Genomic DNA, 68,492 nt, shown 5'->3' with positions numbered 1-68,492 from the left:
TCCACAGAAAGAAAGAAGCAAAATCAAGCCAAGAGGGCCCTTTATTTGTCCTCTTGCTAAGTTAATAGACTGGTGGGATGGTGGTAGATGCAGAAAAAAAATGTAAGGGCAAAGGGTCCAAATGGGGAGGAGGAAAGCAATGATAGCCAGGCCTGTCCTGCTCATTCGCGTTTATTCACATGCAGACCACCCATGATCTGGTCTTCAAATTTCTTCTGAACTCCACCCCACTAAATATAGTAGCAGTTACTACTTTAAACTACTACTAAAGCACTTGTTCTCCAAATGACCTGAGAAATCCCCCCGCCTCAGCTCTGGGACAGTAGTTCCTACAGCCATAGGGAGGTCTGTTAATGTACCTGGCTGGACAGGAGGTACAAGAGTAAGTACTTTCTCCTCTCACTTGGTGGAACAAGCCAAGGAGATCCCCCAAGTACAGCATCAGCTTCACCCTGAGTACCTTCCTCCAGCAAAGGAAGGCCTGGCCACAAGAGGGCTCTGGAATGAGGGCCTGAAATTCAGAAGCTCTGCCTTGAGATAAGAACCCGGAAGGGGCAGGACCAGGCACTGGGAACCAGCCCCAGGTTGCTGGGAAGCAAGGCTTGGAGGCATTTTCCTGTTGTACAAAGGAGCCCAGGAACCCTCAAAGACTTTTTCCCCTACTTACTTCCCACAAAAAGAGCCTTGACAAACCAAGGTTTTATTTCCAGCAACATCCAGCTGATAGAAACACACAGAAATACAATCTCACCAAAGAGCTAAGAAGCCCTCCAACACACGCCCAATTTCAGCATACAGCTAAGACCGCACAACACACACACAGGCTCAACAAAGAGCTAAGACCACTACACACATCTCCATAGCACCACGAGCACATCTCAAAAGGGTCTGTCCAATAGTTCCAGCCAAGGGAAGGGTGATGGCCTGAGCCACCAGCTCCAGCTTTCTTTTCTATTCTCTTTCCCTTTTTTTTTTTTTTTGAGATAGAGTTTCGCTTTTGTTACCAGGCTCCCGAGCAGCTGGGATTACAGGCATGTACCACCATGCCTGGCTCATTTTGTATTTTTAGTAGGGTTTCTCCATGTTGGTCAGACTGATTTTGAACTCCTAACCCCAGATGATCCACCTGCCTCGGCCTCTGGGATTATAGGCGTGAGCCACCACGCCCAGCCTCCAGTTTTCTTTTCTTTAGAGCAGTGGTTTTAAATATTTTTCACTTCACGTTCTCTGAAAATTTACTATGCTCTCCACAACAAGAGCTCCCATTTTCCACAGACACAGTCAATGTCAGGCGGCCTGTATTCAAGAGGAGGACAGGGCAGAGGGACTTCCCATGGGAAGACAGAACAGAGTGGGCCCCAGAGATGGAAGGACCCCAGTGTCATCACCAAACAACCATTTCAGCTGCTCTAGCCTCTAATCCCTACTCTAGAACAGCTGGCCCCGGTCCTCGGTACACAAGGAAAGAGCCCAGAACCAAGCTCAAGATCCCTATTTAAAGATCCCTGCCAGCCAGGTGGGCAGTTGAGTGCAGATTCCTGGGAGCCCCACCATTTTTGCTGTCTGTTTAGAAGGGAAGTCAATGGCATACCCAGGATTCCTGCCTGATCCCTCATAGAAATGGGGAATAAACACTTTAAACAAGTTCCAGGCCACTCAGCAGTGGTAGGAAAGGAAGGGAGAGAATGAAGGAGGAAGGGGCACATAGTTGACATTATTAAAAACACATCCTAAGAAGTAGGGGGCCGTGTGGGGTGTAGAAGACAAATAAGGCATCCTGTGAAACTACAGACATCAGGGGCCAGAGTCCGGTAGCACCTGAGTGAGGCAAGTGCAGATGACAGGCGGTGAGCCCGACCAGGCTCACACCAGGAATGACGAGGTCTGTTTGAATTCCCCCTGCAGAAATAAAACATCCGGTCAACTCTCAATAGTCTTCTTTAGCTGATAATCCCCAAAACACATAAACATGGGCTAGAAATCTCCTCACTCCAGCCCCAGGTAGCCCACCCCTGCCCAGGGCAGGTATACTCACTTCACTTCGAGCACTAGGCTGGCTGTAAATCACCTTCTTACTCGAAGTTCTGTGAACAAGCCAGAAGACAGAGACACTCAGCCACCTAGGTGCTTATTACCTCTCCTTGCCAACTTTAAAGGCCAGAACCGAGAATGCTACAGAAGCACAGAGTGCGCAGCAGAAAGGCATGGGTGGGGGGAAACAGGACAGGCCCAGGGCCAAGGGCACAGAGAAAGGGCTGGATATCCAGATGCCTTCCCTCCAAACTGGTTGCTTCTGCCTTCAACCCATTCCCCCGGGCCCACTTCAGCTTCAAACGGCATGCATCCCTGCTCTCAAACTTGGAGAACCCCAGGACAGCACCTCACTCACCCTTTCTTTGTTCCTGAAAGAGAAGAAATGGGATCATGAGTGACAGCAGGACAGAAGACAGCATGGCTTGGGAAGATGGAGGGGCAGGCCTCATCTTCCCAAGGTGTGTGTTCGATGGGTGATCAGTGTTCCCCAGGGGACAACACCCACACACATGAGCACAGTATCAGGGTCAGTACTCAGATGACACCCATGCCAGGCCCTGGGATGGGGGCAGTACAAAGGAGAGCCTCTGGGGGCAGATACTTACTGTCAAAGTGGCCTCGGCTATAGGCAAACCAGATGCCAAAAATCAAGATTCCCAGGAGAATCAGGGTTACAAGGACAGCTGCCACGATGACCCCCACATTCCGCTCCACTGTGAGACACAAATGAGAAGTCAAGCACCAGGATACTCACTCACGGTACCAACAGGATCACCAATGGCAGGATGAAAAGCAGATGCCGATCCCCACCCCAGGTCTGCGCTCAAGCCCTAACTCTCACCAGCTTCCATGCGCACAGCATTTGATGTCATGGGTGTCCCATACCCATTCCGTGCCTCACAGCTATATTCTCCAGTATCAGAGGCTGACAGGGGATCAAAGACCTGAGGGAGGAAAACAAATTGGCTTCCTGCTTGAAGAAGCAAAATAGCCATTTTTTAATGTCTCCTGACGCCAAACCCAAGTTCACCCTGCTGCCTGTTCTTCCTCCCACTTTTTGGGGTTCTATAACTGCATGCCCCACACATCTTTCACCACCACCCCATCCATACCAGCTCTCCTGTTGTGGGATTCAGGACATAGGAAGAGTTGCTGAAGGCACGGGTACTCTTGGGATTCGTAGGCATCACAATCCCATCTTTGAACCAGGTGTATTCAGAAGGTGGGGAACCATCTTTTTCTGAGCATGTCAGCACTGCCCGGTTCCCAATGGTGGCAGAGGAGGGGATGCTAACTGTAGGCTTGGATGGAGGCACTGTGGAAGAGAAAGACAGAAGGTGCTGAGTACAGGGTGGGGGCTGCTTGAGTCTAAGTAACCAACTAGAATGGTACCCCCATCTACTCAGCTCAAGCCTCCCACCCTCACCATGCCCCTGGTTGCCACCTAACCAGGGCTTATCCCCTCTCTGGCAGCTCCAGGACTCTGAATAGCCCCACCTGTGGGCATTCTCACCATCAAAGAGCTCCAAAGCTCAGCAGAGCCTGCTATATGGGAAGTAACTAACTCCAGGCCCACCCAGAAGATATGTGGCACATACCAAGCACGATGAGCTTGACCTTGACCTCCCCATAGTTGTTGCCGCCTTCCTCAGAGACCATACAAGTATATGTCCCGGTGTCCTCCCGTGTCACAGACTTGAAGGTGATACCACTTGGCAAGAAGGTCACTCGGTCCTCATAGGAAGCTACCACAAGAGGAGGCAAGGGCGAGGACAGAGTGAACTGGAGAGCTAAGGGAAGCTGATGAAGGGGGCATCCAAGGTACGCAAGTGCTCTCCTCTTCCCCCAGAAAGGGGAGTGGGAAGGCCATGAGGACTTGAGCCCCAGGGTATGCCCTGGGATAAGGGCACAAAGCCTGGATCGTAGAATCCAGGCATGATAACCCCTCCACAACCTAGGCAATCAGGAAGGAGGAGAAGCAACTCACCTGTGATCTTGTTATTATAGCAGACGAGTTTGGTGGTGTCTCCTTGGTCAAACTTCCACTCCACACGGGGAGAAGAAAAGCCCGAGTAGGCACAGGACAACTTCACAGCTGCAGACAGGGTCAAAATGAGCCGGAGGAGGAATCAGCAGCAAATACACGAGATGGGGAACAGCCCTAAACTGCAGGCTGGGCTGGGTGCTCTCTAGGTCCCCAGACGGCCGGCAACTACTCACCCTCACACCCTCGAGAGCCACCCTCCACAGCCCCTCCCAACTCACGATTATTCTCAGGAATTCTGACTTCAGGTTCAGAAGAGTGCACTGTAACACTGCCCAATGCCAGGGAGCCTGAGGAGAAAGAAAGAGGTGGGCCCTGTCAGGAGTGAGCAGAGAAATGCCAGGAAGAGGGAGGCACAGACCCAGCAGACAGGGCTTCTCCACTCACAGACCCTAAGCGGAAGGGATTCCAGACTCATGCTCCTCCTGACTCTCACACTTTGTCACCATGATCCTAAATGTCTTCTTTAAGTGCTTTTTGCTACAATTGCAGGCTAATACTTCTTTTATCAATGGAAATCTCTCAAATGCAGCTTCTTTTGCTTCTAATTTTTCTCCCTGTGACTCCCAATAATCTAATTAGATTTCTACTAGTCCAAGGGCAGCTTCCAGAATGACATTTCACCATTCAGAGAAAGCTTCTCAACAAATGATTGCAGCCACTTGTCAAGACAATCCTGGAAGGAAGCCAGCAGGGCTGGAGGCAAGGGATGGAAGGGAAGGGCAGAGCCATAATGAGGATAATAATAATACTCGACATTTGTGGAGCATGTGGTGCTTTTTAAAGTGTTTTTGCATACATTATGACACGCTGCATCATTTGATCCTGGAAACAGGCATGACAGATTGGCAAGATGTGTATTATTATCCCGAGTTTACATGAGGAATTAAGAGTACAAGAAGTAAATGTGCCTAATGTCATACAGCTGGGGCCAGGCCCGGTGGCTCAGGCCTGTAAACCCAGCACTTTGGGAGGCCGAGGTGGGCAGGTTATGAGGTCAGGAGTTCGAGACCAGCCTGGCCAATATGGTGAAACCCCGTCTCTACCAATAATACAAAAATTAGCCGGGCGTGGTGGCACGCCTGTAGTCCGTTACTTGGGAGGCTGAGGCAGAAGAATCACTTGAACCAGGGAGGCAGAGGTTGCAGTGAGCCGAGATCGTGCCACTGCCCTCCAGCCTGGGCAACACAGCGAGACTCAATCTAAAAAAAAAAAAAAAAAAAATCACACAACTGGTTCTAAGGTGAAGCTGGCACTAGAAGTGGGTTCAGATCACCTCACTAGAATATTCTACTCGACAAACGGACAAAGAAAAGGTAGTGTGTGCTGGGTGGAGGGAGGGAGGAGCAAAGAGGCTAATTAAGTAATATGGGGGAGGTGCATCAGGGTTCACGGGAGGGACCCACAAAGGTCAAATTAAGCAGCAGTGACGGCCGGGCACGGTGGCTCAAGCCTGTAATCCCAGCACTTTGGGAGGCTGAGACAGGCGGATCACGAGGTCAGGAGATCGAGACCAGCCTGGCTAACACGGTGAAACCCCGTCTCTACTAAAAATACAAAAAACTAGCCGGGCGAGGTGGCGGGCGCCTGTAGTCCCAGCTATTTGGGAGGCTGAGGCAGGAGAATGGCGTAAACCTGGGAGGCAGAGCTTGTAGTGAGCTGAGATCCGGCCACTGCACTCCAGCCTGGGTGACAGAGCGAGACTCTGTCTCAAAAAAAAAAAAAAAAAAAAAAAGAAGGAGTGACTAGGGATTCTGGGACCACACGGTGCAGCTACAAACCTGCACTTACACAATTATTCTCATTCACGTTTTCAAAGTCAAATTCATGAAATATCCTTTTATTCATAGCTTCAAGTCAGGACCCTGTCTTAGATAAATGTAGAATTCAAACACATTTGTTGAATTCAAGTACATTTTTCCTTTACTTAATTATGCACATAACTGAATATGGTCTCTTGACCTCTGAGATTCCCCTTCCTCTCTGAAATATGAAACAGATGTGCTCTAAAGTCCTTTAGGTTCCTTTTTAATTTTGGCATTGATGTTTAGACAATGTCTGTATACATGTATTTCAATCTGACATAATACTATGGGCCGGGTGCAGTGGTTCACGCCTGTAATCCCAGCACTTTGGGAGCCCGAGGCAGGTGGATCACGAGGTCAGGAGATCGAGACCATCCTGGCTAACACGGTGAAACCCCATCTCTACCAAAAAAAATACAAAAAATTAGCCGAGCGTGGTGGTGGGCACCTGTGATTCCAGCTACTCAGGAGGCTGAGGCAAGAGAATGGTGTGAACCCAGGAGGCAGAGCTTGCAGTGAGTCGAGATCACACCACTGCACTCCAGCCTGGGCGACAGAGCCAGACTCTGTCTCAAATAAATAAATAAATAAATAAATAAAACAACTTTATTTTTAAAAAAAATAACACTATGAATTAGTCCAGATAAGTATTCTCTCTCCCACTTTATAGATAAGAGACTCAAGATATAGGTTACTCCTATATCCTTTTTTTTCTCTTATTATACTTTTTTTTTTTTTTCTAAGACGGAGTTTCACTCCTGTTGCCCAGGCTGGAGTGCAATGGCGCTATCTCAGCTCACTGCAGCCTCTGCCCCCCAGGTTCAAGTGATTCTCCTCAGCTTCTCAAACACTGGGATTATAGGCACTTGCCACCACACCGGCTAATTTTTGTACTTTTAGTAGAGATGGGGTTTCGCCATGTTGGCCAGGCTGGTCTCAAACTCCCCCTGCAGCCTCCCAAAGTGCTGGAATTACAGGCGTAAGCCATGGCGACCAGTCTAATTTTTTTTTTTTTTTTTTTTTTTTTTTGAGACAGAATCTCACTCTGTCGCCCTGGCTGGAATGCAGTGGTGCAATCTTGGTTCACTGCAACCTCTGCCTCCCAGGTTCAAGAGATTCTCCTGCCCCAGCCTCCTGAGTAGCTGGGATTACAGGTGCCCACCACTACACCGAGCAAGTTCTAACTAGTTTTTTGTATTATTATTATTTTTTAAGATGGAGTTTCGCTCCAGTTGCCCAGACCAGAGTACAATGGCGCGATCTGGACTCAACACAGCCTCCACCTCCCAGGTTCAGGAGATTCTCCTGCCTCTACCTCCCTAGCAGCTAGGATTACAGGCATGCGCCACCATGCCCGGCTAATTTTGTATTTTTAGTAGAGACGGGGTTTCTCCATGTTGGTCAGGCTGGTCTCGAACTCCTGACCTCTGGTGATCCACCCGCCTTGGCCTCGCAAAATGCTGGGATTACAAGCGTGAGCCACCAGGCCTGGCAATTTTTTGTAGTTTTAGTAGAGACAGGGTTTCACCATGTTGGCCAGGCTGGATTTTTTTTTTTTTAAGAGCTAGGGTTTTGCTACATTGCCCAGGTTGGTCTAGAAATCCTGGCCTCAAGCAGTTCTCCTGCCTTGGCCTCCCAAAGTGCTGGGATTACAGATGTGAACCATCACGCCTGGCCATATAGCATGGTTTTCAAAAAAGAAGGGTATAGGCTGGACACGGTAGGTCACATCTGTAACCCCAGCACTTTGGGAGGCCAAAGAGGGCAGATCACTTGAGGTCAAGAGTTTGAGACCAGCCTGGCCAACATGGTGGCCAGGTGGCACATGCCACCATGCCTGGCTAATTTTTTGTATTTTTAGTAGGAACAAGGTTTCACCATGTTGGCCAGGCTGGTCTCGAACTCCTGACCTCAAGTGATCCACCTGCCTCGGCCTCCCAAAGTACTGTGATTATAGGCCTGAGCCACCACACCCCACCTGCCCAGCTAACTTTTACAATTTTTTTGTAGAGACCAGGTCCCACTATGTTACCCAGGCTGGTCTCAAATTCCTGAAATCAAGCAATTCTCCTGCCTTGGCCTCCCAAAGTGCTAGGATTACAGGTGTGAGCCACCATGCCTATGGAAGTCTCTTACTCAACTCTCATTAAGAATGCTATTTGGCTGGGTGTGGCAGCTTAACAGCCTGTAATCCCAGCAGTTTCAGAGGCTGAGGCGAGCAGGTCATAAGGTCAGGAGTTTGAGACCAGTCTGGCCAATACGGCGAAACCCCATCTCTACTAAAAATACAAAAATTAGCAGGGCATGGTGGCAGGCACCTGTAATCCCAACTACTCAGGAGGCTGAGGCAGGAGAATCGCTTGAACCTGGGAGGCAGAGGTTGCCGTGAGCCAAGATCGCACCGCTGCACTCCAGCCTGGGTAACACAGCAAGACTTGGTCTCAGAAAAAAAAAAAAAAAAAGGGGGGGTGGGGGCACTTCTGTTCCAAAGCTGTCTGTGGGATAGGCTGAGGTCTCACCAGGACTACAACGCAAACTTGGCCTCTCCCTCTGTCCAATCTTGCTTCCTTCCCCTCCTTTCCATGGGCGTGGATCCCAAGTGCACCCCCTAATAAATGTCTTGTATGATTATTGACATCTCAGAGTCAGCTTCCCAAGAACCCAACCTATGGGTTGGGTTATTAGCAGCATCTAATTAGACTAAAAACTAGCCTTTGAAATCAACACACATATACACACAAATCACAACATATGAATTTTATGGTTGTTCCTCCACCACTTCTGGGTTTAGCTAAAGTTCTTTGTTGAGTCCTCTCAGATCATCACATTCACACCACATATATACACAAACACATTGGGCTACAGGCACATTAACCTTTTCTTCATTAATCCTCACTGCCATCACCTGGTCTGGGCTTCTGTTCTTTTGTTTCGAATACATGAACCTCCGCCTTAGTGTCCTCCCACCCACCTCTGTTGCAGGATTAACTATGTCTGCCTGTGGCCTAACTGTGCCAATTCTCCCAAGGTCTACTGTGATGGCCTATCACATCATGAGTCAAGGCCGGCCTTACCACCATGCCTTTCCCATTCACCAGAGGACACCTCAGCCATTCTGGTCCACATTCCCCTTCTCATTCTTGAACAGGCCCCTGGAACCAGACTGCCTGCGTTCAAATCCCAGCTCTGGGCTGGGCGCAGTGGCTCACGCCTGTAATCCCAGCACTTTGGGAGGCGAAGCAGGTGGATCACCTGAGGTCAGGAGTTCGAGACCAATCTGGCCAATATGGCAAAAATCCATCTCTACTAAAAATATATATATATATAAATTAGCCGGATGTGGTGGCACATGCCTGTAATCCCAGCTACTTGGGAGGCTGAGGCAGGAGAATCGCTTGAACCTGGGAAGCAGAGGTTGCATTAAGCTGAGATCGTGCCATTGCATTCCAGCCTGAACAAGAAGAAACTCTGTCTAAAGGCCAGGCGCAGTGGCTCATGCTTGTCATCCCAGCACTTTGGGAGGCCAAGGCGGGTGGATCACCTGAGGTGGGGAGTTCGAGACCAGCTTGACCAACATGGAGGAACCTCGCCTCTACTAAAAATACAAAATTAGCCACACGTGGTGGCACATGCCTGTAATCCCAGCTACTCAGGAGGCTGGGGCAGGAGAATTGCTTGAACCCAGGAGACAGAGGTTGCAGTGAGCCAAGATCGCGCCATTGCACTCCAGCCTGGGCAACAACAGAGAAACTCTGTCTCAGAAAAAAAAAAAAAAAAAAAAAAAAAAATTCCCAGCTCTGTTACTTACTAGGTTATGTGACCTGAACAAGCCACTTGGCCTCTTCAAATCTCAGTTTACCCATCTGTAAAATGGGGATAATAACAGTTTCTACATCAAAGGGCTGTTTTGAGGACTAACCAAGCTAATACTGTACAAATAAAGTGCTTAGAGCAGTGTCTGAACAGGAAACCCCAAATAAGTATATTTTATGATTATCATCTGCTCATAGGCCCTTCTGTACACATACTTCTTTCTGACTTCAATGTTTTCTTCAACAAGACATATAAATAAAGCCTGAAAAGTACCTACTCCAGCCCACCAAACCACATCTCCCCCGTCATTGCAGCTGCCTTGGAAAGGAGGCCCCTTCTCTAGAACCTTCACAGATGGACCAGCAGAGCTAGGAGTTTGCTCTCACTGAATCCAATCTGTATCAGGACACTCACAGTTTCCCTGCCCATCCTCCTCATCTATTTTATATTTTCCCTTGCCTTCTCACAGCCCCCCTTTTGCACTTAACCTTGGGCCCATACATACCATACTGTACACACACATACAAATGTCCTACTGATGTACATGGTAAACCAAAATAGAAGGAAATTCCATCCTTTCCATTGTCAAGTTTAATTTTCTCTAAGTTCACAACAAGAAAAGCCACAAAGTTAAAGGCATCAATAGATTTTTGGCCTGCTCAGGTTTTGGGCCCATGTATAGAAAGTCCATTCTCCGGCCAGGCGCGGTGGCTCACGCCTATAATCCCAGCACTTTGGGGGGCCGAGGCAGGCAGATCACAAGGTCAGGAGATTGAAACCATCCTGGCTAACACAGTAAAACCCCATCTCTACTAAAAATACAAAAAATTAGCCAGGCGTGGTGGCAGGCGCCTGTAGCCCCAGCTACTCAGGAGGCTGAGGCAGGAGAATGTCGTGAACCTGGGAGGTGGAGCTTGCAGTGAGCCAAGATGGCACCACTGTACTTCAGTCTGTGCAACAGAGCGACACCCTTCTCAAAAAAAAAAAAAGAAAAGGAAAGAAAAAAAGAAAGTCCATTCTCCATCCCACTACTGGATGAAGTGCTAGCATTTATTGAGCACATACTATATTTGAGGCACTGTTGTAAGCATATTATATGTGATATAATTTAATCCCTGCAACAGCCTTTAGAGTTAGGTGATTCTATTGTTATCACCCATATTTACATGGGGAAACTGAGGCCCAGAGTAGTTAAGTAGCTTGGCCAAGGCCACACAGTAAGTGGTAGTGCAGATTCACACCAATGCAGTCCAACTGCAGAGGCTATACAATGCTACACTACACTATACAGCCTTCCTAAAAATGCAAATCTGACATGTCCTTTAAGCTTTTGATGATTCTACATTGCTTATATGATAAAATCCAAATTTTTCTGCAAGCTAAGAAAGTTCCAATAATCCCTATATTCTGCCAAACACCCACCTCCCTCTCTCCCTACTGGAAGTGCTGGAAGAAAGTTCCAGCACTATCTGACCTTTTGATAAGGTTATCATCTTCATCACCCACTCTACTGTTGCAATTTACCCTCTAGCAATACAAAACTACTTAAAATTCCTAGCAAAGACTGGGCTGTTTCACAATCTCTGCCTTTGCTCATGCTATTTCTGCTATGTGGAACACCCTTTTCCCCTCTTTATCTGGGCAGCAGTATTCATCCACATTATTTTCTGGAAAACGACCTCCCACATGCCCAGTCCTCACCATAGCCTCACCTAAGCCTCTTTCCTAGGCTTTAACTATCCCATGCAAAACACTGTCAAAGCAATTCCTACATTATAATGACATCATCTGTGTACAAGTATGTCTCCCATGGTAAACCCCAAGCGAAACGGGACCATGTGTTAATATTCTGAGTATCCCACACTTAGCATAATAAAACTGGTACCAGTTGACGTTTAGTAAATGTTTTCTCAGCCTGGGCAACACAGTGAGACCCCCATCTCTACCAAAAAAAAAAAAAAAATTAACCAGCTGCAGTCACGCATGCCCACGAATACTGAGGACACTGTAGGATGTAATTCCTGGAAACTACTATGTACCTGAATAATAATAATGAAACAACCGTGGCAAATAGTATTTTCCAAAACAGCCACATGTATCTGTATATTTATCTCCTCCCCCATGCTCTACTTACATTGTGACTGAGGTGGAATCTAAGTTAAGTTTCCTCCCCATGGGCCCAGCGCGGTGGCTCACGCCTATAATCCCAGCACTTTGGGAGGCTGATGTGGGTGGATTGCTTGAGGTCAGGAGTTTAAAACCAGCCAGGCCAACATGATAAAAATTACAAAAATTAGCCAGGCATGGCGCATACCTGTAGTCCCAGCTACTTGGGAGGCTGGAGTACCACTTGAGCCCAGGAGGTGGAGGTTGCAGTGAGCGGAGATCGTGCCACTGTACTCTAGTCTGGATGAAAGAGCAAGACTCTGTCTCAAAAAAAAATGTTTCCTCCCCATGAATCTGGCAGGGTCTTATGACCGCCAATGGCATAATAGTAGAAGTGGCAAATTAATAAGGTTAGGCCTTACATGCATTTTCTCACTAAATTCTAAAATAAATAAATAAATAAATAAATAACCCTATGAGACAAGTACTATTGAAGTACTATCATTACCATTTCATTTTACAGATGAATAAACTGAGGCTTAGAACAGTTGACCCAGGCCAGGCACAGTGGCTCACGCATGTAATCCCAGAACTTTGAGAGTCCAAGGCGGGAAGATCACGAGGTCAGGAGTTTGAGACCAGCCTGGCCAACGTGGTGAAACCCCATCTCTACTAAAAATACAAAAATTAGCTGGGCATGATGGCAGGCGCCTGTAATCCCGGTTACTCGAAAGGCTAAGGCAGGAGAATCACTTGAAGCCGAGAGGTGGAGGTTGCAGTGAGCCAAGATTAAGCCGCTGCACTCCAGCCTAGGTGACAGAGTGAGACTCCGTCTCAAAAAAAAAAAAAAAAAAAATCCAAACCATATGGCTACAAATAGCAAGGTAGGAATCTTAACCCAACTCTGCCTGATTTTGAGGCTCTAAAACTATTATGCTATATGTAACTTTATTGGACAAGCAAGGAAATCCCATGTATCTTTCAAGATCCTGTTCAAATGTCCATTGATCTGTTATACCTTTCCTCAATCAAAATTAATCTCACCCCAATTTCTAGGCATATAACCTAAGAAAACAATCAAAGGTAGGCACAGTAGCTCATGCCTATAATCCCAGCACTCTGGGAGGCTGAGGCGGACGGATCACTTGAGGTCAGGACTTTGAGACCAACCTGACCAACATGGTGAAACCCCGTCTGTACCAAAAATACAAAAATTAGCTGGGCATGGTGGCAGGCACCTGAATCCCAGCTACTTGGTAGGCTGAGGCAGGAGAATCACTTGAACCTGGAGGTGGAGGTTGCAGTGAGTTGAGATTATGCCACTGCACTCCAGCCTGGGCGACAGAGTGGGACTCCGTCTTAAAAAAAAAAAAAAAAAAAAAAGGATCCATGTACAAGAATAATTTAACGTTATTTAAGTTTTATTGTTTGTTTTTTTGGAAACAGAGTCTTGCTCTGTTGCCCAGGCTGGAGTGCAGTGGTGCGATCATGGCTCACGGCAACCTCCGTCTCCCAGGTTCAAGAGATTCTCCTGCCTCAGCCTCCCAAGTAGCTGAGATTACAGGCACACACTGGGCATGGTATGCCCAGCTAATTTTTATACTTTTGATAGACACGGGGTTTTATCACATTGGCCAGTGATCCTCAAGTGATCGGCTTCAAGTAATCCGTCTGCCTCAGCCTCCCAAGGTGCTAGGATTACAGGCATGAACCACCATGCCCAGCCAATTTAATGTTATTTAGTATAGCAAAGAAAAAAGAGAAATCTAAATGCCCAACAAAAGATGAATAAGTAAATTATGATATAGCCATACTTTAGGAATATTATAGAAAGGACCTTATTTAAAGTATATTTTGGGTCAGGTGTGGTGGCTCACACCTGTAATCCTAACACTTTGGGAGGCCAAGGCAGGTGGTCAGGAGTTCAGGAACAGCCTGGCCAAGATGGTGAAACCCCATCTCTACTAAAAATACAAAAAAATTAGCCACGTGTGGTGGCGGGCGCCTATAATCCCAGCTACTTAGGAGGCTGAGGCAGAGAATTGCTGGGGCCCAGGAGGTGGAGGTTGCAGTGAGCCAAGATTGTGCCACTCACTGCACTCCAACCTGAGTAACAGAGCGAGATTCCATCTCAAAAAAAAAAAAAAGTATATTTTGTAGGAAATATAGACATATATCACACATTAATTCAAAAAGACTAGCATGAAACACCAGTAATAAGTGTTTATCTCTAGATAATAGAATTACATGTGATTTTATTTTCTCCATAGTCCTTTGCATTTTCCTATTTTTCTACATTGAGCATGTATCACTTTTTTTAACAAAAAGAAAAAACTTATCTTTTTAAAAAGTTACTCTCTTCTCCTCTCTGCTCCCAAAACATTCTGTACTTTGTTGACAGCCCGTGGCACACGCTGCTCTGTACTCTACCTAGTCAATATGTGTCTGCAGTTTCTTGAGTTCTGCTTGTATCCTTCCCCAGCTCCCAGCACTACACTTTGCACAGAGGAAGTGCTCCATGAACTGCACCAAAGCACTGCTGAGATGAGAAAATGGTCACAGAAGGCAGAGGCGTCCAGACTCTTAACAGAACCCACCAACAACCATCTCTTGTACATGAAGGGTCAGGTCAGACCCATAACAGAAAAGGTCCTACTTCCTTCCACTACTTTACTAAGAAACCTTTAGTTTTTTTCTAGATATCCTGTTAATTATTAGAATTTTCTGGCCAGGTGCAGTGCAGCAGCTTATGCTTACAATCCCAGCACTTTGGAAGGCCAAGGTGGGAGAATCACTTGAGCCCAGGAGTTCAAGACCAGCCTGAGCAACATAGAAAGATCCAATCTCTATGTCTCAGGGATATCAATAACAAAAAATAAAAGAAGAAATACAACATAAAAAAGAATAAAAGAAATTTTAAAAAGAGAGAGGCTCTGATCTCTATAAAAATAAAAGAAAAAAAGAATTTTCTTTGAGTTGCTTGAGTGTTGAGTTTGAATTTATTTATTTATCTATTTATTTATTTATTTATTTATTTTGAGACAGAGTTTTTGCTCTTGTCGCTCAGGGTGGAGTGCAATGGCGTGATCTTGGCTCACTGGAACCTCCACCTCCTGGGTTCAAGCAATTCTCCTGCCTCAGCCTCCTGAGTAACTAGAATTATAGGCACCTACCACCACGCCCAGCTAATTTTTGTATTTTTGGTAGAAATGGGGTTTCACCATGTTGGCCAGGCTGGTCTGGAACTCCTGACCTCAGGTGATCCACCCGCCTCAGCCTCCCAAAGTTCTGGGATTACAGGCGTGAGCCACCGCGCCCAGCCAATTTATTTATTTTGAACTTTAATTTTATGCTCAGGGGTACATGTGCAGGTGTGTTATACAGATGAACTACATGTCATGGAGGTTTGGTGTAAAGATTATTTCATTACCCTGCTAATAAGCATAGTACCCAAAAGGTAGTTTTTCTATCCTTACCCTCCTCCCATCCTCTACAACTCAAGTAGGCCCTGGTGTTTGTTGTTCATTTAAAAAAGAAGAAGAAAAAAGAAGAGGAGGGGGGAAAAGAGGGAAAACAGCCAGTCTCTCTGGTTTTCTCTAATAATTCATCCAATCCTCCCTCTGGACATATGAGACTCACAAGACCCTCCAGTTGCCAGGGAGCCAGAGCCCTGCAATATGAAGGATGAGTCAGGGCTTCCTCACCCCACCAGCTATAGCATACCCAGTTTAACTTCATGTTTTCCCCCTAATCTCTAGCACAGTGCTCAGAATATAGTAAACACCAATGTTTGCTGGATTAACAAGTGAATTTCACATTGCAATATAATTAGAACCTGGACCTCCACCCTGGTTTTCCCCTTCCTCCCCACCACTCAGCCTGTAGAGTCTGAAGTAACTCTCATAAGAGTTGGCCTCCCCGTAAAGATCAAGAAGCTCCACTGCGCCAGGGAAGTTTCACAGCTGACAGGGCCTTTCCAGGGGTTGCGGTAGAACAGTTAAGGAATGCGTGGGCAAGAGGAAGGCTCTGTGAGGCCAACAACAGGTGGGCTATGTCTAAACAGCCATCCTTGGCTGCACTTTCAGTGATGTCAATCAGCTGGCTCGGGCCCTCTGAGGATAGCAGAAAGTGGTAATGGCAGGGTAAGACAGGAGCGCTTTCACTCCCTGGCTCCCTCCCTCCTGCCCGCTCTGCAGAATTTCCGGTTCTACCTGTTCAGCTCCCCAGCCACCCCATCTTCCCAGTGCAAAGGAAGGTTGAGCCTGCCTACCCAGGACTTACTTCAGGGGCCCGGCATCCACTTCCTGCCAGCCAGCTGCTTCCTCCTGTTCCACCCCTACATTGTGAAACAAATGACGCAGCTGGACTTTAGACAGAAACCCTGCTTATCAGGGAGTCCAGGCAGATGAACTCTGGGTTTTCAATGCCAGGAAAACCCCAGCGTGCGTCTACTCTCACAGTATGTGTTCACTCATACTGCTTTCCACAACCCTCACACAATAGTGAAACCTCATCCTCAATTACGTTGGACGCAAGGTCATCCAGGTCTTTCCTGAATCTCTGAAACAGAAATTGGTTTGAGTTTAGAGATCCCCAGGGTCTCTAGTCAAACCTAACAGATGTGATAAACAAGTCTCATTATTCCTATCACATAAAATGTGCATAGCATTTAAATCTATTTTTGGGTGTGGTGGAAATGTGTGTTGCCCATTTATGTGTCCATAGAACAAGTGCACATTGAACTCAGCTGACTTGGAGGGGGTGGGATGTATCCTAACAGCCAAGGCCACAATCCCTAGAAACCAATATGGGCCAGGTGTGGTGACTCATACCTGTCATTCAGCATTTTGAAAGGCTGAGGCAAAAGGATCCCTTGAAGCCAAGAATTCAAGACCAGCCTGTACAACATAGTGAGACCCTGTCTATACTAAAAAAATTAAAAATTGGCCGGGCGCGGTGGCTCAAGCCTGTAATCCCAGCACTTTGGGAGGCCGAGATGGGCGGATCACGAGGCTGGGAGATCGAGACCACCCTGGCTAACACGGTGAAACCCCATCTCTACTAAAAATACAAAAAATTAGCCAGGCATGGTGGCGGGCACCTGTAGTCCCAGCTTCTTGGTAGGCTGAGGCAGGAGAATGGCATGAACTCGGGAGGCGGAGCTTGCAGTAAGCTGAGATGCACCACTGCTCTCCAGCCTGGGTGACAGAGCTAGACTCCGGCTCAAAAAAAAGAAACTATTGGGGTTTGGGGTGAACAGCAGCAATGTGGGAATGAGATACCCCACCGCTTTGATATCATTTTAATTATAACACCGTGTCAATTAACCTCTTCTAAATAAATATTTTTTTAAAAAATCACAGTAGCTCTATCTTGAATCAGAACTGGGCTGGAGACTCCACAAGCCATGATCACAAAGGAACTGAAGAGCAACATCGTGAGGTAAAAGTGGTTTGGAGTGGCCGGGTGCAGGGGTTCACGCCTGTAATCCCAGCACTTTGGAAGGCCTACGCAAGAGGATCACTTGAAGTCAGGAGTTCAAGATCAGCCTGGCCAACATGGTGAAACCCCATCTCTACTAAAAATACAAAAAATTCGCCAGGCATGGTGGTGCCTGCCTGTAGTCCCAGCTGCTGGGGAGGCTAACGCAGGAGAACCAATTGAATCCGGGAGGTGGAGGTTGCAGTGAGCCAAGATCATGCTACTGCACTCCAGCCTGGGTAACAGAATGAGCCTCTGTCTCAAAAAAAAAAAAAAAAAAAAAAGTGGTCGAGAGCCAGAAGGCAAAGACTAAAGGGCACTGGAATTCCACTGCCACTCTTTTCCTAATTTCAGGTAGAACTAGGAAGTGCCAGTCACCATTTTCTAGTTTGGAGGGAACAATTCACTCCTGGGAGTAGAAGTAGAGGAAAGGAGGAGTAACTCACCAGTCTACAGTTTTGAGGTATGCCTGCCCCTGAAAGGGCAAAGCTAGAAGGGCTTGAGTCAGAAACATCAGTAGGAAACACCAGGACTCAGAGAATGACCCAGATGCAGGGCAATTCTGCCCTGCCCACCCGGAACTCCTCAGTGGTGATACCACACTCATGACAAGGGTGGGACAAGTATTACTCCTATTTTACAGATGAAAAGACTGAGCTACTGCCTAAGATCACAAACAGGGCAGAGAGAAAGCCAAGCTAGAACGCAGGTGTGGCGGCCCGGCTCCCATTTCCATCCTCATTTGCACTAACCAAATGACTCCCCTCCCCCAACCCCACCCCAGATCTAGCCTGATTTAAAAGTTACAAGGTCAGTTCCTCCATTCCCTGGACATGTCACTTCCCAGGACCCACTGTCCTAACAGGCTAATGCGACATCATCTCAGGTTCCCTCTGCACTACTGTGGCTTGGTTCCCTGAAGACACCTCCAAGCTCAAAATGGTGCTATCACAACCCTTCCAGTGCCAGTATATGATTATTTTAGGATTATCATAAATAATATAGGAAATTAGAAGAAGAAAAAAGAAAGGAAGCAGTGGCAAAGGATAGGGAGGAAGCAGCGCCAGGAAACTTTTAAGCCTGACAAATACTGTCATAGACAAAAACTGTTACAAATACAGTCACTCACCCAGAAGAAACTTCTGGGCTTAGGGGAAAAATACTGGCACAGTACAAAGGTTGGAAAAACCTTTAGTGCCAGAACCACATAACCAAAAATTAACTATGGTTGTCACTAGCAGTTCTAAAATACAAGCCGAAGTAAAATAGGCAAGGGGTAGGGAAAAAAGGGAAAATAAAGAAAAGGGAAATCGAAGAGTAGAATAAAAGGGAGACATGGCCAGGTGCGGTGGCTCACACCTGTAATCCCAACACTTTGGGAGGCCGAGGCTGGTGGATCACCTGAGACCAGGAGTTCAAGACCATCCCGACCAACATGGTGAAACCCCGTCTCTAGTAAACACAAAAAAATTAGCCGGGCGTGATGGTGCATGCCTGTAATCCCAGCTACTCTGGAGTCTGAGGCAGGAGAATTGCTTAAACCTGGAAGGCGGAGGTTGCCGGTGAGCCAAGATGGCGCCATCGCACTCCAGCCTGGGCAAAAAAAAAAAAAAAGGAGGCGGGGGAGACATGAATGAAGAAGCTAGTAGGCAAGTAAGTTTAAAGGTAAGACAGACAGTAGATTCTGAAGCAGTATCCCAAACAGATCTTGTGCTACAGGGTGCCTGAGATGCTGGATCCAAAAATGGAAAAAGGAAAAGCAAGTCGAGAGGGTTTGGTTCCATTCCCAGGTTCCACCCCTAACTCTATTGTCAACCTGGAAGTCATTTCCCCTCTTGGACCTGTTTCCTTATCAGTAAAATACAAAGAGGACGAGATATGCCTCTGGTCCAATCTCCCCCAAGGGTTTATGTTGTGATAAGGTACAAATGAGCAGTCAATTCATCTAAGGGCAGGGAATCTACAGACACCAGTACTGATTGTAATCATTCATTTATTTAACACTTTCTAAAAAAAGAACCTTGGGGGTGAGGGGAGACTCATGTAGAACACATACTGGCACAACTACCCACACAAGGACACGCACACTCAAGAATCAGACAGATAAACACACAGGTGATGCCACAGGTTGACTAACGCACAAACCAACCGACGACACGCTCAGCCCCACACAAACACATCTAGAGACAGAGGCATGCCCTAGCAAGTGAGCCTCATTGTTCCTCAGGAAAGGGAGTTTACAAAGGAAACAAAAACTCTCATACACAGCCAGTGGGAGGGCAGAGCTCTGGCTCTGATGAGAATCAAGCCAACCAACAGATACACTCTCCCCCTGGGAAGAGTCAACAACACGTATTAAGGACTCCTGAGGTAGTTATTGCAGAAAGGAACTTCGCTGGAACCTCTGCTGCGCTTAGAGAAATTTCAGGTTTCTATTGCATTTCCTCTTTAGACTGTGCACCCAGACATTTTCCCAGAGCAATGGCCGCAATCCAAAGATTCAGAAGAGCCAGAGACTCCTTCAGCAAAAGCTAGGGAAAGAGACTTCCACCCTAGACCACTGCCATTCGATTTTCTCCGAGGACCCTTAAGGAGCCAAGGCTCCCGGTTGCGCAGCGGGGTTCGTGGGTGCGCGTTGGAGGGGCAGGCTAGCCCTTCCCAGGGGCGTGTGGAGCGCGCGCTGGGTAGATGAGTGTGGAAGGGTCTTTGGCCTGACGGCCCTCTGCAGTGAGGACGAGGAGTGTACCTCTGGTGTGTGCAGCGTGAGGGGTACGGTCACAACTCACCAGTGTGGGGGAGGGGAGCCAGCCACTCACCCAGCTGTGAGAGTGGTGAAAGAGGGACCAGCCAGGGGTGGAAAAGAGAATTAGGAGAGCGAGGTAGTAAGGTTTCTGAGCTCCTCCCCTCCCGCGGGCTAGGGGCGTGGGGAGAGGCTTCCTCCAACCTCCGACCCGACCGGCCGATTCCTCCCGAAACTCCGGGAACTTACACAACAGGATCGCCAATATGAAGAGGTGCAACAGTTTCCTGTCGGCTTGCGCCTTTGTCCCCATCGCGATCAGGCTCCCGGTACAACAGCCGCCGACGGGCTCCTGGGAACAGACACAGCTCCGCAGACTTCAGCGCTGGGACTGAGAGCCAGCCGCCAGGTGGAGCCCCGCCTGGCCCCGCCCTCCGCGGCTTATTGGCCAGCTCCCCACCCCGGCGCGTTCCGATTGGAGTAAGGAACCGCCGCTCTTCAGAGCGAGTCACCTCCGCCAGGTGTTACCCTGCCGCCACTCCCCGCCTCGGCGCACTGCGCCTTTCCCCACCTGAGCTGCCTCTGATTGGCCCAGGAGACTGTCGCGTCAGGAGACGAATGCCGCACCTTCAGCAGGTGACGGCCCCCTGATTGGTTGGTGTTCCTGAAGTAGGGACTTCCTGACTGACTGGGTTCTCAGTAGGAGCTGGAGGGCTGAGAAGTACCTCTAAGGAGGAAGTAGGGAAGGCATTCGTGGTGTGGGATTTATGGAGACGGGCTTGGTTTGTGATTTTGCGTTTGTTTGAATGTAAGTTGCTTGGTGCAACTGCACCTGCAGTTTGGTGCTGCAGAAACTTTGGGCCTGCCTCTTGGCAAGTGAAAACCACATATTAACATGGGAGGGCGGGGGAGAAGACCAGGAGAGAAATGGAATGTTACCTTGACACCATCTGCAAACTGTTCCTCTGTCCACCCCACCGGCAGCATTCACAGGCTTTAAGAGATGAGCTGCGCTGGGAGGAAGAAAGGGAAAAAACAAGGGAAAGGGAGCACTCAATTGGAAAATGGGAGCCTGGTCAGTATAGTCCCAGCTACTTGGGAGGCGGAGGTGGGAGGATGACTTGAGCCCGGAGGCGGTAGTTGCAGTGAGCCTAGATCGCGCCATTGAACTACAGCCTGGGCGATAGAGCCAGACCTTGTCTCAAAAAACAAACAACAACAAAAAATGTTTTAAACCCACAATAATACGATTTGAGAAAAGCGGAATGACGTTATCTCAAGAAGAAAGTTAAACAGATGTACACAAAACACACCCAGATGATACAAACTGAGCTGAACAGGCTCTATAAACATCTTTGGGTGACTGTGGATATGTCCTTTACACATATTTGATCTGTGAACAGGTCCCTACATTTCAGAATTATTTGTTTTCTCACTGTGACTAATAGTTGTGTGCTGACGAAGCCGCCTTTTTTCTATAGACGATGTTGATACTCAAACTTTCTGTTAATATTTATATTGTTACATCATTTTTAATTGACATTCATGCTCAACACCTTTGCTAGTTGTAGTTTCTATTTTACGATGATTTAATTTTAACTGTACTAAGTATATGCAGACTGTGGAAAAAAACTTCCTTAGCATTACCTCATTGCAAGTGAAAAGACCACATTTTTATCCAAAAGAATGATATTGTTTGACATTTTGCCTTTTTCACCTTTGCTCTCATTCCTTTGTCCCCATCTCTTTGGCCAAAGTTCTGCTTCTGGTTCCATTCAATGTAAACCACCTACTGGGTGCTTAATAGTCTTGGTCGGGTGCATGGAGCACGCCTGTAATCCCAGCACTTTGGGAGGCCCAGGCGAGTGGATCATCTGAGGTCGGTCTGACTAACATGGTGAAACCTGTCTCTACTAAATACAAAAAAATTAGCCGGGCGTGGTGCACATGCCTGTAATCCAAGCTCTTGGGAGGCTGAGACAGGAAAATCACTTGTACCTGGGAAGCGGAGTTTGCATGAGCTGAAATCGTGCTATTGCACTCCAGCCTGGGCATCAAGAGCAAAACTCCATCTCAAAAAGAAAGAAAGAAAGAAAGAAAGAAATTTAAAGTCTTGGAGAAAGGTATATACACTGACAGCTGGGCTCTGTGATATGTGCCTGTAATCCCAGTTACTCAGGAGGCTGAGGCAGAAGGAGAGGATCACTTAAGGCCAGGAGTTTGAAACCAACCAGGGCAACATAGGGAAAAGACTCTGCATCTAAGACATTTTATTTTATTTTATTTTATTATTTACTTATTTATTTATTTATTTATTTATTTATTTATTTATTTTTTTTTTTTTTTTTTTGAGACAGAGTCTCGCTCTGTCGCCCAGGCTGGAGTGCAGTGGCCGGGTCTCAGCTCACTGCAAGCTCCGCCTCCCGGGTTCACGCCATTCTCCTGCCTCAGCCTCCGGAGTAGCTGGGACTACAGGCGCCCGCCACCTCGCCCGGCTAGTTTTTTTTTTGTATTTTTAGTAGAGACGGGGTTTCACCATGTTAGCCAGGATGGTCTCGATCTCCTGACCTCGTGATCCGCCCGTCTCGGCCTCCCAAAGTGCTGGGATTACAGGCTTGAGCCACCGCGCCCGGCTACTTATTTATTTTTGAGACGGAGTTTCGCTCTTGTTGCTCAGGCTGAAGTGCAACGGCACGATCTTGGCTCACTGCAACCTCCACCTCCCAGGTTCAAGCAATTCTCCTGCCTCAGCCTCCCTAGTAGCTGGGATTACAGGCATGTGCCACTACGCCTGGCTAATTCTGTATTTTTAGTAGAGACAGGGTTTCTCCATATTGGTCAGGCTGGTCTCAAACTCCTGACCTCAGGTGATCCGCCCGCCTCAGCCTCCCAGACTGCTGGGATTACAGGCATGAGCCACCGTGCCCAGCCTTTATTTATTTATTTTATTTTTGAAACAGGCTCTTGCTCTGTTGCCCAGGCTAGAGTGCAGCGGTGCAATCATGGCTCGCAGAAACCTCCACCTCCTGGGCTCAAGCAATCCTCCCACCTCAGTCTCCTGAGTAGATGGGACCACAGGCATTGCCACATCCTGCTATTTTTTTTTCTTTCTTTTCCTTCTTTCCTGCCTTCCTTCCTTTCTTTCTTTTCTTTCATTTTTGTTTTTTGTTTTGTTTTGTATACACGATGTCTTGCTGTATAGCCCAGGCTAGTCTTGAACTCCTAAGCTCAAGTGATTCTCCCACCTCAGCCTCCCAAAGTGCTGGGATTACAGGCACAAGCCACCGTGCCCGGCCTTTATTTATTTATTTTATTTTTGAAACAGGGTCTTGCTCTGTTGCCCAGGCTAGAGTGCAGTGGTGCAATCATGGCTCGCAGAAGCCTCCACCTCCTGGGCTCAAGCAATTCTCCCACCACAGTCTCCTGAGTAGATGGGACCACAGGCGTTGCCACATCGTGCTATTTTTTTTTCTTTCTTTTCCTTCCTCCCTTTCTTTCTTTTCTTTTTTGTTTTTGTTTGTTTGTTGTTTTGTTTTGTATACACGATGTCTTGCTGTATAGCCCAGGCTAGTCTTGAACTCCTGAGCTCAAGTGATCCTCCCACCTCAGCCTTCCAAAGTGCCGGGATTATAGGCGTGAACCACCATGCCCAGCCAGAAAATTAAATTTAAAAATTTTTTAAAATAAAAAATTAGCTGGGTATGGTGGTATAACCTGTAATCCTCTACTCTGGAGGCTGAGACAAGAGAATCACTTGTGCCCAGGAGTTCGAACCTGCAGTAAGCTCTGATTGCACCACTGTACTCCTGCCTGGGCAAAGGAACAAGAAAGATGCTGCCTCTTAAAAATATAAAAATAAATATAAATAAATTTAAAAAGCATGCATTCACAAATATAATAATAGCCATGTTACACTATTTATATTCAATTTACAGTATACTAAAATGGGTAAACCTTTTATTTTCACCTGAAATACTATTAAATTGGGTCTCCCACATCCTATACTTACGCTTTTTTTTTTTTTTTTTTTTTTTTTTTTTAGATGGAGTTTTCCTCTTGTTGCCCAGGCTGGAATGAAATGGCGCAATCTTGGCTCACTGCAATCCCCACCTCCCGGGTTCAAGCGATTCTCCTGCCTCAGCCTCCCAAGTAGCTGGGATTATAGGCAACCATGCCCTGCTAATTTTGTATTTTTAGTAGAGGGGGTTTCTCCATGTTGGTCAAGCTGGTCTCGAACTCCCGACCTCAGGTGATCCACCCGACTCGGCCTCCCAAAGTGTTGGGATTACAGGTGTAAGCCACCGCGCCCAGCCACATTTCTTTCTTAACCAAAGTACCTTTTTTGTTTATCTCTGTTCAATTTTATATTTTCTGTTTTGAAAATATTAATAATGGACAAGTATACATGAAATAATGTTAATAACTAAAATGAAAAAAGTAAATACAAATCGTGTGCACCTCAGTTAATACTATATAAAACATCTGTGTATACATTTACAAAGCATGAAGGTATTTTAGAGCATGCAAGTAATTTGATGTTCATCAGATTCTTTTTCCCATAAAGTTGCTTAAATGTATAATAAATGTTACAATTTCGTTGTCATTGACATTTGTTTTCTATAGTCTTTCAAAAAAGCAGATTTGTAAACTACAGACTGATGAGTTTGTCTGCAAAGTAGAAAATTATGGAAGGAATTATTCAACAGCCCGACACACAAAAAAGTAGACTGTGACTATAGACAGTTCAATAGAAATTTTGCAGAGAAAGCCAGCAGAGAAAAGGAGCAACAGCTGTAAGACATGTTGAATAAATGCAGAGTAGGTATTTTGTTTAGATGGAAATGCTTGTATGTTAATAGCAATGATCCAGTAAAGAGCAAGAAATTAATCATGTGTGGAAAAGAGAGGCTAGGCGCAGTGGCTCATGCCTATAATCCCAGTGCTTTGGGAGGCCAAGACAGGTGTATCACTTGAGCCCAGGAGTTCCAGACCAGCCTGGGCAACAGAGAGAGACCCCTGTCTCTACAAAAAAAAATAAAAATTAAAAAATTAGCTGGGCATGGCAGTGCCTGTTTGTCCCAGCTACTCCAGAGGTTGAGGTGGGAGCCTGGGAGGTGGAGGTTGCAGTGAGCCTCCACTGCATTCCAGCCTGGGTGACAAAGCAAGACCTTCTCTCAAAAAGCGGGTGGGGGAAGAACAGTTGTGGTATCAAGTAATAGAGGAGAGAAGAGATGGCATCCTGAGCTCAAGCTGAGGGTTAAAGCAGAGAAAACCACCTATCATAACAAGAGAAGCATGTGGTACAGCTTGTAGATTTGTTGGTGACAAGATAATGGCAATTTCTTTGATTTCTTCAGAGGTAAACTCATTAGCTAAGAGTGCAGAGGGAAAAGGAAGTTTAGGAAATCTAGAGAGTAGGGAGAAGTGGAGACTGAAGGTACACACTAGTGGCTGGGCTCAGTGGTTCACGCCTATAATCGCAGCACTTTGGGAGGCCAGGCCAAGCGGATCACCTGAATTCAAGACCAGCCTGACCAACAAGGTGAAACCCCCTCTCTACTAAAAATATATAATCAGCTGGGCGTGGTAGCTCACGCCTGTAATCTCAGCTACTCGGGAGGCTGAGGCACAAGAATCACTTGAACCCGGGAGACGGAGGTTACAGTAAGCAGAGATAGCACCACTACACTCCAGCCTGGGTTACAGAGTGACAATTTGTCTCAAAAAAAAAAAAAAAGGATATACACTAGAGAATTGTGTTAGAGGCCAGGCCGCGGTGGCTCACGCCTGTAACCCCAGCACTTTGGGAGGCCGAGGTGGGCGAATCACAACATCAGGAGTTCGAGACCAGCCTGGCCAATATGGTGAAACCCCTGTCTCTACTAAAAATACAAAACTTAGCCAGGCATGGTGGCGGATGCCTATAGTCCCAGGTACTTTGGAGGCTGAGGCAGGAGAATCACTTGAACCTGGGAGGCGGAGGTTGCAGTGAGCCAAGATTGCGCCACTGCACTCCAGCCTGGGTGACAGAGGGAGACTCTGTCTCAGAAAAAAAAAAAAAAAAAAAAAAAAAAAAAAAAGTGCATATCTCCTATTACAAGTGACCTGAGCATCTCCCTAGGTTAAGAGCCAGTTGTGTCCGGGTGCAGTGGCTCACGCCTGTAATCCTAGCACTTTGGGAAGCCGAGGCAGGTAGATCACCTGAGGTCAGGAGTTTGAGACCAGCCTGGCCAACATATAGTAAAACCCTCTCTCTACTAAAAACTACAAAAATTAGCTGGGCATGGTGGTGCATGCCTGTAGTCCCAGCTACTTGAGAAGCTGAGGCAGGAGAATCGCTTGAACCCGGGAGGTGGAGGTTGCAGTGAGCCAAGATCGTGCCACTGCACTCCAGCCCAGGTGACAGAGCAAGACTGTCTCTCCAAAAAAAAAAAAAAAAGAGCCAGTTGTATTCTGTGAATTGTCCCTTCATATGCTTTGCTCATTTTTTAATTAGGATAGTTGTTTTTTCCTGATCCATTTGTACATGTTCTTTATATATCCAAGGAATTAGCTATTTGCATATGCTCTGAATTGATTTCCCCAGTTTGTTGTTTCTCTTTTGGCTTGACTTCTGTGGACGTGTGTTTCCCATGCAGAAGGCTTTGGCTTGTTTGTTTTGTTCTTTATCAGCCTTTTATGGCTTTTAAATTTTGAGTCATAGTTAGAAATATTTTCACCACTTTAAGGTAATGAAAGAGTTTGTACTAGTTTGTTCTCATGCTGCTAATAAAGACATACCTGAGATTGGGTAATTTATAAAGGAAAGAGGTTTAATTGACTCACAGTTCCACATGGCTGGGGAAGTCTCACACTCATGGCAGAAAGCGAATGAGGAACAAAGTCACATCTTACATGGCAACAGTCAAGAGAGCTTGTGTAGGCGAACTACACTTTATAAAAGCATCAGATCTTGTAAGACATATTCACTATCATGAGAATAGCATAGGAAAGACCTGTCCCCATGATTCAATTTTCTCCCACCAGGTGCCTCTTACAACATGTGGTAATTATGGGAGCTACAATTCAACACGAGATTTTGGTGGCAACACAGCCAAACCATCCATACCAGAGGTCTTCTTCTTAATAGTTTACATTTTTTGCTTTTTTTTTTTTTTTTTGAGATGGAGTCTCACTCTGTTGCCCAGGCTGGAGTGCAGTGGCACGGTCTCAGCTCACTGCAAGCTCTGCCTCCCAGGTTCATGCCATTCTCCTGCCTCAGCCTCCCTAGTAGCTGGGACTACAGGTGCCCACCACCACGCCTGGCTAATTTTTTTTTTTTTTTGAGACAGTCTCATTCTGTCACCCAGGCTGGAGTGCAGTGGTGGGATATCAGCTCACTGCAATCTCCACCTCCCGGGTTCAAGCAATTCTCCTGCCTCAGGCTCCCAAGTAGCTAGGATTACAGGCGTGCACCACCATGCTCGGATAAATTTTGTATTTTTAGTAGAGACCGAGTTTCACCATGTTTTCCAGGATAGTCTCGATCTCCTGACCTCGTGATCCACCTGCTTCAACCTCCCAAAGTGCTGGGATTACAGGCCTGAGCCACCGTGCCCAGCCAACACCTGGCTAATTTTCTGTATTTTTAGTAGAGATGGGGTTCCACCATGTTAGCCAGGATGGTCTCAATCTCCTGACCTCATGATCCACCCATCTCAGCCTCCCAAAGTGCATAAGCCACCGCACCTGGCTTTTTTTTTTTTTTTTTTTTTTTTTTGAGACGAAGTTTTGCTCTTGTTGCCCAGGCTGGAGTGCAATGGTGCGATCTCGGCCGACCCCTCCACCTCCCGGGTTCAAGCAATTCTCCTGCTTCAACTTCCTGAGTAGATGGGATTACAGGCATAAGCCACCATCCCCAGCTAATTTTGTATTTTTTTAGTAGAGACAAAGTTTCTCCATGTTGGTCAGGCTGGTCTCGAACTCCTGACTTCAGGTGATCCGCCCACCTCGGCCTCCCAAAGTGCTGAGATTACAGGCATGAGCCACCATGCCCAGCTGACATTTTTTACTTTCAATCTTCCATCCATTTGAAATTTATCTTAGTATACAATATGGGGTACAAAACCCATCTGTATATCCATTCACATTGTTTTAATTACTAAGAATTTATTTCATTTCATTCATTTATTTATTTAGAAGCATTCATTTATTTATTTATACATTTATTTATTTATCTCATTACATTGTCCAGGCAAGCCTCAAACTCCCGGTCCCAAGCAATCCTCCCACCTCAGCCTTCTGAGTAACTGGGACTAGAGTGGTTTACCACGAAGTCCAGCTAATGAATCATATATTCAGGGGAGTCAAATCTTTTGGCTTCCCTGGGCCACAATGGAAGAAGAATTGTCTTGGGCTACACATAAAATACACTAACACCAGCTGGGCGCAGTGGCTCATGCCTGTGATCCCAGCATTCTGGGAGGCCAAGGCAGGTGGATTATTTGAGGTCAGGAGTTTGAGACCAGTTTGGCCAAAATGGAGAAACCTTGTCCCTACTAAAATACAAAAATTAGCTGGGCATTGTGGCAAGTGCCTGGAGTCCCAGCTATTCGGGAGGCTGAAGCAGGAGAATCACTTGAACCCAAGGAGCAGAGGTTGCAATGAGCCAAGATTGTGCCACTGCACTCCAGCCTGGGTGACAGAGTGAGACTCTGTCTCAAAACACATACATACACACACACACACAAATCTTATAATGTTTTAAGAAAGTTTATGAATTTGTGTTGGGCTGTATTCAAAGCTGTCCCGGGCCACATGTGGCCCACAGGCCGTGGGTTGGACAAGCTTGATATATATGAATAGCTGGTGGGGCTTGCTGCCCCTCGTTGATATTCTTTTTCAAGCTTTTCTGGTTATTCTTGTTTTCAACTAAACATCATGATATATTTACAAAGTTGAGTCTTCCTATCCAAGAACCTTTTTTTTCTTTTTTTTGAGATAGAGTCTCGCTTTGTCACCCAGGCTGGAGTGTAGTGGCACGATCTCAGGTCACTGCAACCTCCGCCTTCTGGGTTCAAGCAATTCTTTTGCCTCAGCCTCCCTAGTAGCTGGGATTACAGACATGCACCACCACGACTGGCCAATTTTTGTATTTTCAGTAGAGACAGAGTTTCACCATGTTGGCCAGGCTGGTCTTGAACTCCTGACCTCAAGTGATCCACCCGCCTCAGCCTCCCAGAGTGCTGGGATTACAGGCATGAGCCACCGCACCCAGCCAAGTCTTTTCATTTTTACAAGTCTAATTTTAGGTCTTTTTATTGTATTTTTACCATTTTCTTCATACAGGTCTTGAACTTTCTTGATAAGTATATTCCTAGTTATGCAAAGGAACGATGACAATTACGAATCATGTATAGAGTCTAAACTGAATTAGGAGGAAAATATGGGCATGAGGAAAGTAATAAGTTGTAAAAATTTGGTAAGGTAAATTAATTGAAGGACTTGATAGGTTCAAGAATATGATTAGGAATAGAAATGCTAGTAGAATGAGCTGGGAGGATTTCTTAATTGGGAAATACCATCAGACCTAGTTTCTTAGGACTTTCTATTTTCTTGGCTTATCTTCACTTTAAAGTCTCTGGCCATGAGCTCAACATGTATTTTCTTTGAATTTTAAAAATCTGTTTTCCTGTAGTCTACTTCTTGTGTCTAACTGTGCTTAGTGTCTTTTTCTTTTTCCTTTGGTTAATATGAATTTCAAGGAGGCATGATCGATTATTTCTCATGTAAATACTAACCAAAATTGAAGTGGTATAGTTGTACTAATATCAGATAAAATGGATCTGCAGGTAGGAAGCATCCCCAGGGATAAAAGAGGGACACAGTGAGAAAGGGATCAATCCAGGAGGGAAGCATAACAATTCTAAATTTGTATATATCAAATAACATAGTCTCCAAAATATGTAAAGTAAAACCGGCAGAACTAAAAAGAAAAATGGACAAATCCAAATCATAGTGAGAGATTTAAAAACACCTCTGTAAGTAACTGATAGAACAAGCAGAAAAAAACAGTAGAGATATAGATTTGGGCCAGGTGCAGTGGCTCATGCCTGTAATCCCAACACTTTGGGAGGCTGGGGTGGTAGGATTGCTTGAGCCCAGGAATTCAAGACCAGCCTGGGCAACATAGCAGGACCTTGTCTCAAAAAAAAAAAAAAAAAGAGGCCGGGCGCGGTGGCTTACCTGGCTAACACGGTGAAACCCCGTCTCTACTAAAAAATACCCAAAAAAACTAGCCGGGCGAGTTGGTGGGCGCCTGTAGTCCCAGATACTTGGGAGGCTGAGGCAGGAGAATGGCGTGAACCCGGGAGGCGGAGCTTGCAGTGAGCTGAGATCTGGCCACTGCTCCCCAGCCTGGGTGACAGAGTGAGACTCCATCTCAAAAAAAAAAAAAAAAGAAACAAAGAAAAAGGGAAGAAAAGGGAAGGGGAGGGGAGGAGAGGGAAAAGAGAAGGAAGGCAAAAAAAAAAAAAGGAGAGAGAGATTTGAACAACATAATTAGTAAATTGGACCTAACTGACATATATAGAACACTGCACCCAAAAGCTGCGGAATACATCTTATTTTCAAGTGTTCAGTGACTATTTACAAAAACTGGCCATAAAGCAAATGTCAACACATTTTAAATGATTCAAATCATACAGTATATATTTTCCTACTACTCATATGAAGGTACTCACCTTTCATATGCCAAGTTATAGTTTCACTGTTGGCCATACAATAATAAACAATCCATCCTCTTAGAGAGCTCAGGCTATTTTGCTCCCCCTCACCCCCCTCCCCACCCACTTCAATAAGCTGGTCTAGAAAGTTTAGTCTACAGTGGGAAGAGCCATGCAATGTGGTAAGTGCTACAACAGAGGTACATACTTTATTTTTCCCATGTCTTATGTCCTTCACGGAATTCAGTTATATAATTTTATCTCGTTATTGTTCTCCCCTCTCCTTCAGTTTAAAAGCCATCTTGATGAGAACAAGTCTTATGCCAAAAACCTTCTTCTAATTCTTGTGAAATTCAGAATGGTACAAAGGAGACTGGAAACTTCCCAAACAGGGAAAATGGCACGTAAAGGCCAGCGTCAGGAAGGAGTAAGGCCTACTTAGGACACGAAGAAAACCAGCTTGTGGGGAGCAGCCACTGGAAGATAAGTTTGGAAAGGCAAAGTGGCACCAGATCTAGACTACAGATTGCTCAAAAGGCCAGGCTGAGACAAGTGCTTGAGCCACTAGACAACAAGGACCTATTATAAATTATCAATTCTGACTGATAAGATAAAAATGTTATTTTAAGATCAGGCAGGCAGTGATTCTTCAGAAACGCTGAAATTAGAAGATTCTGAAGGTCAGAAGGCTAGTGAGGCTCAGCAGACACCTACTGAGAAGTCATGTTTGAGGCACTGGAGGTAAGAAAGTGAAAGCCAGGCCCTGCCTTTGAGAAGCTCACAATCAATTGTAGAGACAAACAAACGAACAACAAAAATGTGGTGTAATAGAAATGATGACACAGGTTTGTGGTAAATATAAACCTGGGATAGACAACATAGGATGAAAGGGCAGAGTTTAATTTAGTATGAAAAGGAAGGTATAAGGCAAGAGAAGTGCATATAGCTGGTAAACTCCAGGATTTCAACCTCTCCTGCTGAAGTAGTTGTGAGGAAAGGGAAAGAGAATTTTAAAGGGCAAGGTAATCACTTGGAACAGCCTATCCGGGTTATGAACCAAACAGCTAATGAAGGAGAAAGAGGAATGTTCTCTTAACGTTGATCAAGCCAGAGGGCATAGTTATGTAATGAGCCAGGTCTGTTTACTTCCAGGATTCTCTCTAAACCTCATCAGTTATAAAACTGAAGAAAGCAGCCGGGCGTGGTGGCTCACGCCTGTAATCCCAGCACTTTGGGAGACCAAGGCAGGTGGATCACAAGGTCAGGAGTTCGAGACCAGTCTGGCCAATATGGTGAAACCCCATCTCTACTAAAAATACAAAAATCAGCTGGGCGTGGTGGTGGGCATCTGTAGTCCCAGCTACTCAGGAGACTGAGGCAGGAGAATAACTTGAACCTGGGAGGCAGAGCTTGCAGTGAGCCGAGATTATACCACAGCACTCCAGCCTGGGTGACAGAGCCAGACTTGGTCTCAAAAAAAAAAAAAAAAAAAAAAGAAACAAACAAAAAAAACTGAAGAAAGCAAATGGTCTAAGTTGACAGGCCAAGAAGGGGGCTTGAGAGCTACCTTTTTTTTTTTTTTTTTTGGAGACAGGATCTCACTCTGTCACACAAGCTGGAGTGTAGTGCATAATCATGGCTCACTGCAGTCTCAACCTCCCAGTCTCAAGCAAGCCTCCTGCCTCAGCCTCCTAAGTAGCTGGGACTACAGGTGTGCACCACCACACCCAGCTAATTTTTGTATTTTTTGTAGAGACAAGGTCACACTATGTTGTCCAGGCTGGTCTTGAACTATTTGCCTCAGGCAATCCTCTTGCATCAGCCTCCCAAAGTGCTGGTATTATAGGCGTGAGCCATCACACCTGGCTAAAAAACCACTTTATGGTGATAAAAGATAAAGTGGTTACCTAGAAAGAGGGTAGGGTGGGATTGACTAGAAAAGGCCACCTAGAGATATTCTGGGGATTTCGGTGTTTGAGATCGTGTTTAGGGTGATGGTTACAAGTGAGTATACTCAAAATTCAGTGAATTGTGCATTTTGGCTGGGCACAGTGGCTCACGCCTGTAATCCCAGCACTTTGGGAGGCCAATGCGGGCAGATCACCTGAGGTCCGGAGTTCAAGACCAGCCTGACCAGCATGGAGAAAACCCATCTCTATTAAAAATACAAAATTAGCCAGGTATGGTGGTGCATGCCCATAATCCCAGCTACTTGGGAGGCTGAGGCAGGAGAATCACTTGAACCCGGGAGGCAGAGGTTGTGGTGAGCCGAGATCGTGCGATTGCACTCCAGCCTGGGCAACAAGAGCGAAACTCCATCTCATAAATAAATAAATAAATAAATAAATAAATAAATAAATAAATAAAATAAAGACTATTCCAGTCGGGTGCGGTGGCTCACGACTATAATCCCAGCACTTTGAGAGGCTGAGGTGGGCAGATTACCTGAGGTTGGGAGTTCGAGACCAGCCTGACCAACACAGAGAAATCCCATCTCTACTAAAAATACAAAATTAGCAGGGCGTGGTGGCACATGCCTGTAATCCCAACTACTCGGGAAGCTGAGGCAGGAGAATCACTTGAACCCGGGAGGCAGAGGCTGCAGTGAGCTGAGATCGCCCCATTGCACTCCAGCCTGGGCAACAAGAGCGAAACTCTGTCTCAAAAAAAAAAAAAAAGACGATTCCAACTGGCCCACTATCCTACAAGTGTACCTTAATGGCGAGTTTGTGGGGGGCTGTGACATTCTTATGCATATGCACTAGAATGGGTACCTGATGGAAGAACTGAAATAGTTGGGGATCCATTCGGCCCTTTTAGATGAAAAGAAAGACCAAGACTCCAAGTGAGGGCGCCTGGGCCTCACTGAACAGAGAGAGGGCCTGTTCATGTCAGAGACTCCCTGCCAGAAAAGCTTTACCGATTTTGGTTTTCATTACTGAGACAACAACTGCTTGCACTGATCATTTCAGTTCATGAGCAGTCTGGTGATTTTAGTTTGTCTGGTGTTTGGGTTAAGAATATTTTACTGTGAATTTAATTACAACCACTGCATTGTAATTAATGCTATATTATGATATTATTGTAAACAAAATTCATTCTTTTTTTTTTTTTTTTTTGAGACGGAGTCTCGCTCTGTCGCCCAGGCTGGAGTGCAGTGGCCGGATCTCAGCTCACTGCAAGCTCCGCCTCCCAGGTTTACGCCATTCTCCTGCCTCAGCCTCCCGAATAGCTGGGACTACAGGCGCCCGCCACCTCGCCCGGCTAGTGTTTTGTATTTTTTTTAGTAGAGACGGGGTTTCACCGTGTTAGCCAGGATGGTCTCGATCTCCTGACCTCGTGATCCGCCCGCCTCGGCCTCCCAGAGTGCTGGGATTACAGGCTTGAGCCACCGCGCCCGGCCACAAAATTCATTCTTATATTGTCATTTATTCTTTGTCCGATTCAGGAGTTAAACTAGGAGCTTTGAAATCATTATTATTCATGACCCCTCTGCAAATGTGTCAGTCTGCAAAGACAGTATCTCCCCCCAAATTTTGTGTAGCTTCTTTTGTCATGGAAAATGGACTAAAAAGAAACTGTGATAACTGGGGCGTTGTTTTTCTAAAATAAACTGCCAACCACAGGTAAAAAAAAAAAAAAAAAGAATTGTGCATTTTATATTTATTTATTTTTTTTTTTTTTTTGAGACAGAGTCTCGCTCTGTCACCCAGGCTGGAGTACAGTGACGTGATCTCAGTTCACTGCAACTTCTGCCTCCTGGGTTCAAGCAATTCTCATGCCTATGCCTCAGCCACCAGAGTAGCTGGGACTACAGGCAAACACCACCATGCCCAGCAAATTTTTGTATTTTTAGTAGAGACAGGGTTTCCCCATGTTGGCCAGGCTGGTCTTGAACTCCTGGCCTCAAGAGACCCGCCCACCTCAGCTTCCCAAAGTGCTAGGATTACAGGCGTGAACCACCACGCTGGGCCAAGCAAGAATTGTGTATTTTATTATAAGTAAATTATGCCTCAATAATAATAATAAAATGCTATAACCAAATTATAATAAAGACCTGGGGAGGGGAAAACATAAGACTAAAAGAGTTAAGACAAAACAAAGAAGGAAATAAGGCCCCGAAGAAACTTCCCAACCTTTCTGAAAACCAAAACGTTTTCGGTATTTGGGGAAAGGGTAATTGACACTATTTGCCAGACTCTCGGTTAGACTCTTTCATAAATTTCAACTTTATCTCCAAACTCAACAATGTCTGGCTAAACTCATACGGTAATGTGGCAAGATGAGCCCAGGGAGAAAGTAGAATAGCTGTGTGACAGGGAAGCTGGAGAGCCCAGATGAATAGCAGATTTCATTGTGTATGGAGTGCCTACTATGAGATAAAAGATGTAGGAGGGGCCAGGTGCAGTGGCTCACTCCTGTAATCTCAGTACTTTGGGAGGCAGAGGCAGGCGGATCACCTAAGTTCTAGACCAGCCTGACCAACATGGTGAAACCTCGTCTCTACTAAAAATACAAAATTAGCTAGGTATGGTGGCGCATGCCTGTAATCCCAGGATGGATTACAAGAGCGAAACTCCATCTCAAAAATGAATGAATGAATGAATGAGGGCTGGGTATAGTGGAGAAGGCAGACGGGAAGAAAAGGACGTGAGAGAAAGGCAAGGAATACAGGAAATGCGTGAAAGAAGTTCTTCAGAGGCATGAAAACTCAGAAACCTGGATTCATTTCTGACTCAATCTTCTCTTCCACAGATTAAGGAATACATTTTCCAAAAATCAAACTTAAGAGGTAAAAACTCTGCCACAAAAATATTTAAAATGTATTGTGCATCAAACTATACACTATATTAGAGGGAAGTCATATACCTACTGTGTAGTGCTGAATTTTGTTTCAGTAAGCATGCATAATTTCATCTTTTTAACCAATTAAATTTTGGTTTTTTTGAGACCGAGTCTGTCTCTGTCACCCAGGCTGGAGTGCAGTGGCATGATCTCGGCTCACTGCAACCTCCACCTCCTGGGTTCAGGCAATTCTCCTGCCTCAGCCTCCCAAGTAGCTGAGACTACAGGTGTGCACTACCACACCCGGACACTTTTTTTATTTTTGGTAGAGATGGGGTTTCACCATGTTGGGCAGGCTGGTCTTGAACTCCTGACCTCAGGTGATCTGCCACCTCGACCTCCTAAAGTGCTGGGATTACAGGCCTTAGCTACCGCGCCTGGTCAACCAATTAAATTTGTTAAATCCAGTATAAGAGATCAGTGTTGATAAAAACCGAAACCTGGTTTTGGTGGCACAGGAAAGGCTCCTCACGCCTGTAATCTGTGCATGACACATCGGTAGGGATGAAGGGTGCTATCCATTCCCTCACCCAAAGGCCTGGGATTGCCCTTTCACCTCCTTAATCCATGGACAAAGCAGCCATAGACAATAACCAAAGTTCACAGCAGCCAGCCAGTTGGGGCCATACTTTGCTGACCTCTAAAGCAGTGGTACCTGCTTCTAGCTGCATATAAGAATCACCCCAGGGGCCCATAAAGCCACTAATGCTCCGGCTCCACCCTCCATATTCTGAATTAAAAAATAAAACAAACAAAAAAAACTTGCTGATTCTGATGTGCATTCTGGGTTGAAAACAGCTATTCTAGAAGTACTGTACATTGTAGCCTCTCAGGAAACTGCTAGAATTTTGCATGTGGGGAGTGCTAGGGGAAGCAGATGAATGCTGAGAAATGATGATCCAGGACTGAATTGAGGTCTAGATAAAGATTAGAACTGTTTTCAGTCCACCTGACACATTAAGTGCTTCCAATACTTTGATTAAATGTTCTTTATTTGATGCTTTTGTGTGCACAACACTATAAGGAGTTGCCCAACTCACCAAGTCAGCCCCTTCACACCCTTAGTTAAGATGGCCATTAAGGGGCCAGGGGGTGGCAATCAGTAAGCCGCCTCCTGCCTAACCCTCTTTCTCCAACCATTCTCTATAGGCCCCAGCATAGTTGCGAGCCCTGTGGAGATAAAGAAGGGTGAGAGACGGACAGGAATGACAGGTAGTCCCCATCACCTCCCAGCTAGCAGCCATACCTCCCCGTACCCAGTGTATCCAAGACTCCGGGCCAGTTGCATGGCCTGGAGGCCCCGCTTGCCCATCTGACAGAAGAAAACGAGATGCTCATCTTCCAGCTTTGGCTTCTCAGCAGAGTACAAAGCCTGGAAGGCAGCTGGCTCCATCTGCAGAGCACTCTCCAACTCGGACACTGGAGGAGTGGAGAGGGTAGAAGGGAATGCCGGCAGTTTGGCACTCAGGTTCGGAAGCTGGGCCTGGAAAGGCTGGGTCCTGGGGGCCCCCAAACAACATATGATAGCCATCCCCTACCCCCACCCCAATTTCAAGAACCAGAAACCAACGACTTTTGAATGCGAGCCACTCCCCAAGCTGTGAGGAGGCGGGGCGGGATGCTCCTTCAGGCGTCCAGACTTGGGGAGGTCAAGAGAAGCTGGTCTGCCCCTCTCCTCTCCACCTGCTGTCTTCTCAAACTGGATGGGCCAGTTCCGATGCCAGGATCCGCCTCCTATCAGTCCTTCCCAGGAAGCTGAAGGCTGGCTCCCGGGAATGCAGGACCCCCATAATCAGTGCCTTCCCCATTCCATCCTAAATGAGGTCCCACTGGCAAAGACCCTCCTGAACGGCTCTATTCCACCACCTGGGCGTCCCCTCTCCACCCTATACCCGGGATGTTGAGCGCCCCTGGGATGGTCCCAGCTGCCGCCTCCTCCCGAGAGCGCACGTCGAAGAGTCGGGCCCGGCCGGAGGCTAGGAGTGAACGGAGTTCAGGGAGCGAGACCGTGGGCGCTGAGGAAGGGGCGCGACAGCCTTCAGGAGAAGGGGCCTAGGAGTCATGGCCGCCACGGTATCCCCTCACCTGGCAGCGCCCCTCCCTGGTAGGGTATGCACCAAGACCCCTCAACCACGCCCCTTCGCTCCCCCACCCCACTCCCTGCCACACCTCAACTCAGGGGGCCAAGAGGACCGCGGTCCCAGGCATCCCCCGCAGGTACCTCCAGCCATGGTGCGCGCAGCAACTGCGAGTCTCCGGAGTGCGGCCCCGGCCCGCGCTCTCGTAGCCTGCAGCATCTCCCACTCGCTCCCGGAGCTGAGACCGGATCCGGAAGCGAGGGCACCGCCTCCCGCACCGCCCCCGCAGCACCTGCTCACGGCGCCTCTAGCACCAGTCTACTGCAGAAGCCCTTAACATTCTCTAGCGTGGGCCAAAAACGACAGACCGGTCTGGCCCAGGAACCAGGTCTCCGGGTAATAAGTGCAGGAGCAGCACCCCACCCTGAACTTAGCACAGCCCTTACTGGTCAAAGAGCAATGCCCCTCCCTTCCAGCCTGTGGCCCCACAAAAGGAAGAAAAACAGACAACTGTGGCTTTGAACAATTTTATCCTAAAAAAAAAAAAAAAAAAGGAAAAGGAAAGAAAAAAAAAAAAAAAAAGACCCCCATAAGGGGGAAGGCCCCAAGTGGACCCCTGCCTGTTGTTCTCTCTGGCTTCAGAGACGTCTGCATAGGCCTCAGCTTCTCGCTGGCCAATCTCCTCTTCATGGGCACCAGCCACTGCTAAACACCCTTCCCCCACTTCTTGTGTAAGCTTGCTCCCCTGAGCCACAGGGTGCACCTCTAAACCTCAGCTCCAGGGAAAGGAAGAACCAATGGAAGTGCCAGAGTCCTGGGGCAAGCCAGAGCATCACCTGTCAGCAGACCTCTGCTGGGCACTCTAAGCAAGTACAGGACAAGCCCCCCAGTTTAGTGTGTCCAGTATCCAGCATGGAGGCAGCACATGCATTGTGCAAGAGGAGCACAAGGGCCCAGGGGTTGCATGGTGGGGGTGGGCAAGGCTGTCAGTGCACCTCCACATTGTGTGTTTCACACCACTGCAGGCTGCCATATCACAGGGCCTCAGTTCAAGGACACACCTTCTGAACTTCCCCCTGTCCCATGCCAGAAGTGGGCAGTGAAGGAAAGGGGCACAGGATTAGGCTGTTGCTCCTGGGCTATCTGCAGTTCTTGGGCCCAAAGCCCCTGAATCCCCATAGTTAGTTGCTGTCATTCTTGATGACGACCTCTAATCCGTGGTGCCGCAACTGAGCTCGAAGCAGCAGATTCTTGTTTTTAAGGTCTTCCACCTGACAAGGGAAGGAGGCAGTAAAGGAATGGGTAGTAAAGTTGGCACTACCAAGCCCCTGAATGTATTCAGACATCCACTGGTAAGGGGAAAAGATGAAGCCCTCTCCATGGAGAACAAAGTAGAGGGTGTCAAACTGGGTCAGTGGATAGCAGAGCTGAGAAGGGCTGCACTGGGGGTAGGAGTCTGACCTGTTGTCGAAGCACGTCATTGTCCAGCTGCAGTTGGTCAAGCCCCTGCAGTTCTTCAGACAAGCGGTGGTTACTCTGCCGAAGCTCCTGGATATAATCACAAGCTTTGGAGAGAATCCCACCTTTACTCTGCAAGATAAGGTCAACAAAATCAGGACTAGGATTTCAGATACCCAGCTTGCTTTCCAAAAGTAGGTTCATAATTTGGACCTCATTTTCCTCTAAGGAAGGTGGTATAATATCTCCCAGAGATACAGGAACCTCAGGGAGAGATAAGACTACTGTCATGTGCGCCCCTCTTTCTACCATTTCTGGAAACAATACCAGGTGACAGAATTCAGGCATCCTGCCCACTACCAGGGTCTTTCCATGACCTGGCCAGACTTGGTGCTCTCCATGGAGCAGTCTGGGATTATCTTGGAGAGCTGCACGATCCAGTTGTTGATCTTGTCTCGGCGGCGGCGCTCCACTGTGGGGCAAAGTGGAGGACAAGGTGACTCAGTGAAAACTCGCCACAAGTCCCGGGGTAAAATTACCTAACCCTCCACCCCTCAGACATCACTGCTGAGATCACACCAGACAGCTCCTAGCTCCACCCGGATCATACCTACCTTCATTATGCTGAGCCCTGCGTTTCTCATCCCGAGTCGTCCGGGGAGCTTCTGACTTCCTGACAACAGAGCCCAGGGTGGCCAGAGTAAGAAGACAAAAGTACATGATTGGAGTTTGGGGTTAAGGAATTATACAAGATTTAGCAGGTACTAGGACCTCTTATGGGTAGCTGGGTGTGTTGTCTCACACCTGTAATCCCAGCATTTTGGGAGGCCGAGGCAGGCGGATTGAGGTCAGGAGTTCGAGACCAGCCTGGCCAACATGATGAAACCCTGTCTCTACTAAAGATACAAAAATTAGGCCGGGCGCGGTGGCTCAAGCCTGTAATCCCAGCACTTTGGGAGGCCGAGACGGGTGGATCACGAGGTCAGGAGATCGAGACCATTCTGGCTAACACGGTGAAACCCCGTCTCTACTAAAAAATACACACACACAAAAAAACCTAGCCGGGTGAGTTGGCGGGCACCTGTAATCCCAGCTACGCGGGAGGCTGAGGCAGGAGAATGGCGTAAACCCGGGAGGCGAAGCTTGCAGTGAGCTGAGATCCGGCCACTGCACTCCAGCCCGGGCGACAGAGCGAGACTCCGTCTCAAAAAAAAAAAAAACAAAAACAGATACAAAAATTAGCCAGGGGTGGTGGTACACATCTGTAGTTCCAGCTACTTGGGAAGCTGAGGCATGAGAAACGCTTGAACCCTGGGGGCAGATGTTGTGTGAGCTGAGATCACGCCACTGCACTCCAGCCTGGGTGACAGAGCAAGACTCTGTCTCAGAAAAAAACAAAAAAAACAAAAAAAAACACTTATGAAATTTGAGAAGAAACAAGTGTCACTCACGGGGAATAAGGGTGAGTCCTAGGGGCAATTGAGCGCTGGCTTCCTCCCTGCAGTACTTCTTGTGGTGACATCATCACAAAGAATTGACCTGTGAAGATGCAGGGTAGGTTCTGTCAGGACATGGGTAGGAACCTCACCAAGCCCTGAGGTGAAGACCCTGGGCCCCTCCTCTAAAAAGAACATGTTAATAGAAGAGCAGCCCCGGACTCACTGCCTGCCCAGATCTTAATGATCACTAAGAGTCATGAGTGAAGGCTCACTGCCTACCAGTCATGTCTCACAGCCTATTCTAGCCCTTTCAGCCAGCATCCTCATGCAGTATCTCACCAGTGCCAGGAGGGGTCGCCTGCCCCAGCAGTGCCTCTGAGCCCTGGGTAGTAACAACAGCAGCTGTACTCCCCGATGTGGTACCCCCTGCCCCATCTCCCACTGCCGTGCTGGGGAAGTAAGTATAGTGCGTCTCAGCAGCTGTCCCCTCCGTGTCAACTGCATCATCACTGGTGAAAGCACCCTGGATCACCGCCTGAGAGAGAGAGAGAGAGAGAGAGAAACATCCAGGAAAGGAGAGCCTAGTGCTTTGGGACAAGGCAGCCCTAGACGCCTCACTGTTCCTAGCTTCACCCCCATCCTACTAATACCCTTCTTCATCTTACTTCTCAGAACTCTAGTCACCTCCCCAGCCCATACCCTGTACCTGGGTCATGGATTGAGTGGCAGGGTAGCCACTGATGGCACCAGTTCCCTCAGTTTGGCCATCCAGCTGCCCCTCAGACACCTGGATCACCCTGTACATCACCTAGAAGTGTAGAGGAAGGCAGAGCAAGGGAAAGAGAGAATAAAAGATTAAGTGTTGGGAATCCTAGGGCCCCTCATAAAGCTTCCCTTGGATAGGGCCCCAAAACAAAGTCCTTCAGAGACACGGATTGAGCCATTCTCCCTTCTCTCCCCACACAGAGGTTTCAGCATACACATAACCTCACACCAGTCTCTACTCCAGTATCAGCACCCCCCTCCCCTGAAACAGTCCACTCTTTCAACTCATCCTCCAAGCCAGGTCTCCCCAAGACATGTTCAATTACCTCCCTCAATCCCAATCCCAAATAACACCTGCAGCCACCTGGCCCCCTCCCTTACCTGGCCCCCATTCTCAGTTCGGAAGACGTACTTGACGTTGGGGTCAGGGAAGGTGGCAGCTGACTGGATGCTGGCAATAGCCACACTGGTTGGGTCTTCCCCAGTAGCCACTGCACCTGAATTAAAAGAACAAAAGAAAAGTCTGTGAGTTAACTGCCTTTCTATCCCCGTTCCACGTGCATGTCACTGAAGGAGGAGGATGCACAGGAGATGGTCTGGTGGGGGAGGAAGGGAGGCCATGATGGGTTCTTAGTCTTGGTTCCGTCTCTAGCACTCACCTTCCTGAATCTGCACTGTCCCCTCTTCCGTTTCAGCTGTTTTCTGCTGCCTGTTTGTGGTGAAAGGACAAAAGGAAGAGTATGGGAAGAAGTCAATGAGAAGCTCACCGGCCCAGTAACATATGGCTGCAAACTCATTGGCATTCCCAACAGAAGCTGAGTTAGGTTAGAATAACAACTAGTGTTTGCTGTTTACTATGTACATAAGCACTAAGCTAAGTACATCACATGTACTCTTATTTAATATTAAAAACAACACCATGAGATAGATAGCACTACTTCCATTTTATAGATGAAGAAACCAAATCACACAGTAAGTGATAGAGTAGAACCTGAATCCAGGTCTGCCTGACTCCAGAGGCAGTGCTCTTGGCCATTTTGCATTCTTCCAGGCCACCCATCTTTCATCCCAGACCCTACCCCTTCTTCACTCACCCCTTCATCTCTCTGTGAGGGGGCACATCCGAGGAACTGGTCCTTTTTTGGAAGTCTTTGTATCTCCTATTCACAGGCCTGAGTGCTAAGTCCTGGTAGAAATCATGAAGTTTGCAGTGAGTCTAGGAAACAGAACAGTATCTCCGGTTCTAGAACTTAGGTTCCATGAACACACAGCCAGGAAAATAACCCAGTCATCTGCAGGGGACAATCAGCCTCCACCATACTGATGTTGAGGACTGGCCTACAGTGATTGAAAAAGCAACTCTACAAATAGTGTTCCTTGTCCCTCCATTATCACTCCAACTCCTGGTAGAGAGGGGATAATTATACTGGAAGACAGAAACAACGCTTTTTTTCGAGACAGAGTCTCGCTCTGTCACCCAGGCTGGAGTGTAGTGGCGCGATCTCAGCTCACTGCAACCTCTGTCTCCCGGGTTCAAGTGATTCTCCTGCCTCAGCCTCTCAAGTAGCTGGGATTACAGGTGCATACCACCACGCCTGGCTAATATTTGTATTTTTAGTAGAGACGGGGTTTCTACTAAACCATGTTGGCCCGGCTGGTCTCGAACTCCTGACCTCGTGATCTATCCACCTCGGCCTCCCAAAGTGCTGGGATTACAGGTGTGAGCCACCGCACCTGGCTGAAACAACACATTTCTCTTTTTTTTTTTTTTTTTTTTTGAGACAGTCTTGCTCTGTTGCCCAGGCTGGAGTGCAGTGGCACAACCTCAGCTTACAACCTCCGTCTCCTGGGTTCAAGCAATTCTCCTGCCTCAGCCTCCTGAATAACTGGGATTATACGCGCCCACCACCATGCCTGGCTAATTTTTGTATTTTTCAGTAGAGATGGGGTTTCACCATGTTGGCCAGGTTGGTCTGGAACTCCTGACCTCAGGTGATCCACCTGCCTCAGCCTCCCAAAGTGCTGGGATTACAGGCATGAGCCACCGCACCCAGCCAACAACACATTTCTAAATGGATCACTATTAAAGCTATTATGACCTGCCATGATGGCAGCCTCATGGGAATCAGGAAGGGCCATGTATTGGCCCCACCATCAAAAAATACCGTGTCATGGACACTGATACTTCTTCCAGTTTCTCAGCCACATATTGTCCACCAAGACATTTCTGTTCTCAAACCTAGGAAGAGGAAATCTCAAGCCCACTACCACTGGAAGAATGTCCCTGACCACAAAGACTAGACTTGGCCTTTGGGCCCCATTCTACTGACAGGATTCTTGTTTTGGGGTATTCCGATTTATATAATCTGTTAGAAACCCTAAAGCCCAAGTGGATCCTCTTCAAGCACCCTCTATTTTATTCATCAAGCCTTCCTGTAGAACAACACAGTTGCTAAAATGTTGCTATGACAACTCCAAATCAACTGAGCCTCAGCAAGAAGGGGGAAAAAAAAAAAAAAAAAAAAAAAAACCAAACAGGGTTCTGAAGAAGAGACAAAGGGGGAAGAATCCACCTACAAGCTCTGCCTTAGGACCCTGACACCCAGCCAGAGGGCAGGAAAAACAAAGAGCTGGGCAGACATGCCTCCAGAAAGAAACAGCTACACAGTACAAAGCAATAAGATAATCCCAACACAAAAGGGGCAAGATTTTTAGAAATTCTCTACCCATAAGGTCCTCCAAACCTTTCCTATCCAAGGAAAATTTTCAGTGGATAAGCCTTGGAAAGACCGCGTCCGAGGAAAATGTTGAAAAAGGAACTGAAAGTGAAACCGTCCAGAGGAAGTAACGCTGCAAGGAGATCCCAGTCGATAAGGGGAAGTAACACTAGTGTTTTGGGACCACCTACATTTCCATCTTCAAACCTGAAGAGGAAATGCCCTGCGAAGCTTGCCGCGCTGACTGCAGGGGAAAGCAATGAAATAGAGGGCCCGGCACAGGAGGCATCTCTATTGGCCACAGCTGTCAGCCGGGGCAGTCTCTGAGGACACCCAGCAACGGGGTCAGGGTACTTATTCAAATCTTAGTTGGACATCCGGAAGCATTTCCTAGGCATTAGGGATCTGTGACACGGAAACTGGAATGGGACGTTGTGGTGGGCACGCTCAGGCCAGAAGGGCCCAGTAAGAGCCCTTGCTAAGTCTGGACACAAAGGGAAAAAAATCTACTCCCGAAAGAAGTCAGGCGCCTAGACCTTGCCTGAGAATGAGGCGTCTCCCTGCAGGCTCTCCAACCAGAAGGCGCTTAAGGAGCTGAGCGCCCGCCAGGCGCGAGCCCGGGAGCCTGCGCCGTGACCCGCAGCCCCGCAGTCTAGCCCCGCGCCCCAGCTGCTCCGCGGAGGAGGCAGGAAAGGACATCGGGGACTAGGGGGCTCAGGCGCCCGGTGCCGGCGGCTCTGGCCCGCAGCTGGACAGCGCAGGAGAGCTGGGACGCTCGCGCTCGGGGGCAGGGAGTTTGGCCCACAAAGCAGGGTAGAAGATAAAGAACCAGCACAACACCCACCCCCCCCCCCCGCCCAAAACAAAGGCTTCCTCCCCAGCAGTGTTCTCTAACCAGAAAAAAGAAAACAAAATCAAACCTGCCCTGCCTTGCCAGTCCACCCAGTTTCCAGACTTCTGCCCGGTCCTACACTCACCGGCCAAGGCCGTCTCAGCCGCCGATTTTCTCCAACTGTGTTCTCCCTCTCCCGACCTAGGTAGCTCCATAGACAGCTGCTCATGCGCACTTGCAGCCCGCAGCCATGTTGGTGAGGGGCGGAAGTGTCGCTCTCGGCCCGCCCACAAACTCAAACTCAGAGCCGCCCCGCTTCCGCTCACTCCATCTTGATGAGAGCTGATGTTTGTGGGTTTTCTGTGAAGTCGGGAAGAAGCCGTGTCCTGGAGTATGTAGCTGAAGCCCTGGCCACTTTAGACAAGAACGGGAAAGAGACGACTAACTTGTACTGACATCTTAGTGCTGGCAGGGCATTTTTTCATTCCAGGAAAAAAGAGAGAGAATCCAGCTGAGATGAAGGGAGGGACGTCTGACGGAGGCGCCATCTTTAACAAGGGCTATTTGGGAGGCCATCTTGGCTCAGGGCGTCTTTTTGAAAGATTACCTACCTGCTAGAGATTACGACCTATCAGGGCATGCATAGAACTGGGTATGTTCCTTGTTATTCGCGTCGGCAGTCACTAACCCGAAGACCCCAAAGCTTCTAGTTTTCTAAAGGCTCACACTTTCTGTGACAGGAATCTTGATTCCTGTTCTTCTCAATCAAGACCTACCCTGAATGGATTTGGAGTAGTGTGGTATAATGGGAAGAATTCAAACTTGGGGACGAGGCAGATCCAGGTTTCAAACCCCTCTCTGCCACTTCTTACCTCTGAGACCTTTGGCAAACATTTTGACTTAATTGAGCCTTAGTTTCCTCATCTATAAACTGGAGATACTAGCACCAACCTTCCAGACTTATGCGGATTAAATAAAATCAAGGACACAGATTTTATGAGCACAGGATACTTAGTCCAGTTCCTGGCACATAATGAGCATTATGTAAATATAAGTTTCTCTTCCTTATTTCGTGACCACCATGAACCTAGCTCTAGTTTCTAGCCACTAGTCTCCATGACAACAACTGAGGAAGAGCACCCAAACAACAAGAAGAAAAAGAATGTTTTGCCAAATATATGAAGATATAATAGCTATCACCAAAGACTTTAATAAGAGTAATGAGACTCCACACTACGTGTAAAAATACAGCTTTTATTCTGAGACATTGACCTTCACTAGAGTGGGACCTATGGCCCCAACCTGGCTGGAGAAGCAGTCCCAGGGCCTGAGTGACACCATTTCCCTTTCCTGAAATAGGAAGAAGTTATTCTAAAGGAGAAACGAGAGCCCAGAGACATCTGTACAGGATCTCTCTTGCACATGGTGACTGGAGGCAGAGGGTGGGGAGCTGGAGAGGAGTCCAGTCCCTCCAACAAATACTGAGGGTTTCAAAGAGCTTCCTGAACGTTTCTCTTAATCTGGATCTAAAAAGGACAGGAGGTATCTAAGGGTCCAAGAGCAGAACAGGAATGGGCAACTCTAGAAGTGTTTGTGTATGGAAGGCCCTAACCTGGCCCTGTCCCCCGTGTCTACCTTTGGCTTTCATGAAGAGAGATTCATAGCTCAGAGGAAGGGAGGAACTTCTCCAGTCTTCACTTTAAGAAACTCTTTTAACTTTTCTGCCTACCTTATGTTCCCTTTGGCCAGTAACCCACTCCCTGGGAACAAGATCTTGTTGACTTTCTTGGGAATCTCCTAAGAGATAAGTGCTTTCTGTCTGAGACAAGGCAGTGCCTCCCACAGTCAGAGAAGCTGGAGGGCCAAAGCCTATAGAGTTGGGCACTACAGCTGCCTAGACTGCAGAAGAGACAGCTAGTCAGGAACCCTGGAGATTCAAGACAACTTACTGGTCCCCTTTGCCCAGGGCTGTGGTCCTAATCACAGTCCCTCACCTTTCTCAGGGTTAGCCTGTGTTTCAAATGCATACGATCGGCGCTGAGGGGACAACAGGGTGTCAGGAACCTGGGGTTCTCTGGGGGGCAGACTAAGACGACTCCGGGATCCAGACCCTTCCGTGCCTTCAGGTGGGATCTCCAGGCAGCTAAGGGGCCGAGGAGAATGGGCAGAGATCATGCTACAAGGGGAGTTTCTGGGGATGAGGCAGTAATCCCCACCCTCAGTACAGGTCTGGGTTCGCCGAACTCCCTGAGCCTCAGTCCTTTGGCGGTCCCGGGCTAGGGCCACAGCAGCATCAAAAGAAAGACTACCCCCATTCCTCCAAGAGGATCGAGAAGCTCGGGCCCCCCAAGCCCTTTCTCCAGGAGTCGCATCAAGCCGGCCAGGCCTCGGGCTTGGATTTGCAGGTGCCACATGAATCTTGCTACACATTGCACTGGGCATCTTGGCAAACTGTGGCTTGGGGGGCACCACAGGCACAGAGCGGACCTGTTGGACCTGAACCAGAGTAGAAGCTAGACGCATGCCCACACCACCCAAGCCAAGGGAACAGGGACATAGACAGCCATCTGAACTGGGCTGCCCCTCAGACTCCTTCTCCTCTGACTGGGGTGGCTGTGGGGCTGCCTCTTCCATCTCAGAAGAGTGAGGATTGCCCTCTTTGGCACAGTCAACCTCCAGGGACTCTACACCTGAGCCTTCAGAGAGGGTACCCTCTTCTAAATAGTCCCCTCCAGCCCTCTGGTCTCCCTCAGCCTCTCCATCCCCACTCTCCCGTTCCTTGCTGACCTCCCCTGCTCCTCCTTCAGTTGCTGCTTCTGGGCTTCTGCTGTCTTCACCATCTCCTTGGTCTTTTCTTGCTTCATACTCTCCCTTCCCCCTCTGTCCTTTGTCCTCATCCTCTCTGACTCCCTCGGCCTCTTGTTTGTGTACAACTTCCCATTTCTCCTCAGCAACTTGATCTTCCTGGGCCCCTTGCTCTAGGTCCCTTTCAGCTTCTACCTGGGCTTCCTTTCTTTGTTCAGCCTCTTTTCTCTCAATTTCTTTTTCCTTCTCCTCATCTGTATACTGCTCTTCTGGTTCCTCCACACTTTTAGCCTCCATACTGTCAGCCTTCTTCTGACCTTTGGACTTCTCTTCCTTGGCCTCTGTCTCTTCCCTACTTCCTTCTCTCAATCTGACCTTTGTCTCTTGGCTTCCCCCAGCCTCCCCTGTATCCTCACTGGCCTTTCCAGCCTCCACCTTGGTTTCTGGATTTCCCTCTGCCTTTTCCCTGATGTCTAGCCTGCCACCAGGCTCAGCCTCCTTGTCCTCCCCAACTTCCCAGCGTGCCTGCTCTTCCCCAGCCTCTCCCGGAGCCTGCCTTCCACATCCTGCTGCCTCTCCCTCCAGACTCCCTGCACCCTCCCAGATTGGAGATTTAGGTCCCAGAAGGGGACTTAGGTCATCATAGGCACTCAGGAAAACTTCCTCGCCATTTTCCTCCTCAACTTCAGGCCTGGGGCCAGCAGAGTCCAGGGAACAGCAGCTGGGGGCCAAGACAAACTGTGCCTCATCCAGAGACAGGTCATCCAGGGGCGGCTCCACAGAGAACTCCTCCACCTGTAGGCACAGCGTGGTGGCTCAGGACCAGAAGGCCCTGTCCACACTTGACTCCATGCCACCCCCAAACCCAGCACAGCTCTCCTTACCTGAGGCCCAACTCCCAGGAGCTCCTCCAGGTAGCCCATCCCAGGGTCGTCCTCCCCAGGGGAGAAGGCTGCTCCTGCTGATTCTGCCTGGGCCACCTCCCCATCCTCTGCCCCCACCCACTCAGGTTCTGAGCTGCTTGAGTCCTCTAGGAAGGAGAAGGAGTCCTGCACCTCCTGGGACAGGGAATCCTCCAGGGCAGGAGCCAAGTCGTCTGTGCCTGAGTCTGCCAGGGGACTTGAGGCTGGACTTGCTTCCAACTTTTCATCTGTTGGGGGAGAAGTAGTTCCAGGAATACAAAGGTCAAGCCCTGACCCAAATGTGAGTCCTCCTAGCATTGATATAGCAGGGGCCCAGCACTCCCAGCACTGCTACTCTGAATGACTGATCCTCTCAGACCAATGTCCTTAATTATTGGCTTGCTACCTTAATTGAGACCGTACCAGGTGCCAAGCACTGTGCTATACATTTTACAATGCATTGTCTTATTTTTTCCTCAAAACTATTATGTGGGGTATTGTCCTCATTTTACATATGAGGAAACTGAGGCTCAGAAAAATTAAACAATTTGTCTAAGGTCATGTAACCAATAAGCAGTACAGCCAAAATTTGAACCCAAGTCTGCCTAACTCTATAGCCCATGTTCTTACCCACTATCCTATCCTGCCTCAGGACTTCTCATGCGTGACACTTCGGGAACTGGAGGCAGAGCAAGGATTAGATCCTAGCTCTGCTACTTCTACCTAAATAAATAGCAAATTGATTAACCTAAGTCTCAGTTTCCACTGCTGTAACATAAGGATAACAATACCTGTACAATATCCTATCTCACACAAGAAACATACGGATTATGAGAAAATGAAACAAGCTAATTCCTGCAATCATAGCACTTGGAACTTTTTTTTTTAAGACGGAGTCTTACTATGTCTCCCAGGCTGCAGTGCAGTGGCACAATCTCAGCTCACTGCAACCTCCACCTCCTGGGTTCAAGCAGTTCTCCTGCCTCAGCCTCCTGAGTCTCTGGAATTACAGGCATGCCTTACCACACATGCCCGGCTAATTTTTTTTGTATTTTTTTAAATAGAGACAGGGTTTCACCATGTTGGCCAGGCTGGTCCCAAACTCCTGACCTCCAGTGATCCACCCGCCTCAGCCCCCCAAGGTGCTGGGATTACAGGCGTGAGCCACCGTGCCCGGCCTAGCACTTGGTACTTAATAAACTCTTTCTTTTTTCCTTTGAGACAGAGTTTTGCTCTTGTCGCCCAGGCTGGAGTGCAGTGGTGCGATCTCAGCTCACTGCAACCTCTGCCTCCTGGGTACAAGCGATTCTCCTGCCTCAGCCTCCCAAGGAGCTGGGACCACAGGCGCCTGCCACCACACCCAGCCAATATTTTGCATTTTTAGTAGAAATGGGGTTTCATCGTGTTGGGCAGGCTGGTCTCGAACTCCTGACCTCAGGTGATCCACCCGCCTAGGCCTTGCAAACTGCTGGGATTACAGGCATGAGCCACCATGCCCGGCCAGTACATAATAAACTTTTTTTGTTTTTGTTTTTGTTTTTTTTTTGAGACAGAGTCTTGCTCTGTCACCCAGGCTGGAGTGCAGTGGCGGGATCTCCGCTCACTGCAAGCTCCGCCTCCTGGGTTCACGCCGTTCTCCTGCCTCAGCCTCCCGAGTAGCTGGGACTACAGGTGCCTGCCACCACACCTGGCTAATTTTTTTGTATTTTTAGTAGAGACGGGGTTTCACTGTGTTAGCCAGGATGGTCTCGATCTCCTGACCTTGTGATCCGCCCGCCTCGGCCTCCCAAAGTGCTGGGATTGCAGGCTTGAGCCACTGCGCCCGGCCTAATAAACTCTTGATAAATGTTAACTGATAGTATTGATGTTACTGTTGTTATTACCCATCTATCTATTATATATTCTCACATTTGTGTTTAGTAATCCCTGCTGTATGTTTCTCACACAAGCCCCTATTCTTGGGTACATCAATGTTCTGAAGGCTGCTAGAGATCTCCCCTCCATAGATTTCACATAACCTGATAATATTACTGAATTTCCCCAATCCTGAATCTAGGGAGGCAGCTGAAGGTAACCACCCCAAAGCCCAAGGGCTGAGGCCTCTGCCCTTCCTAGGGTGGATCTTCCAGCATCAGAGCTTCAGCCTAGAGTTCTAGTCCTCTTTCCCAGTCTTGATCAATCAATGGGTCCTCACCTGGGGGGCCAGGGCCAAGGCCAGGACCAGGGCCAGGGCCAGAGGCAGGGCTTGGCCGGTGCTGTAGAGCAGGGCACTCAAGGCCACGGGTGAGCCTGGCCAAGGAAACGTTAGAGATGATGTTCGGGGGCACATTGAGGATAGAGGTGATGTGTAGTGGGAGGTTGACATTGTAGGGGTCTGAGATGTGGACACCAGCACAGCGCTCTGCACGGCTGCTGCCCCCAGCCCGGATGGCTGACCGCCCAGCTCGTGGTGTGCCTGGTTCAGAGTTTGTGCCACCCAGTGCTTCTGCCTCAGGTTCCTGTTCACCCTCTGCTGCTTCTATGGAATCGTTCTCCAAGCTGTCAGGCAGCAATGGGCTTGGCCGGGGGCTGCTGGGCCCCACCAGCCCCTCTGGCTCTGTGGAGGAAAAAGAGGGCCAGGTAGGCAATGGCCTAAGCTCCAGGGGCCTAGACATCTCAAGAAGGCTCTGAAGAATGCTCTCTGCTTTCTCAGGCCTGAGAGCAAGGACAGCCTGGAAGGCACCAGGCCCAGCTTCTTTTGATCACTACTGCAAACTTTTCACCCAGTCAGTAGGTCAAAGATCACCTCACCTTCACATACCTAGGAAACTCCCCTCTTTCCCTGCAGATACAGTCACTGGCCATCGTCACCACCACCACCACCACCACCACCACCACCACCACCACCATCACCACACACCCATGCTGTCCCTTCCCATATGAACACTCATCAACAAACCCATAGATTAGACAATGAGCTCACCATTGTAAACATAGCATTCAGCTATGTTTACAATGTGACTGGTATGTAATAGGCACTCATTAAATATTTTTCGAAATGATTGAACACAGTTGGCTGCATGTTCACACGCACACACAAGCCCATGCTGGTCACATAGCACACACACATACACACACAGAAATGCACCCCTATACTCACCATCACTGGCCCCAGCCGCAGCACTCAGTGAGTCCATGCTTTTGGCTGGCCGCAGTGTCCCCTTGTTGGATTTGTCCTCTGTAAGACAGGGATGTGGGTAGAGCCAGGGCCTTGTGCACCCTCAGCAGAGTTCCCCCCATCTCCCCAGACTTACCCCTGTCCTCAGCCCCCCGTGGAAGTTTACGCTTAGTCTCATGGCCAGAGCGACCTAAATTGAAGATAGACCTCCACTTCCTGACCTTCAGAGACCCCTTCCTCCTACAAAGAATGGAGGGGCATAATTGGAGGTTGGAACATGACGGTCAGTGCTGGGGAGAAAGGCCCAGGAAGGAGGCCTTACTTGTGCTCTGCAATCTCAATGATAGTGTGGTAGGGCCGCATCTGTGGGGGTCCATCACCAGCCTGCAGGATGCTAGGCAGGTGATAAGGCAGGGGCCTGGGCATAAGGTCCTCAGGGCTGCCTGATGCCCGGGTCCCTGGAAGTGATCGCCATCCACTCTCCACCTCACCACCTGGGAAAAGGAAAGGAATTGACCAGCCAGGAACAGAGCCAAGAGAGGGACCTCAGGCACCCAATCCTTCATCACCCCTCACCAACTACCAGGTTAGGGATACATTCAGAAGCCCCTAAAGACACTACCTCCATGTCCATCACCTCAAAAGAGTACCCTCATGGACAAAGAGGGCCGGGAGATCCCAGGACGTTGGCCTGGTGGGCTGGGGGTGGGTATGAGCGATCACTAGCCTTGGGAGCCAGGATGGTGACTCAGAGGTCAAGCTATGCCCTAGACTGACAGCAGAAGAGGTCTTCCCAAGTCCTGACTGCACCGTTATCTCCCCAGGGTTCTCTCCATGTGACCACTACCAACATCCCTGTATGAGAATCAACTGAACCAGGTGATCTGCAAGGCTATCTATAACTGACTTGACTCCCCAAACAGTACCATATGTGGAGAGCAGGAAAGACACTGACCAGAGAGGGCAGCACCCCCAAAGAGCTGGTCCACGTGTGTGAGGATGAACTCCACGACGATGGATTGCACCCGCACCTCCATGAAGGCCGCTGTCCCATTGAAGCCTGAGGCCTCTATGTCCTTAGACCTGTGAAGATGTGGGGTTATTCTCCCCCTCAGCCCCACCAAACTTCCCAATCCAGATTCTCCCTGAAAATACTTTATTCTCTCTCTCTCTCTCTCTCTCTCTGTCTCTCTCGAATGACCTTAACTCCATCTCTACCTCTTAAATTGTATGCATTATTCTTCCAATTCTCAAATGCCACTTGAAGACTTCCAGGAGGGAAGCCTTCTTGGACCCCTCCTCAGGATTAATCTCTATTTCCTTTGCGTACCAGGGTGTCTAGTTTATAATGAATTTTATGGTGAATTACAGGACTTCTCATCATCTGTCTTGGACCACAGTAAGTGATATGCACAGTGAGTGCAGCCAACAGACTGCAAGACATTTTGCTCAACAAACATTTGGCCTGAGACCGGGCACAGTGGCTCACACCTGTAATCCTAGTACTTGCACAGCGAGGAGGTGGGTGGATCACTTGAGGTCAGGAGTTCAAGATCAAGTGAAACCCTGCCTCTACTAAAAATACAAAAATTAGCCAGGCATGGTGGCTTATGCCTATAATCCCAGCTACTCAGGAGGCTGAGGCACGAGAATCACTTGAACCTGGGAAGCAGAGTTTGCAGTGAGCTGAGATCACACTGCTGCTCTCCAGCCTGGGCGACAGAGCAAGACTCTGTCTCAAAAACAAACAAAAAGGCCGGGCGCGGTGGCTCAAGCCTGTAATCCCAGCACTTTGGGAGGCCGAGACGGGCGGATCACAAGGTCAGGAGATCAAGACCATCCTGGCTAACCCGGTGAAACCCCGTCTCTACTAAAAAATACAAAAAACTAGCCGGGCGAGGTGGCGGGCGCCTGTAGTCCCAGCTACGCGGGAGGCTGAGGCAGGAGAATGGCGTGAACCCGGGAGGCGGAGCTTGCAGTGAGCTGAGATCGGGCCACTGCACTCCAGCCTGGGCGGCAGAGCGAGACTCTGTCTCAAAAAAAAAAAAAAAAAAACAAACAAACAAAAAAATTGACATGGAACTATTATGTTCCAGTCCCTGAGCTCAGTGACACACTGTAGGAAAACACAAAAGTCCTGCCTTTTAGGGACTTTATTTGATCATAGAGAAGGGACTAAAATGGATGGGGCCCATCCGACCCAACATAATCTTGAACCTTCTTTTCTCACTGGGCTTCGTGAGCCCCACATCCTTCTCCAGTGTACCCACACAGTCACACCTCATCCTGGGAGCAGCCTCCCAGAGGCCAGTGCCTCACAGGATCCCCATACACTGCTCACGCAGGCACCTACCTCAGCAAGTTGGGAGCCCACACTATGGCCAGGTTGCGAGCATGCATGTTGGTCTGGGCACTGAATGAGGCCATGTGCACCAAGTGCCTCATGAGGAACTCCAGGGTCCTGCAGAAAGCAGGGGCAGGGATCACACAGGGAATGCACAGGGCAGGCATTAGGGCTGGGACCTGGGAGTCAGTAGGACCCAGTTAAGGCTCCAGGCAGAGAGTGAATGAGTTGTCTCAGGTTGCTGGGCGGATGTGGAGCGCCACATACCTGTAGTTTGGGACAGGGAGTTCTCGAAGCACCTCTAGGATCTTGACCAAGCGCTCAGGTTCCAATTGCACTCCTACAGCCTCCTGATTTAGAAGGGTGCAATAAGCAGGAATCAGTGATCCAGCAATGCCCCTGCTTACTCCCCAGAGCTCCTAACCAAGTTCTCAGGAACAATGAGCACTGGACTCTGTGCTACCCCATCCTACATCATCTGTAGTGCACTGACATGTTAGAGAGAGCTCAGAATTTGAGGTCCACAAAGATGGCAGCTGAATTTTGGTTATGCCACTTAATAGCTTTTGTGGACTTGGCAGCTCGCTGCCTTATCATCCTCCATCCGTAGAGCTCTGGTACTGGGATACTTCAGTGGTGCCACCTTGTGGATGCCCCAGGGACCACCCAGTTGTTTCAGTGTGTCCAGGAAAGCCGTCTCCCACCCCAACCTAGCCAGTGTGGACTAAGCAGGGTGCTGCTAGCATTTAGGGTCTCTCAGTGCTGTTGTGCTCAATAAAGTACAACTTATTTTTAAAGTGTTACTCAATTCAAAATAGCATATTTTTCATGTGTTTTCATATTTAAAAGATGTTCAGGCTGGGCACAGTGGCTCACACCTATAACCCCAGCACTTTGGGAGCTGAGTTGGGAGGATTTCTTAAGCTCAGGAGCTTGAGACAAGTCTGGGCAACACAGCAAGACCTTGTCTCTACTAAAAATTTTAAAAATCAGCCAGGCATGGTGGTACACGCCTGTAGTCCCATCTACTCAGGAGGCTGAGATAGAAGGATCACTTGAGCCTGGGAGATCGAGGCTGCAGTGAGCTGTGATCACACCACTGCACTCCAGCCTGGGTGACAGGAGACCCTGTCTCAAAAAACAAAAAACAGGCTGGGTGCAGTGGCTCACACCCGTAATCCCAGCACTTTGGGAGGCCAAGGAGAGTGAATCACCTGTGGTCAGGGATTCAAGACCAGCCTGGCCAACATGGTGAAACCCTGTCTCTACCAAAAATACAAAAAATTAGCCAGGCATCGTGGCAGGCTCTACAGCTACTCGGGAGGCTGAGGCAGGAGAATCACTTGAACCTGGGAGGCGAAGGTTGCAGTGAGCCAAGATTGCACCACTATACTGCAGCCTGGGTGACAGTGTGAGACTCCATCTCAAAACAAAAAAAAAGAAAGAAAAAAGAAAAAAATCAAAGATGTTCAACACACAATTACAGTGAATGGAGAGACATCCTTGAAAAAATTTGACTTCTACAAAGTATTCTCATTCTCTTAAGTGTAGGGAAGCTCTGGTCTATGTGCTTTCCAAGGCCCTTCCAGCTACAACAATCTGGCCTCTACCTCCCCAAGTCTCACCACTGTGCTGTGTGCAATCTGCAGGCCTTAGAAGAAAGAAGGACATAGCAGAGGGAGAGTGAAGAGAAGAGGGATGGGGCAGGACAAAGGTAGTAGGGGCTAGGAGATTTCAGGAGGTGGGGTCTTTTCCCCAGTAAGTTTTTCTGTGGTCTCTTTCATTCAGGATCACTAGGACTCTGGCTGGTATGTGGCACACCTGGGATGTCAAAACCAGGCTGTCCACCCCTAAGCTGTGTCTTCCACCCCCTTGCCTCTCAACTCACAGCAAACTTGTCATACAGCCGGTAAGTGAGTAGGGGATCTGGCAGTTCTCTGAAATAGGCCTTGCACAGGGAGGAGACGCAGTGAATGTCCTGGAGGTAAACATCCCGACGCAGGTCTGGCTTCCGCTCTGACTCAAATTCCTGCCTGGGGAGGCACAGCGTGGTCAGGAGTGGTAGGGGTTGGGGTGATGTGGGGAGAAGTGGGTCCCTGTAGAGATGGGTCCCGGCATGGTCATGGGTCAACATGTATGGGACTTGGAAGGAGAATGTTGGGACACGTACACGTATAAGCCAGTAAGTATAAGGTATTGCATATGTTGACACGTAGATGTGAATGTGAGGATGGGTACATGTACAGGTAAGTGGATTGATGCATGAACAGGGATATGTTAGGGATGTAGCTGTAGATATGTGTAACAATGCAAGGGTATGTAAGAGTCAATAGAGTATGGTCCTAAATTTGTGCCACTGGGTATGTGTAAATATGGGTGGGTATAACTCTTAGAAAGAAACTTAAGTGTAAATCTTTATGTCCTAGGATTAGGCAACAGTTTCTTAGATATGACACTAAAAGCACAAGCAAACAAAAAAATGGATACATTCAACATCAAAATTAAAAACATTTGTAGTCAAAAGTAACTATTAAAAAAGTGAAGACAACCCACAAAATGGGAGTAATATTTGCAAACAACATATCTGATTGAGGGTCTAGTATTTGTAACATATAAAGAACTCTCATAATTCAATGATTAGAAAGACGAATAAGCTAATATTTTTTTATTTTATTTTATTTTTTTTTTGAGACAGAGTCTTACTCTGTGATCCAGACTGGAGTGCAGTGGCACGATCTCGGCTCACTGCAGCCTCCGCCTCCCAGGTTCAAGCGATTTTCCTGCCTCAGCCTCCTGAGTAGCTGGAACTACAGGCACCCAACACCATGCCAGGCTAAACAAATAAGCCAAATTTTTAAACAGGCAAAGTTGGCACCATAGGAAAGGGGGAAAAATGGGCAAAAGATTTGAAAAAACACTGCTACTGCTCCAAAGAAGATATGCAAGTAGACAATAAGCACAGGAAAAGATGTTCAACATCAGTACCTATTACAGAAATGCAAATATAGGCCAGGGAGGTGGCTCATGCCTATAATCTCAACTACTCAGAAGGCTGAGGTAGGAGGATCGCTTGAGCCTAGGAGGTAGAGGTTGCAGTGAGCCATGACCATGCCACTGCACTCTAGCTTGGGTGACAGAGTGAGACCCAGTCTCAGCAAAAGAAAAGAAAAATAACAAAAGTAACTCAAATATAAATCACATTGAAATATCAGTTTACATTTACAGGGATGGCTATAATAAAAAAAGGTAGGCCAGGTGCGGTGGCTCATGCCTGTAATCCCAACACTTTGGGAGGCCGAGCCAGGGGGATCACCTGAGGTCGAGAGTTCGAGACCATCCTGACTAACATAGAGAAAACCCGTCTCTACTAAAAATGCAAAATTAGCCAGGCATGGTGGCGCTTGCTTGTAATCCCAGCTATTCAGGAGCCTGAGGCAGGAGAATCACTTGAACCCGCAAGGTGGAGGTTGTGGTGAGCCAAAATTGCGCCATTGCACTCCAGCCTGGGCAACAAGAGTGAAACTCCATCTCAAAAAAAAAAAAAAAAATTAACCAGGCGTGGTGACATGTGCTTGTAATCCCAGCTACTCAGGAGGCTGAGGCAGGAGAATCGCTGAACCCAGGAGGAGGCTGCAGTAAGCCAAAGTCTCACCACTGCACTACAGTCTGGGCAGCAGCGCAAGACTCCATCACACACACACACAAAAAAATACACAGGCCAGGGCATGGTGGCTCACGCCTGTAATCCTACCACTTTGGGAGGCTAAGGCAGGCAGATCACTTGAGGTCAGGAGTTCAAGAGCAGCCTGGCTAACAGAGTGAAACCCCGTCTCTACTAAAGATACAAAAATTAGCTGGGTGTGGTGGTGTATGCCTGTAGTCCCAGTTACTCGGGAGGCTGAGGCAGGAGAATCACTTGAACCCCGGAGGCAGAGGCTGCAGTGAGCCAAGATCATGACACTACACTCCAGCCTGGGCAACAGAGGAAGACTGTCTTTAAAAAAAATTGCAAAAAAAAAAAAAAAGTAAGACCAGCCTGGCCAACATAGTGAAACCCCATTTCTACTAAAAATACAAAAATTAGCCAGGCATGGTGGTGTGCACCCATGGTGGTGTAGTCCCAGCTACTCAGGAGGCTAAGGCAGGAGAATCACTTGAACCCAGCAGGCAGAGGTTGCAATGAGCCAAGATTGTGCCACTGCACTCCAGCCTAGGCAACAGAGTGAGACTCTATCTCAAAAAAAAAAGTAAGAAATGTCCTGGAATTAGATTGTGATGATTATTGTACTTCATCACTATCTAAAGTAAATATACTATGTGACTAGTATGTGAATACACTAAAAACAACTGAATTATACATTTTTAAATGGTGAATTTTGTGATATGTAAATTGTATCTAAGTTTTTTGTTTTTTGTTGTGAAACAGAGTCTCACTCTGTCACCCAGGCTGGAGTGCAGTGGCGCAATCTTGACTCACTGCAACCTCTGCCTCCTGGGTTGGAGCAATTCTCCTGCCTCAGCCTCCCAAGTAGCTGGAATGACAGGTGTGTGCCAACACACCCAGCTAATTTTTGTATTTTTAGTAGAGACAGAGTTTTGCCATGTTGGCCAGGCTGGTCTTGAACTCCTCACCTCAGGTGATCCACACACCTCAGCCTTCCAGAGTGCTGAGATTATAGGCATGAGCCACTGCGCCCAACCTAAGTTGTTTTTTTGTTTGTTTGTTTAAGTCGGGTGTGTGTGTGGGAATGGTGTATATGAGAGTGGAGTTTGTATATGTGTGTGTGTGCTAAGTTGGGGGAGGGACCATTGTCTTCACCTTTCCCGAGGAGTTGTTAGAGACCTCCCTGGGACCTTACCTAGCATCTGTGTTTCCTTCTCCCCACTGCCTCTCACTCCCTGTCTCTGCTGTCCTCAGCAACTCTTATTATGACCTTCTGGCTCCCTGGCCTCCTGGTCACAGAGCCCTCCCACTCTGTTTGACTCACCGAAGCTTCTGGATGTTGGAGGAGACCCCTGAGAGGCGGTAGATCCCATCCACCACTCCATACTCCTCCACAAATTCTGCACAGCTCTTTAGCACCTGGGGCACTGGGGACACAGACGGGGCAGAGACACAGAAATCAAAAAATCTGGGTGGTCAGAGACTGCACTGGGTCTGAGAAATGGAATTTCTCAGAGAAGGGAATTTGGTGAGACCATGGGCAAAGCTCATGGAATAAAAACTCATCAGAAAGATTCTTACAGGTCATCAGCTTCAACCTGCCAACCCCTCTACAGTATCTCTGCTTAGTGGGTCCTAAAGGTCCTGGGAGGTCACTGCCTCTCCAAACTACCCCAGTCAGCCCTTTGTTAGAAAGTTCTGCCTTTGTTAAAGTGAAATTTGTCAGGCTGGGCTCAGTGGCTCACGCCTGTAAGCCCAGCACTTTGAGATGCCAAGGCGGGTGAATTGCTTGGGCCCAGGAGTTCAAGACCAGCCTGAGTAACATGCGGAAACTCTGTCTCTACAAAAAATACAAACATGAATGGGGTGTGGTGGTGCACACCTGTAGTTCCAGCTACTCAGGAGGCTGACATGGGAGGATCACCTGAGCCCAGGAGGCAAGGGCTGCAGGAAGCCACACTCTGGCCTGCTGGGTGACAGAGTGAGATCCTGTCTAAAAAAAAAAAAAAAAGAAAGAAAGAAAGAAAGAGAAAGAGAGAAGTTTGTCTTTCTTGGGCCATGTGTGGTGGCTCACGCCTGTAATTCCAACACTTTGGGAGGCTGAGGTGGGTGGATCACCTGAGGTCAGGAGTTTGAGACCAGCCTGACCAACATGGTGAAACCCCATCTCTAATAAAAACACAAAAACTACCTGGGCATGGTGGCACATGCCTGTAATCCCAGCTACTTGGAAACTGAGGCAGGAGAATCACTTGAACTGAGAGGTGGAGGTTTCAGTGAGCCAAGATCACGCCACTGCACTCTAATCTGGGCAACAAGAGCGAAACTCCGTCTCAAAAAAAAAAAAAAAAAAAAAGGAAAAAAGAAAAGAAAAGAAAGAAACTTGTCTGTAATTACTAGTTATTTTTAAAGAGGTAATAATCTGGTTGGTGAGGGGGGAGGCAGAGGCAGAGTCAAGGACTTTTTTTTTTTTTTTTTTGAGACGGAGTCTCACTCTGTTGCCCAGGCTGGAGTGCAGTGGCATGATCTTTGCTTACTGCAACCTCCGCCTCCCAAGTTCAAGCGATTCTCCTGCCTCAGCCTCTTGAGTAGCTGGAATTACAGGCACCGACCCCTATGTCCAGGTAATTTTTTTATATTTTTAGTAGAGACAGGGTTTCACCATGTTGGCCAGGCTGGTCTGACCTCATATTTCGCCCACCTCAGCCTCCCAAAGTGCTGGGATTACAGGTGTGAGCCACTGCGCCTGACCTGCTTTATATATGTTCTATCATTTTGTCTTAAAAATTAGATATTCTGGATGACAGACCTTTGACAATCAAATACAAGAATATCTGAAAAAAAAAACTTTAAAAATTAGATGTTCTAGTCCCCATTTTACAGATAAGAAAACTGAGGATCAAAGAAGCACAGGCAGGAGAATCACTTGCTAGAGGCAGGACTCTAATCAAGGGTTCAAAAACCTGTACTCTTTCCCAACCCCAGGCCCCCTCCTGTTACTAGACTGTAAGCTTCTTAAGGACAAAATCTAAGTGTGATCCATCTTGTTATTCCTTATATTATCTGACATGGTGTCTCATACATGATAGATCCTCAAAAACCAGGTCAGGCGCGGTGGTTCACTCCTATAATCCCAGCACTTTGGGAGGCCAAAGTGGGTGGATCACATGAGATCAGAAGTTTGAGACCAGCCTGGCCAATATGGTAAAACCCCGTCTCTACTAAAAATATAAAAATTAGCTGGGTGTGGCAGCGCACGCCTATAATTCCAGCTACTTGGGAGGCTGAGGCAGGAGAATTGCTTGAACCCAGGAGATGGAGGTTGCAATGAGCCGAGATTGTGCTACTGTACTCCAGCTTTAGTGACAAAGCAAGACTCAGTCTTTAAAAACAACAACAACAAAAAGAAAAACCATGTGTTGAAACCCATCTCCACAAGGCCATGTAGTTATCTTTCCAAAGCACTTTCCCACTTTAGATCCTTTGCCTAGCATACACCCTACTCTGCCCCACATTAATCCCCATTGCTTACCTTACAGATACAAAATAAAATATAAACTCCTCAGCCTGGTATATAAGACCCTTCACAAATCAGGTCCAGACACCATTTCAGCCACAGCTCTAGACAATTCCTTCACAAATCCTATGATGCAGCCCTTTGCTAGTCCATTAACAAGCCTTGGTACCATTACTCATATTATTCCTTTGCCTGGAATTACTCTCCCTATGACTCTGCCTGGTGAACTTCTATGCATTCCTTAAAACACATCTTGGGCCAGGTGCGGTGGCTCACACCTGTAATCCTAGCACTTTGGTAGACCAAGGTGGGCAGATCACTTGAGGTCTAAAGTTCGACCTCAAGCCTGGCCAACATGGCAAAACCCCATCTGTAATAAAAATACAAAAATTAGCCTGGTGTGGTGGTATGCATCTGTAGTCCCAGCTACTTGGGTGGCTGAGGCAGGAGAATTGCTTGAACCTGGGAGGTAGTGGTTGCAGTGAGCTGAGATTATACCACTGCACTCCAGCCTGGGTGACAGAGTGAGACTCTGTCTCAAAAAAAAAAAACAAAAAAGCAAAAAACAAAAAAGCACATCGTAAACATAACCTCCAATTCTAAACCTTTTTCTTTTTCTTATATCTATATTATAATCCACCACAGTCTTTGTTCATGTTTTGCTTTGTTTTGTTTTTTGTTTTTTTGAGACGGAGTTTCACTCTTGTTGCCCAGGCGGGAGTACAATGGTGCAATCTCGGCTCACCGCAACCTTCGCCTCCGAGGTTCAAGCAATTCTCCTGCCTCAGCCTCCCTAGTAGCTGGGATTACAGGCATGCACCACCATGCTCGGCTAATTTTGTATTTTTAGTACAGACGGGGTTTCTCCTGTCTCAAACCCCCGACCTCAGGTGATCTGCCTGCCTCGGCCTCCCAAAGTGCTGGGATTACAGGCATGAGCCATCACACCCAGCTGTTCATGTTTGTATTATAGCACTTCTTGCGGTTTGTTACGATTAGTTTATTTTATATTTATACCTCCTGACATATAATAACATTCTCCTAACATCTAGCACAATGTTGTAACAGAGCAGTTGCTAAATAAATGTTTGTTAAATGACTCAGTGAATTAATCAATTATGAGAATCAATAACATCCCTTGGAGAATTAATGGAGAATATTGCCAATGAAAAAACATTGGGTCCTATTAACTAGGACTCATTAGAGAAATGCGTCTCACATATCAGCATCAGAAAAAGCTATGTTTGGCATGGCAGCTCATGCCTGTAATCCCAACAGTTTGGGAGGCCAAGGCAGGTGGATCACTTGAGGCCAGGAGTTCAAGACCAGCTTGGGTAACATAGCAAGACCTCTCTACAAAAAATAAAAAATGAGCAGGGTGGCTAACACCTGTAGTCCCAGCTACTCAGGAGGCTAAAGCAGGAGGACTGCTTGAGCCCAGGAGTTTGAGACTGCAGTGAGTGATGATGGCACCATTGTACACCAGCCTGGTCAACAGAGTAAGACAAGAAGGAAGGGGGCAGGGGAAGGGAAGGGAAGGGAAGGGAAGGGAAGGGAAGGGAAGGGAAGGGAAGGGAAGGGGGAAGGGGAAAAGAAAAGAAAAGAGAAAAAAGAAAAGAAAAGAAAGGAAAGGGAAGGGAGGAAAGGGAGTGAGGGAAATAAAAGAGAAATGAGAGAGAGGAAGGAAGGAAGGGAGGGAAGGAAGAGAAAGGGAAAGGGAAAGGGAAAGGGAAAGGAAAGGAAAGGAAAGGAAAGGAAAGGAAAGGAAAGGAAAGGAAAGGAAAGGAAAGGAAAGGGAAAAAGCTGTGTTTCTCCTAAACCATCTAATTTTTTTTTCTTATGGGCCCATTTGTCTTGCACTTGATTATGTTTGTTTATTTACTTATGTTGAGTTGGGGCGCGTTCAAGCAATTCTGGTGCCTCAGTCTCCTGAGTAGCCAGGACTACAGGCGTGTGCCACCATGCCCTGCTAATTTTTGTGTTTTTTAGTAGGGATGGGGTCACACCATGTTGGCCAGGCTGGTCTCGAACTCCTGACCACAAGTGATCCACCCGCCTCAGCCTCCCAAAGCACAGGGATTACAGGCGTGAGCCACCGGGCCTGGTCTATGTTTACCTCTTTAACCACTAGGAAGCTCAGAGCCCACCTCTAAGAACCATATAGAACCACATAATATGCATTTCTGGGTGCTGATCTTTCTCTTCTTGTTTTTCCTTCAACCATTTATTCTAATTTTTTGTAAAGTTTTGGGTTTTGAAAGTCATCCCAAGCTCTTTGTTGAATAAAGTATGACAGAAATATGGAATGAAAATAATCAGTAAATTCATCAACCCCAATTTCCTTTTTCTTTTTTCTTTCTTTCTTTTTTTTTTTTTGAGACGGAGTCTTGCTGTGTCGCCCAGGCTGGAGTGCAGTGGCCGGATCTCAGCTCATTGCAAGCTCCGCCTCCCGGGTTTTTACGCCATTCTCCTGCCTCAGCCTCCCGAGTAGCTGGGACTACAGGCGCCCACCACCTTGCCCGGCTAGTTTTTTGTATTTTTTAGTAGAGACGGGGTTTCACCGTGTTAGCCAGGATGGTCTCGAACTCCTGACGTGGTGATCCGCCCGTCTCAGCCTCCCAAAGTGCTGGGATTACAGGCTTGAGCCACCGCGCCCGGCCTTTTTTTTTTTTTTTTTGAGACGGAGTTTCACTCTTGTTGCCCAGGCTGGAGTGCAACAGTGTAATCTCAGTTCACTGCAACCTCCGCCTCCCAGGTTCAAGAGATTCTCCTGCCTCAGCCTCCCAAGTAGCTGGGATTACAGGTGCTCACCACTCTGCCCAGCTAATTTTTATATTTCTAGCAGAGACAGAGTTTCTCCATGTTGGTCAGGCTGGTCTTGAACTCCCAACCTCAGGTAATCTGTCCACCTCGGCTTCCCAAAGTGTTGGGATTACAGGAGTAAGCCACTGCGCCCAGCCCTATTTATTTATTTATTTATTTATTTATTTATTTATTTATTTGAGACAGAGTCTCACTTTGTTGCCCAGGCTGGAATGCAGTGGTGCAATCTTGGCTCACTGCAGCCTCAGCCTCCCGAGTAGCTGGGACTACAGGCGCACACCACCATGCCCAGCTAATTTTTGTATTTTCACTAGAGACAGAGTCTCACACCATGTTGGCCAGGCTGGCCTCAAACTCCTGACCTCAAGTGATCCACCTGCCTTGGCCTCCCAAAGTGCTGGGATTACAGGCGTGAGCCACCGCGCCCAGCCAACCACAATCTTTCAACTCTCATACAACCTGGCTTCCAGACCCTTCATCCTCCTGCACACAACAGCCAGGAGTTGGGTGGGATTAGGGAAGCATCTAGTGTGCAAAATTTAAGGAAGCAGTTATTCTCAGGGCCATGTAGATGCCAACCATGCCCATGCACAGTCTTGAGTGCCTCCTTGAGAATGAGGCACCTAGCGGCCTGGCGTGGTGGCTCATGGCTGTAATCCCAGCACTTTGGGAGGCTGAGGCAGGTGGATCACCTGAGCTCAGGAGTTCAAGACCAGCCTGGCCAACATGGCAAAACCCCGTATCTACTAAAAAGTACAAAAATTAGCTAGGCGTGGTGGTGCGTGCCTGTAGTCCCAGCTACTCATGAGGCTGAGGCAGGGAGAATTGCTTGAACCCAGGAGGTCAAAGTTGCAGTGAGCTGAGATGGTGGTGCTGCACTCCAGCTTGGGCAACAGAGCAAGACTGCATCTAAAAAAAAAAAAAAAAAAAAGAGGCACCTAGGGCAATTGTACGACACTGAAAGTGAGTGCTTCCTTAAATTTTGCACCCTAGTCACGTCTCTTGCCTTGTCTTAGTCTCAGCCCTACAGTTCACCATCCATCCTTTCAGTACCTGCTCCCATTTTCTAGGATCCCACTGACCTCAGGTTCCCAGCATTGAATGCAGAGATAGGGCAGGCCTCTCCTTGTTTGAACTGCTGCTGTACTCTTGGGTGCCTAATGCTAAACCAACTCTTTTGACTCATAAATAGTCTGCTGTCACCTAAACCACCAAGTTTTTGTCACCTGAGCAGCATCCAAACCAGGTCTTCTCCATCCTATCCTTCTCTGCTGATTTTGAACCTCCAGAGTCCTTTAAAGAGGACACTCAAAAACCTAAGGAGTCACAGTCATAGAAGAACTGGGTCAAGGAGATGGGGAAGAGACAACAGGGTCACAGAGATGAGGGAGTTAGGGAGATAAAGATCAGAGAGCTGAGGTCAGAGATAAAAGCTACAGACAGGATTGGAGGCATGATGTCAAACGGATGGAGACATCGAGGAAATGAGAGTAGGGTAAGGGAGGAGGGCCCAAAGCTTAGGGACCTGGAGAATTAGAAACCTGAACAATCAGCTGGGCACAGTGGCTCACTCCTGTAATCCCAGCACTTTGGGAGGCCGAGGCAGGTGGATAATGAGGTCAGGAGTTCGAGACCAGCCTGGTCAACATGGTGAAACCCTTTCTCTACTAAAAATACAAAAATAGCCAGGTGTGGTGGTACCCGCCTGTAATCCCAGCTACTCTGGAGGCTGAGGCAGGAGAATTACTTGGCACCGGGAGGCGGAAGGTGCAGTGAGCCGAGATCATGCCACTGTACTCCAGCCTGGGACAGAGCAAGACTCCGTCTCAAAAAAAAAAAAACAAAACTGAACAATCTATCAAAGATTAGGAAAAGAAAGAACTGAGTACATATAGGGCTTAGGGAAGGAAGAGACCCATGTTGGGGCAAAGAGCTGGAGAGAGGGCTGAGATGGAGCAAGGTTGTAAGGATGGGGGAGACCAACATGATCAGGGAGGATAAATTAACCAAAAACACAGATCTGTCTGCTTTCATTTTTTTGTGGATGTTAGGTTAAAGAGAGGAACCACACCAGCCTCTCTCTGTCCTTCCTTCCACTTTCCACCTCTCTGTACCGGGAAGACCTGGGGGATAGAAGGGGCCACCACTGCTACTCTGGTGCCCAAGATAAACCCACCCTTGGGTTCAGGTGAGGTTCTGGTCTCCTGCTCTGGTATTCACCTAGGATCAGGACTCAGCAGTCAGATGTCTGTCCCCTCTAGAGAGCATGCCCCTTCCCTGCTAGGAATGCAGGAAGAGGCCAGGAGGGTTATAGGAGCAGGGTCTGGGCTGGCTATGGGTTCGGTGTTTCAAGATAGGGTTGGTTGGTGGGCCACAGGAAAGGGCAGTACCAGGAAAGGCTGAACTGAGGGTTTGCATTGAGCAGGGAGGAGAACATCATCCCCAATTAAATCTCGTGGTCCTTGGCTAAGAATCACAGCTCTTGAGAGGAGTCCCTTAGAAAGGAGTAAGTCCTGCACTGATAGCTGTGCCACCTCCACTCTGCCCAGTGAGAAGAGGAAGGCCAAATAAGCTCGCTTCAGCTGTTTAACACTCTTCCTTGGGGTGTGGGCTTTCCCTTAACCAAGGGCAGTGGGGATAGGGGTCGTCTGGAGGGAGGAGAAAAGGGGAAGGAGGTGTCTGGGGACGCAGGGGTGGGGCTAAGAGCAGGAAATGATCTGGGAACCACCATCACCCTCCCTCCATCCGCTGCAAGCACCACAGCCCAGAGCAGAGGAGGGGACAAAGAGGAAATGACAGATTGGGGTGGGGTGGGATGGGGTGGAGTGGGGAAAGAATTATGCCCTTCTCTAGGAGGAGCTTGAAGTGCCAAAAACAAGCTGGGCTGGGCAGCGAGGATACCTGGGTTCAATTTCAAATTGAATCAAGAAATGATTTTGAGTGACTGTCCCATGCCAGACCCCGTGGTGAACTTGATATTGTCCCTGGTCCTTCTGGCTTCAAAGCCCACTCTAAGCTAACCCAAGGAGGGAGATGGGTGAGCTCCACAGACAGCTCCACACCCACCCTCCTTTGCACCCTCCATCTCCAGCTTCAAGCCAGGCCTCACACCCTCTCTCATTCTTCCCCATTTCAGCAGCTTCTCCCCTTGCCCCCCACTTTGAATCTGTTTCTCTTTTGCATAGGGAGAACAAGAGAATCACAGAGACTGGAGGCAGAGGCTATTTCCAGCCCCACATCCTCCCTTGCAGCCCAGCAAGGCTGCGGTGGGAACAGAGCCCACGACCTTGTCCTTGGGTGTTCTCCAGCCAGGAAACCACCGGCCTCAAGGGCCATCTTGAGACCCTTCTGGGGCCATTCTCCTGTCTCCTTTCATTCAGACCTAAGGATAATCATTTCCCCTTCAGTCACTCCTCTCCTGACCCTCTCACCTCACCCTCCCTCTCCTGTTCCCAGGCACCTGCCCACTGTTTCATCCACTCCTCCTTGGTTTCCAGTCTCTCCATCCTCCACCTCACTGCTCCCTGGGTGCTCAAATTCTTATCCCCTCAGCCACCCCATCCCCAGAAAGTTACACAAGGGAGCCGCCCTGCCTTCTTCACTGAGACACATTTCCTGTCTTGCCCATTTACAGGTCTCTTGAATGGTGACCCCAGGCCACTGCCCCTTCCCCAGGAGAACCGGAAACTGCTTCTGCCCTTCAGGCTGCATCGGGCTGCAGACACCCAGTGCCTCCCCACCCACCCCGCAGAAGCTGAGCCGGCCTCCTTACCCTCCTGGCCTGAGTGCTGCAGGTGCTCCTGCAAGTCGCACCCAAAAACCCGCTCCTTCGAGCTGCCTTTCTTCTTTCCTTTCTGCCGAGACTTCATGGCCAGAGCCCCAGGGCACTGGCCCGGTCACCTCTGTCCCCCAAGACCTGTGCCCTACCAGTCCCCCATGGGATCCCAGCCAGCTGCTGGGCTTGGCCCGGCCCCAGGGAGGCAGGGCTCCCAACTAGGGGGTGGAGGGTGGCCTGGGCAACGGGCAGCAGCTCCTGCCCCTGGGGCCCCGGCCACACGGAAGTGGCTGTTGAAGAGGAAGCTACCAGGACCCTGGCAAGAAACAGTGTCTTGTGTCTCGTGGCCCAGCCTGGCACTCGCCCTCCTCGCCCCGCTCAGCTTTAGGGGGCAGGAAGCAGTGCAGCTCCTTAACCCACTTCCTGTTAGAGCATCTTTGCAACCACAGGGCCTAGGGTGGGGGAGGTAGCTGACATTCACATCCTCACCCATTGCTTGGACTTCGTTCATTGGTCAGGGAAGGTGATGTCAGAGCCCTGGGGTGGGGTGATGGCGTCTGGGGTGTAAGCAGGTGACTGACTCCCTTAGAGACCAGAATTCTTGGGTCCAAGACCTGGGGCTTGCCTTGGAGCAAGGTGACACCG

General features: G+C 48.1%; 4 protein-coding genes across 13 annotated transcripts in view; all 4 read right to left on the bottom strand.

Moving 5' to 3' along the window:
• Positions 1-20,981, bottom strand: part of LOC105498191 (F11 receptor) — a 21,751-nt gene extending 770 nt beyond the window's left edge. The window contains exons 1-11 of one of the 3 annotated variants that reach the window (XM_011770111.3): positions 20,963-20,981; positions 20,273-20,375; positions 4,300-4,368; positions 4,022-4,129; positions 3,633-3,779; positions 3,147-3,349; positions 2,876-2,978; positions 2,640-2,747; positions 2,390-2,402; positions 2,036-2,084; positions 1-1,899 (exon numbers count right to left, since the gene is read on the bottom strand). The exon at positions 1-1,899 is cut by the window's left edge and continues 770 nt beyond it. In XM_011770111.3, coding sequence (XP_011768413.2) covers positions 1,864-1,899; positions 2,036-2,084; positions 2,390-2,402; positions 2,640-2,747; positions 2,876-2,978; positions 3,147-3,349; positions 3,633-3,779; positions 4,022-4,129; positions 4,300-4,368; positions 20,273-20,336 — 900 coding nt within the window. In that variant the 5' untranslated portion in view covers positions 20,337-20,375; positions 20,963-20,981 and the 3' untranslated portion in view covers positions 1-1,863. Of the gene's footprint in view, positions 1,900-2,035; positions 2,085-2,389; positions 2,403-2,639; positions 2,748-2,875; positions 2,979-3,146; positions 3,350-3,632; positions 3,780-4,021; positions 4,130-4,299; positions 4,369-20,272; positions 20,376-20,594; positions 20,614-20,962 lie in introns of those variants that run through there. The other 2 variants (XM_011770112.3, XM_071082457.1) reach the window with 2 other exon arrangements.
• Positions 20,982-36,545: 15,564 nt separating this feature from the next.
• On the bottom strand, positions 36,546-38,031 carry LOC105498194 (thiosulfate sulfurtransferase like domain containing 1). Of its 2 annotated transcripts, XM_011770122.2 has the most exons (4): positions 37,793-38,031; positions 37,464-37,586; positions 36,828-36,990; positions 36,546-36,741 (listed from the first exon to the last, which is right to left on the bottom strand). In XM_011770122.2, exons 1-4 carry the CDS (start codon positions 37,866-37,868, stop codon positions 36,690-36,692), a joined length of 414 nt encoding a protein of 137 aa, XP_011768424.2. In that variant the 5' UTR covers positions 37,869-38,031; the 3' UTR covers positions 36,546-36,689. The 2 variants fall into 2 exon arrangements, with proteins under 2 accessions (XP_011768424.2, XP_011768425.2); XM_011770123.2 differs by lacking the exon at positions 37,464-37,586.
• Positions 38,032-38,162: 131 nt separating this feature from the next.
• On the bottom strand, positions 38,163-45,157 carry LOC105498193 (upstream transcription factor 1). Of its 5 annotated transcripts, none has more exons than XM_011770119.3 (11): positions 45,006-45,157; positions 42,406-42,497; positions 41,971-42,020; positions 41,693-41,808; positions 41,253-41,354; positions 40,886-41,081; positions 40,559-40,646; positions 39,722-39,780; positions 39,485-39,579; positions 39,111-39,239; positions 38,163-38,920 (listed from the first exon to the last, which is right to left on the bottom strand). In XM_011770119.3, exons 1-11 carry the CDS (start codon positions 45,087-45,089, stop codon positions 38,831-38,833), a joined length of 1,101 nt encoding a protein of 366 aa, XP_011768421.1. In that variant the 5' UTR covers positions 45,090-45,157; the 3' UTR covers positions 38,163-38,830. The 5 variants fall into 5 exon arrangements, with proteins under 5 accessions (XP_011768421.1, XP_011768423.1, XP_011768422.1 ...); XM_011770121.3 differs by having other exon boundaries at positions 41,724-41,808; positions 45,006-45,126; XM_011770120.3 differs by lacking the exon at positions 45,006-45,157 and adding an exon at positions 44,056-44,591.
• A 937-nt stretch (positions 45,158-46,094) lies between these two features.
• LOC105498192 (Rho GTPase activating protein 30) lies at positions 46,095-68,255 on the bottom strand. Of its 3 annotated transcripts, none has more exons than XM_011770113.2 (12): positions 67,845-68,255; positions 59,057-59,159; positions 55,957-56,101; positions 54,336-54,418; positions 54,078-54,185; positions 52,680-52,807; positions 52,047-52,218; positions 51,861-51,964; positions 51,707-51,784; positions 50,762-51,163; positions 48,550-48,815; positions 46,095-48,460 (listed from the first exon to the last, which is right to left on the bottom strand). In XM_011770113.2, exons 1-12 carry the CDS (start codon positions 67,939-67,941, stop codon positions 46,841-46,843), a joined length of 3,306 nt encoding a protein of 1,101 aa, XP_011768415.2. In that variant the 5' UTR covers positions 67,942-68,255; the 3' UTR covers positions 46,095-46,840. The 3 variants fall into 3 exon arrangements, with proteins under 3 accessions (XP_011768415.2, XP_011768416.2, XP_011768418.2); XM_011770114.2 differs by having other exon boundaries at positions 48,721-48,815; XM_011770116.2 differs by lacking the exon at positions 59,057-59,159 and having other exon boundaries at positions 67,845-67,928.
• Between the last annotated feature and the right edge of the window lie 237 nt (positions 68,256-68,492).

Source organism: Macaca nemestrina, chromosome 1 (genome assembly GCF_043159975.1).
Source record: "Macaca nemestrina isolate mMacNem1 chromosome 1, mMacNem.hap1, whole genome shotgun sequence".
In the NCBI taxonomy this organism is placed as follows: Eukaryota; Metazoa; Chordata; class Mammalia; order Primates; family Cercopithecidae; genus Macaca; species Macaca nemestrina.
This window is presented reverse-complemented; position numbering and strand designations above follow the sequence as displayed.

What these genes read in the sequence shown, in the direction of transcription:
- LOC105498192 (XM_011770113.2), bottom strand. Translation starts at nt 67,941, where the DNA reads ATGAAGTCTCGGCAGAAAGGAAAGAAGAAAGGCAGCTCGAAGGAGCGG. An exon ending in GGCTGTATGACAAGTTTGCT is followed by an intron (nt 54,419 to 55,956) that starts GTGAGTTGAGAG and finishes CTTCTAAATCAG; the next exon opens with GAGGCTGTAGGAGTGCAATT. An exon ending in CCTTGGCCCTGGCCCCCCAG is followed by an intron (nt 48,816 to 50,761) that starts GTGAGGACCCAT and finishes CTCCCCCAACAG; the next exon opens with ATGAAAAGTTGGAAGCAAGT.
- LOC105498194 (XM_011770122.2), bottom strand. Translation starts at nt 37,868, where the DNA reads ATGCTGCAGGCTACGAGAGCGCGGGCCGGGGCCGCACTCCGGAGACTC. An exon ending in AGGGGCGCTCAACATCCCGG is followed by an intron (nt 36,991 to 37,463) that starts GTATAGGGTGGA and finishes CCACTCCTCCAG; the next exon opens with TGTCCGAGTTGGAGAGTGCT. An exon ending in CGGAGTCTTGGATACACTGG is followed by an intron (nt 36,742 to 36,827) that starts GTACGGGGAGGT and finishes TTATCTCCACAG; the next exon opens with GGCTCGCAACTATGCTGGGG.
- LOC105498193 (XM_011770117.3), bottom strand. Translation starts at nt 45,089, where the DNA reads ATGAGCAGCTGTCTATGGAGCTACCTAGGTCGGGAGAGGGAGAACACA. An exon ending in GACAGTGCAGATTCAGGAAG is followed by an intron (nt 41,809 to 41,970) that starts GTGAGTGCTAGA and finishes CTTTTAATTCAG; the next exon opens with GTGCAGTGGCTACTGGGGAA. An exon ending in GGCGACCCCTCCTGGCACTG is followed by an intron (nt 40,647 to 40,885) that starts GTGAGATACTGC and finishes GCATCTTCACAG; the next exon opens with GTCAATTCTTTGTGATGATG.